At 42.5% G+C, this 72089-nt stretch overlaps 3 protein-coding genes across 5 annotated transcripts in view; 1 reads left to right on the forward strand and 2 right to left on the reverse strand.

Moving 5' to 3' along the window:
• Nucleotides 1-31249: 31249 nt before the first annotated feature.
• Nucleotides 31250-34694, reverse strand: LOC139832425 (uncharacterized). The gene is made up of 2 exons (XM_071822184.1): nt 34533-34694; nt 31250-32692 (listed from the first exon to the last, which is right to left on the reverse strand). The coding sequence occupies exons 1-2, from the start codon at nt 34692-34694 to the stop codon at nt 31250-31252; spliced, it is 1605 nt and encodes a 534-aa protein (XP_071678285.1).
• Nucleotides 34695-34870: 176 nt separating this feature from the next.
• On the forward strand, nt 34871-42290 carry LOC127307644 (rab GTPase-activating protein 22). 3 transcript variants are annotated; one of them, XM_051338387.2, is made up of 12 exons: nt 34876-35340; nt 35930-36028; nt 36951-37054; nt 38622-38776; nt 38954-39436; nt 39530-39652; nt 39732-39820; nt 39908-40108; nt 40466-40873; nt 41342-41425; nt 41534-41920; nt 42002-42290. In XM_051338387.2, the coding sequence occupies exons 1-11, from the start codon at nt 35194-35196 to the stop codon at nt 41555-41557; spliced, it is 1917 nt and encodes a 638-aa protein (XP_051194347.1). In that variant the 5' UTR covers nt 34876-35193; the 3' UTR covers nt 41558-41920; nt 42002-42290. The 3 variants fall into 3 exon arrangements, with proteins under 3 accessions (XP_051194348.1, XP_051194346.1, XP_051194347.1); XM_051338386.2 differs by having other exon boundaries at nt 34875-35340; nt 38622-39436; XM_051338388.2 differs by lacking the exons at nt 41342-41425; nt 41534-41920; nt 42002-42290 and having other exon boundaries at nt 34871-35340; nt 38622-39436; nt 39908-40192; nt 40466-40616.
• Nucleotides 42291-58153: 15863 nt separating this feature from the next.
• The window catches only part of LOC127307645 (nuclear pore complex protein NUP205), a 22932-nt gene continuing 8996 nt past the window's right edge, over nt 58154-72089 (reverse strand). The window contains exons 14-44 of the mRNA XM_051338389.2: nt 71545-71646; nt 71330-71461; nt 70569-70699; nt 70378-70497; nt 70015-70132; nt 69053-69250; nt 68842-68960; nt 68223-68373; nt 68024-68136; nt 67870-67951; nt 67698-67784; nt 67530-67607; nt 67221-67415; nt 65786-65878; nt 65602-65715; nt 65369-65527; nt 65228-65283; nt 65073-65145; nt 64789-64979; nt 64488-64698; nt 63704-63868; nt 62075-62245; nt 61861-61995; nt 61123-61266; nt 60926-61048; nt 60754-60846; nt 59926-60054; nt 59610-59710; nt 58825-58944; nt 58663-58738; nt 58154-58490 (exon numbers count right to left, since the gene is read on the reverse strand). Coding sequence (XP_051194349.1) covers nt 58407-58490; nt 58663-58738; nt 58825-58944; nt 59610-59710; nt 59926-60054; nt 60754-60846; nt 60926-61048; nt 61123-61266; nt 61861-61995; nt 62075-62245; nt 63704-63868; nt 64488-64698; nt 64789-64979; nt 65073-65145; nt 65228-65283; nt 65369-65527; nt 65602-65715; nt 65786-65878; nt 67221-67415; nt 67530-67607; nt 67698-67784; nt 67870-67951; nt 68024-68136; nt 68223-68373; nt 68842-68960; nt 69053-69250; nt 70015-70132; nt 70378-70497; nt 70569-70699; nt 71330-71461; nt 71545-71646 — 3864 coding nt within the window. The 3' untranslated portion in view covers nt 58154-58406. The remainder of the gene's footprint in view (nt 58491-58662; nt 58739-58824; nt 58945-59609; nt 59711-59925; nt 60055-60753; nt 60847-60925; nt 61049-61122; nt 61267-61860; nt 61996-62074; nt 62246-63703; nt 63869-64487; nt 64699-64788; nt 64980-65072; nt 65146-65227; nt 65284-65368; nt 65528-65601; nt 65716-65785; nt 65879-67220; nt 67416-67529; nt 67608-67697; nt 67785-67869; nt 67952-68023; nt 68137-68222; nt 68374-68841; nt 68961-69052; nt 69251-70014; nt 70133-70377; nt 70498-70568; nt 70700-71329; nt 71462-71544; nt 71647-72089) is intronic.

Here is a 72089-nt window from a genome sequence, read left to right on the forward strand (position 1 = left end):
AGATCTATCTTAAAGAAAACTCGGGCGCCATTCATCTGGTCGAACAAATCTTCAATCTTCGGGAGGGGGTATTTGTTCTTGATGGTGACATCATTCAGTTTCCGGTAATACACGCACAGGCGGATAGTACCGTCCCGCTTATCCACAAAGATAACGGGAGATCCCCAGGGTGATGCGCTCGAGCGAATCAACCCTTTCCTCAACATATCATCCAACTGCTTCTTCAATTCAACTAATTCTTGGGGGTTCATCCGATAAGGGCGCTGGGCGATGGGGGCAGTTCCGGGGACTAGCTCGATGATAAACTCGATATCCCGATCAGGGGCATACCGGGTAATTCATCTGGGAAAACTTCAGGATACTCACAAGCAATGGGTACTTTATGCAGGGCTGGACTGGCGACACTCTTCTTGCATAAGGCCTTTGATGATGGCATGGTGGCTACATGTTAAATTTTCTCGCCGTCCTCAGCAGTCAGGGTTATGGCTCGGCGAGCACAGTCTATATGACCCTTATACTTTACCATCCAATCCATACCTAAAATAACTTCCAGACCTTGCTCTCCCAACACTATCAGATTGGCGTGGAAACGCTTCCCCTGGATATCTATGGGAACCTCTTTGCAAGAACTCTGGGTTTTGCTAGTGGATCCAGGGATTTGTACGAGCATAGGTCGCTTCAAGGGGGTGATGTCTACGGGAGCTTCTATTCTTGTAGACAGTGTTGGGCCTCCAAGAGCAGAGGTTTGTAGAACAGCAGCAAGTTTCCCTTAAGTGGATCACCCAAGGTTTATCGATCTCAGGGAGGAAGAGGTCAAAGATATCCCTCTCATGCAACCCTGCAACCACAAAGCAAGAAGTCTCTTGTGTCCCCAACACACCAAATAGGTGCACTAGTTCGGCGAAGAGATAGTGAAATACAGGTGGTATGAATAAATATGAGCAGTAGCAACGGTGCCAGAAAAGTGCTTGCTGGCGTGTAGTGATGGTGGTAATATTGCAGGCAGTAGAAACACAGTAAAACAGTAAACAAGCAGCGATAGCCGTATTTAGGAACAAGGCCTAGGGATCATACTTTCACTAGTGGACACTCTCAACATTGATCACATAACAGAATAGATAAATGCTAGACTCTACACCCTCTTGTTGGATGATGAACACCATTGCGTAGGATTACACGAACCCTCAATGCCGGAGTTAACAAGCTCCACAATATTCAATGTTCATATTTAAATAACCTTAGAGTGCAAGATAGATCAACACAACCAAACCAAGTACTAACATAGTATGCACACCGTAACCTTCACACTATGAAAGGAGGAATAGATCGCATCAATACCATCATAGTAATAGTTAACTTCATAATCTACAAGAGATCACAATCATAGCATAAACCAAGTACTTCATGATGCACACACTGCCAACATTACATCATGGAGGAGGAATAGACTACTTTAATAACATCACTAGAGTAGCACATAGATGAATTGTGATACAAAACTCATATGAATCTCAATCATGTAAGGCAGCTCATGAGATCATTGTATTGAAGTACATAGGAGAGAGATTAACCACATAGCTACCGGTACAGCCCCGAGCCTCGATGGAGAACTACTCCCTCCTCATGGGAGACAGCTGCGTTGATGGAGATGGCGGTGGTGTCGATGGAGGAGCCTTCCGGGGGCACTTCCCCGTCCCGGCGGCGTGCCGGAACAGAGACTCCTGTCCCCCAGATCTTGGCTTCGCGATGGCGGCGGCTCTGGATGGTTTCTCGTACCGTGGCTTTTTCGTATCGAGGTTTTAGGTCGAGGGGCTTTATATAGGCGAAGAGGCGGCGTCAGAAGGTCAACGGGGCGACGACACTATAGGGGGGCGCGGGCCCCCCCTTGGCCGCGCCGGCCTATGGTTTGGTGGGCCTGTGCCCCCCCCTCTGGCGACTCTCGGGTGTTCTGGATGCTTCCGGGGATTCTAAGATCTTCGGCGTTGATTTCGTCCGATTCCAAGAATATTTCTTTACTAGGATTTCTGAAACCAAAAACAGCAGAAAACAAAGAATCGGGCCCTTCGGCATCTCGTCAATAGGTTAGTTCCAGAAAACGCATAAATATGACATAAAATGTGCATATAACATGTAGATATCATCAATAATGTGGCATGGAACATAAGAAATTATCGATACATCGGAGACGTATCAGCATCCCCAAGCTTAGTTTCTGCTCGTCCCGAGCAGGTAAACGATAACAAAGATAATTTCTGGAGTGACATGCCATCATAACCTTGATCATACTATTGTAAAGCATATGTAGTGAATGCAGCGATCAAAACAATATAAATGACATGAGTAAACAAATGAATCATATAGCAAAGACTTTTCATGAATAGTACTTCAAGACAAGCATCAATAAGTCCTGCATAAGAGTTAACTCATAAAGCAATAATTCAAAGTAAAGGTATTGAAGCAACACAAAGGAAGATGAAGTTTCAGCGGTTGCTTTCAACTTGTAACATGTATATCCCATGGATATTGTCAACATAGAGTAATATAACAAATGCAATATGCAAGTATGTAGGAATCAATGCACAGTTCACACAAGTGTTTGCTTCTTAAGATGGAGAGAAATAGGTGAACTGACTCAACATAAAAGTAAAAGAATAGCCCTTCGCAGAGGGAAGCATTGATTGCTATATTTGTGCTAGAGCTTTTATTTTGAAAACAAGAAACAATTTTGTCAACGGTAGTAATAAAGCATATGTATCATGTAAATTATATCCTACAAGTTGCAAGCCTCATGCATAGTATACTAATAGTGCCCGCACCTTGTCAATGCACATGTTTCAACCAAGTGTCACAAAGGGGTACCTCTATGCCGCCTGTACAAATGTCTAAGGAGAAAGCTCGCATTGGATTTCTCGCTATTGATTATTCTCAACTTAGACATCCATACCGGGACAACATAGACAACAGATAGTGGACTCCTCTTTTATGCATAAGCATGTAGCAACAATTATTTTTCTCATATGAGATTGAGGATATATGTCCAAAACTGAAACTTCCACCATGGATCATGGCTTTAGTTAGCGGCCCAATGTTCTTCTCTAACAATATGCACGCTCTAACCATAAGGTGGTAGATCACCCTTACTTCAGACAAGACGAACATGCATAGCAACTCACATGATATTCAACAAAGAGTAGTTGATGGCGTCCCCAGTGAACATGGTTATCGCACAACAAGCAACTTAATAAGAGATAAAGTGCATAAGTACATATTCAATACCACAATAGTTTTTAAGCTATTTGTCCCATGAGCTATATATTGCAAAGGTAGAGGATAGAAATTTAAAGGTAGCACTCAAGCAATTTACTTTGGAATGGCTGAGAAATACCATGTAGTAGGTAGGTATGGTGGACACAAATGGCATAGTGGTTGGCTCAAGTATTTGGATGCATGAGAAGTATTCCCTCTCGATACAAGGCTTAGGCTAGCAAGGTTATTTGAAACAAACACAAGGATGAACCGGTGCAGCAAAACTCACATAAAAGACATATTGTAAACCTTATAAGACTCTACACCGTCTTCCTTGTTGTTCAAACTCAATACTAGAAATTATCTAGACCTTAGAGAGACCAAATATGCAAACCAAATTTTAGCATGCTCTATGTATTTCTTCATTAATGGGTGCAAAGCATATGATGCAAGAGCTTAAACATGAGCACAACAATTGCCAAGTATCACATTATCCAAGACATTATAGCAATTACTACATGTATCATTTTCCAATTCCAACCATATAACAATTAACGAAGAAGAAACTTCGCCATGAATACTATGAGTAGAGCCTAAGGACATACTTGTCCATATGCAACAGCGGAGCGTGTCTCTCTCCCACACAAAGAATGCTAGGATCCATTTTATTCAAACAAAACTAAAACAAAAACAAACCGACGCTCCAAGCAAAGCACATAAGATGTGATGGAATAAAAAATATAGTTTCAGGGGAGGAACCTGATAATGTTGTCGATGAAGAAGGGGATGCCTTGGGCATCCCCAAGCTTAGACGCTTGAGTCTTCTTGATATATGCAGGGGTGAACCACCGGGGCATCCCCAAGCTTAGAGCTTTCACTCTTCTTGATCATAGTATATCATCCTCCTCTCTTGACCCTTGAAAACTTCCTCCACACCAAACTCGGAACAAACTCATTAGAGGGTTAGTGCACAATCAAAAACTCACATGTTCAGAGGTGACACAATCATTCTTAACACTTCTGGACATTGCCCAAAGCTACTGGAAGTCAATGGAACAAAGAAATCCATCCCACATAGCAAAAGAGGCAATGCGAAATAAAAGGCAGAATCTGCCAAAACAGAACAGTCCGTAAAGACGAATTTTATTGAGGCACCAGACTTGCTCAAATGAAAATGCTCAAATTGAATGAAAGTTGCGTACATATCTGAGGATCACTCACGTAAATTGGCATAATTTTCTGAGTTACCTACAGAGAATTTTGCCCAGATTCGTGACAGCAAAGAAATCTGTTTCTGCGCAGTAATCCAAATCTAGTATGAACCTTGCTATCAAAGACTTTACTTGGCACAACAAAACACTAAACTAAGATAAGGAGAGGTTGCTACAGTAGTAAACAACTTCCAAGACACAAATATAAAACAAAGTACTTGATGTCTACGCCCCCCTCCTTTTCCTGTAGACAGTGTTGGGCCTCCAAGAGCAGAGGTTTGTAGAACAGCAGCAAGTTTTCCCTTAAGTGGATCACCCAAGGTTTATCGAACTCAGGGAGGAAGAGGTCAAAGATATCCCTCTCATGCAACCCTGCAACCACAAAGCAAGAAGTCTCTTGTGTCCCCAACACACCTAATAGGTGCACTAGTTCGGCGAAGAGATAGTGAAATACAGGTGGTATGAATATATAAGCAGTAGCAACGGCACCAGAAAAGTGCTTTGCCCAGGACAGTAAACAAGCAGTAGTAACGCAGTAAAACAGTAAACAAGCAGCGATAGCAGTATTTAGGAACAAGGCCTAGGGATCATACTTTCACTAGTGGACACTCTCAACATTGATCACATAACAGAATAGATAAATGCATACTCTACACTCTTGTTGGATGATGAACACCATTGCGTAGGATTACACGAACCCTCAATGCCGGAGTTAACAAGCTCCACAATTCAATGTTCATATTTAAATAACCTTAGAGTGCATGAAAGATCAACACGACTAAACCAAGTACTAACATAGCATGCACACTGTCACCTTCACACTATGTAGGAGGAATAGATCACATCAATACCATCATAGCAATAGTTAACTTCACAATCTACAAGAGATCATGATCATAGCCTACGCCAAGTACTAACACGGATGCACACACTGTCACCATTACACCGTGCAGGAGGAATAAAACTACTTTAATAACATCACTAGAGTAGCACATGGATAAATTGTGATACAAAACACATTGCAATCATAAAGAGATATAAATAAGCACTTCACTATGCCATTCATAACAGTGAATAAGTATTCTGTGAAATATAGCCTAAGAGACCCACATGGTGCACACACTGTCACCTTTACACATGTGGGACAAGGAGTCTCCGGAGATCACATAAGTAAAATTCACTTGACTAGCATAACGACATCTAGATTACAAGCATCATCATATGAATCTCAATCATGTAAGGCAGCTCATGAGATTATTGTATTGAAGTACATAGGAGAGAGATTAACCACATAGCTACCGGTACAGCCCCGAGCCTCGATGGAGAACTACTCCCTCCTCATGGGAGACAGCCGCGTTGATGAAGATGGCGGTGGTGTCGATGGAGGAGCCTTCCGGGGGCACTTCCCCGTTCCGGCGGCGTGACGGAACAGAGACTCCTGTCCCCCAGATCTTGGCTTCGCGATGGCGGCGGCTCTGGATGGTTTCTCGTACCGTGGTTTTTCCGTCTCGAGGTTTTAGGTCGAGGGGCTTTATATAGGCGAAGAGGCGGCGTCAGAAGGTCGAAGGGGCGCCGACACTATAGGGGGGCGCGGGCCCCCCTTGGCCGCGCCGGCCTAGGGTTTGGTGGGCCTGTGCCCCCTCTCTGGCGGTTCTCGTGTGTTCTGGATGCTTCCGGGCAAAATAGGAACCTGGGCGTTGATTTCGTCCAATTCCGTGAATATTTCGTTACTAGGATTTCTGAAACCAAAAACAGCAGAAAACAGGAACTGGCACTTCGGCATCTTGTTAATAGGTTAGTTCCAGAAAATGCACGAATATGACATAAAATGTGCATATAACATGTAGATATCATCAATAATGTGGCATGGAACATAAGAAATTATCGATACGTCGGAGAGGTATCAGCATCCCCAAGCTTAGTTCCTGCTCGTCCCGAGCAGGTAAACGATAAACAAAGATAATTTCTGGAGTGACATGCCATCATAACCTTGATCATACTATTTGTAAAGCATATGTAGTGAATGCAGCGATCAAAACAATGTAAATGACATGAGTAAACTACTGAATCATATAGCAAAGACTTTTCATGAATAGCACTTCAAGACAAGCATCAATAAGTCTTGCATAAAAGTTAACTCATAAAGCAATAATTCAAAGTAAGGCATTGAAGCAACACAATGGAAGATTAAGTTTTAGCGGTTGCTTTCAACTTGTAACATGTATATCTCATGGATAATTGTCAATGCAAATCAATATAACAAATGCAATATGCAAATATGTAGGAATCAATGCACAGTTCACACAAGTGTTTGCTTCTTGAGGTGGAGAGAGATAGGTGAACTGACTCAACAATAAAAGTAAAAGAAAGGTCCTTCAAAGAGGAAATCATCGATTGCTATATTTGTGCTAGAGCTTTGATTTTGAAAACATAAAGAGAGCATAAAAGTAAAATTTTGAGAGGTGTATGTTGTTGTCAACGAATGGTAGCGGGTACTCTAACCCCCTTGCCAGATAAACCTTCAAAGAGCGGCTCCCATTTTATTTTTATTTTTGTGTGGCACTCCTTCCAACCTTTCTTTCACAAACCATGGCTAACCGAATCCTCGGGTGCCTGCCAACAATCTCATACCATGAAGGAGTGCCTTTTTATTTTAGTTTTATTATGATGACACTCCTCCCAACCTTTGCTTACACAAGCCATGGCTAACCGAATCCTTCGGGTGCCGTCCAACAATCACATACCATGGAGGAGTGTCTATTTTTGTTAATTAATTTGGGACTGGGAATCCCATTGCCAGCTCTTTTTGCAAAATTATTGGATAAGCGGATGAAGCCACTAGTCCATTGGTGAAAGTTGCCCAACAAGATTGAAAGATAAACACCACATACTTCCTCATGAGCTATAAAACATTGACACAAATCAGAGGTAATAAATTTTGAATTGTTTAAAGGTAGCACTCAAGCAATTTACTTTGGAATGGCGGAGAAATACCATGTAGTAGGTAGGTATGGTGGACACAAATGGCATAGTGGTTGGCTCAAGGATTTGGATGCATGAGAAGTATTCCCTCTCGATACAAGGTTTAGGCTAGCAAGGCTATTTGAAACAAACACAAGGATGAACCGGTGCAGCAAAACTCACATAAAAGACATATTGAAAACATTATAAGACTCTACACCGTCTTCCTTGTTGTTCAAACTCAATACTAGAAATTATCTAGACCTTAGAGAGACCAATTATGCAAACCAAATTTTAGCATGCTCTATGTATTTCTTCATTAATATGTGCAAAGTATATGATGCAAGAGCTTAAACATGAGTGCAACAATTGCCAAGTATCACATTACCCAAGACATTTTAGCAAATTACTACATGTAGCATTTTCCGTTTCCAACCATATAACAATTAACGAAGCAGTTTCAACCTTCGCCATGAAAACTAAAGGCTAAGAACACATGTGTTCATACGAACCAGCGGAGCGTGTCTCTCTCCCACACAAGCATTTATTCAAACAAAAACAAAAACAAGAAACAAACAGACGCTCCAAGTAAAGTACATAAGATGTGACCGAATAAAAATATAGTTTCAAGAGAAGGAACCTGATAATTTGTCGATGAAGAAGGGGATGCCTTGGGCATCCCCAAGCTTAGATGCTTAGGTCTTCTTGAAATATGCAGGGATGAACCACCGGGGCATCCCCAAGCTTAGACTTTTCACTCTTCTTGATCACATTGTATCATCCTCCTCTCTTGACCCTTGAAAACTTCCTTCACACCAAACTCAAAACAACTCATTAGAGGGTTAGTGCATAATAAAAAATTCACATGTTCAAAGGTGACACAATCATTCTTAACACTTCTGGACATTGCCCAAAGCTACTGGAAGTCAATGGAACAAAGAAATCCATCCCACATAGCAAAAGAGGCAATGCAAAATAAAAGGCAGAATCTGTCAAAACAGAACAGTCCGTAAAGACGAATTTTATTGAGGCACCAGACTTGCTCAAATGAAAATGCTCAAATTGAATGAAAGTTGCGTACATATCTGAGGATCACTCACGTAAATTGGCATAATTTTCTGAGTTACCTACAGAGAATTTTGCCCAGATTCGTGACAGCAAAGAAATCTGTTTCTGCGCAGTAATCCAAATCTAGTATCAACCTTGCTATCAAAGACTTTACTTGGCACAACAAAACACAAAACTAAGATAAGGAGAGGTTGCTACAGTAGTAAACAACTTCCAAGACACAAATATAAAACAAAGTACTGTAGCAAAATAACACATGAGTTATCTCCCAAGAAGTTCTTTCTTTATAGCCATTAAGATGGGCTCAGCAGTTTTGATGATGCACTCGCAAGAAATAGTATTTGAAGCAAAAGAGAGCATCAAGAGGCAAATTAGAAACACTTTTAAGTCTAACATGCTTCCTATGAAAAGGAATCTTATAAATAAACAAGTTCATGAAGAGCAAAGTAACAAGCATAGGAAGATAGAACAAGTTTAGTTTCAAAATTTTCAGCACATAGAGAGGTGTTTTAGTAACATGAAAACTTCTACAACCATATTTTCCTCTCTCATAATAACTTTCAGTAGAATCATGAGCAAACTCAACAATATAACTATCACATAAAGCATTCTTATCATGAGTCTCATGCATAAAATTATTACTCTCCACATAAGCATAATCAATTTTATTAGTAATAGCGGGAGCAAATTCAACAAAGTAGCTATCATTATTATTCTCATCATCAAATATAGGAGGCATATTGTAATCATAATCAAATTTATCCTCCATAACAGGTGGTACCAAAAGACTACTATCATTATAATCATCATAAATAGGAGGCAAAGTATCATCAAAGTAAATTTCCTCCTCAATGCTTGGTGGACTAAAAATATCATGCTCATCAAAACCAGCTTCCCCAAGCTTAGAATTTTCCATAGCATTAGCAACAATAGTGTTCAAAGCATTCATATTAATAACATTCCCATTAGCATGCATATAAAGTTCCATGGGTTTTTTAATTCTCTCTTCAAACACATCATGTCCTAATTCAAGATAAAGTTCATAAAGATCTCTCATATTTTTGTTGTTTTCCATTATGCCTAACTAGTGTAAACAAGAAACAAAAAGTTGCAATTGCAGGATCTAAAGGAAATAGCTTCGAGTACTTACAACGGCGCCGGAAAATAGCTTAGTAGCCGAGATCCGGAGTGTGAGTACCTTTTACCTTTCCTCCCCGGCAACGGCGCCAGAAAATAGCTTGATGTCTACGCCCCCTCCTTTTCCTGTAGACAGTGTTGGGCCTCCAAGAGCAGAGGTTTGTAGAACAGCAGCAAGTTTTCCCTTAAGTGGATCACCCAAGGTTTATCGAACTCAGGGAGGAAGAGGTCAAAGATATCCCTCTCATGCAACCCTGCAACCACAAAGCAAGAAGTCTCTTGTGTCCCCAACACACCTAATAGGTGCACTAGTTCGGCGAAGAGATAGTGAAATACAGGTGGTATGAATATATAAGCAGTAGCAACGGCACCAGAAAAGTGCTTTGCCCAGGACAGTAAACAAGCAGTAGTAACGCAGTAAAACAGTAAACAAGCAGCGATAGCAGTATTTAGGAACAAGGCCTAGGGATCATACTTTCACTAGTGGACACTCTCAACATTGATCACATAACAGAATAGATAAATGCATACTCTACACTCTTGTTGGATGATGAACACCATTGCATAGGATTACACGAACCCTCAATGCCGGAGTTAACAAGCTCCACAATTCAATGTTCATATTTAAATAACCTTAGAGTGCATGAAAGATCAACACGACTAAACCAAGTACTAACATAGCATGCACACTGTCACCTTCACACTATGTAGGAGGAATAGATCACATCAATACCATCATAGCAATAGTTAACTTCACAATCTACAAGAGATCATGATCATAGCCTACGCCAAGTACTAACACGGATGCACACACTGTCACCATTACACCGTGCAGGAGGAATAAAACTACTTTAATAACATCACTAGAGTAGCACATGGATAAATTGTGATACAAAACACATTGCAATCATAAAGAGATATAAATAAGCACTTCACTATGCCATTCATAACAGTGAATAAGTATTCTGTGAAATATAGCCTAAGAGACCCACACGGTGCACACACTGTCACCTTTACACACGTGGGACAAGGAGTCTCCGGAGATCACATAAGTAAAATTCACTTGACTAGCATAACGACATCTAGATTACAAGCATCATCATATGAATCTCAATCATGTAAGGCAGCTCATGAGATTATTGTATTGAAGTACATAGGAGAGAGATTAACCACATAGCTACCGGTACAGCCCCGAGCCTCGATGGAGAACTACTCCCTCCTCATGGGAGACAGCAGCGTTGATGAAGATGGCGGTGGTGTCGATGGAGGAGCCTTCCGGGGCACTTCCCGTTCCGGCGGCGTGCCGGAACAGACTCCTGTCCCCCAGATCTTGGCTTCGCGATGGCGGCGGCTCTGGATGGTTTCTCGTACCGTGGTTTTTCCGTCTCGAGGTTTTAGGTCGAGGGGCTTTATATAGGCGAAGAGGCGGCGTCAGAAGGTCGAAGGGGCACCGACACTATAGGGGGGCGCGGGCCCCCCCTTGGCCGCGCCGGCCTAGGGTTTGGTGGGCCTGTGCCCCCTCTCTGGCGGTTCTCGTGTGTTACGGATGCTTAGGGCAAAATAGGAACCTGGCGTTGATTTCGTCCAATTCCGTGAATATTTCGTTACTAGGATTTCGAAACCAAAAACAGCAGAGAAACAGAACTGCACTTCGGCATCTTGTTAATAGGTTAGTTCCAGAAAATGCACGAATATGACATAAAATGTGCATATAACATGTAGATATCATCAATAATGTGGCATGGAACATAAGAAATTATCGATACGTCGGAGACGTATCAGTACTGTAGCAAAATAACACATGGGTTATCTCCCAAGAAGTTCTTTTCTTTATAGCCATTAAGATGGGCTCAGCAGTTTTAATGATGCACTCGCAAGAAATAGTATTTGGAGCAAAAAGAGAGCATCAAGAAGCAAATCCAAAACACATTTAAGCCTAACATGCTTCCTATGCATAGGAATCTTGTAAATAAACAAGTTCAAGAAGCATAATGCAACAAGCATAGAAAGATAAAACAAGTGCAGCTTCAAGATTTTCAGCAAAAAGAGAGGTGTTTTAGTAACATGAAAATTTCTACAACCATATTTTCCTCTCTCATAATAACTTTCAGTAGCATCATGAGCAAACTCAACAATATAACTATCACATAAAGCATTCTTATCATGAGTCTCATGCATAAAATTATTACCACTCCCAACATAAGCATAATCAATTTTATTATTTGTAGTGGGAGCAAATTCAACAAAGTAGCTATCATTATTATTCTCATCATCAAATATAGGAGGTATATTGTAATCATAATCAAATTTATCCTCCATAACAGGCGGAACCAAAAGGCTACTATCATTATAATCATCATAAATAGGAGGCAAAGTATCATCAAAGTAAATTTCCTCCTCCATGCCCGGGGGACTAAAAAGATCATGCTCATCAAAACCAGCTTCCCCAAGCTTAGAATTTTCCATAGCATTAGCAACAATAGTGTTCAAAGCACTCATATTAATAACATTCCCATTAGCATGCATATAAAGTTCCATGGGTTTTTTAATTCTCTCTTCAAACACATCATGTCCTAATTCAAGATAAAGTTCATAAAGATCTCTCATATTTTTGTTGTTTTCCATTATGCCTAACTAGTGTAAACAAGAAACAAAAAGTTGCAATTGCAGGATCTAAAGGAAATAGCTTCGAGCACAAATACAATGGCGCCAGAAAAGTACTGTTACCTGGAACCGAAGTATGAGTGCCTTTTACCTATCCTCCCCGGCAACGGCGCCAGAAAATACTTGATGTTGTCCAGGACTGGCGCACTGTTGACGAGGGAGGAAATGGTGTAGCTTTCCTTCGTTCCCCGGCAACGGCGCCAGAAAATAGCTTGATATCTACGGGAGCTTCTATTCTTGCAGACAGTGTTGGGCCTCCAAGAGCAGAGGTTTGTAGAACAGCAGCAAGTTTCCCTTAAGTGGATCACCCAAGGTTTATCGATCTCAGGGAGGAAGAGGTCAAAGATATCCCTCTCATGCAACCCTGCAACCACAAAGCAAGAAGTCTCTTGTGTCCCCAACACACCAAATAGGTGCACTAGTTCGGCGAAGAGATAGTGAAATACAGGTGGTATGAATAAATATGAGCAGTAGCAACGGTGCCAGAAAAGTGCTTGCTGGCGTGTAGTGATGGTGGTAATATTGCAGGCAGTAGAAACACAGTAAAACAGTAAACAAGCGATAGCAGTATTTAGGAACAAGGCCTAGGGATCATACTTTCACTAGTGGACACTCTCAACATTGATCACATAACAGAATAGATAAATGCTAGACTCTACACCCTCTTGTTGGATGATGAACACCATTGCGTAGGATTACACGAACCCTCAATGCCGGAGTTAACAAGCTCCACAATATTCAATGTTCATATTTAAATAACCTTAGAGTGCAAGATAGATCAACACAACCAAACCAAGTACTAACATAGTATGCACACCGTAACCTTCACACTATGAAAGGAGGAATAGATCGCATCAATACCATCATAGTAATAGTTAACTTCATAATCTACAAGAGATCACAATCATAGCATAAACCAAGTACTTCATGATGCACACACTGCCAACATTACATCATGGAGGAGGAATAGACTACTTTAATAACATCACTAGAGTAGCACATAGATGAATTGTGATACAAAACTCATATGAATCTCAATCATGTAAGGCAGCTCATGAGATCATTGTATTGAAGTACATAGGAGAGAGATTAACCACATAGCTACCGGTACAGCCCCGAGCCTCGATGGAGAACTACTCCCTCCTCATGGGAGACAGCAGCGTTGATGGAGATGGCGGTGGTGTCGATGGAGGAGCCTTCCGGGGGCACTTCCCCGTCCCGGCGGCGTGCCGGAACAGAGACTCCTGTCCCCCAGATCTTGGCTTCGCGATGGCGGCGGCTCTGGATGGTTTCTCGTACCGTGGCTTTTTCGTATCGAGGTTTTAGGTCGAGGGGCTTTATATAGGCGAAGAGGCGGCGTCAGAAGGTCAACGGGGCGACGACACTATAGGGGGGCGCGGGCCCCCCCTTGGCCGCGCCGGCCTATGGTTTGGTGGGCCTGTGCCCCCCCTCTGGCGACTCTCGGGTGTTCTGGATGCTTCCGGGGATTCTAAGATCTTCGGCGTTGATTTCGTCCGATTCCGAGAATATTTCTTTACTAGGATTTCTGAAACCAAAAACAAGAACAAAGAATGGCCCTTCTAAGCATCTCGTCAATAGGTTAGTTCCAGAAAACGCATAAATATGACATAAAATGTGCATATAACATGTAGATATCATCAATAATGTGGCATGGAACATAAGAAATTATCGATACGTCGGAGACGTATCAGGGGGTGAGGGTAAAACCTCCTTTTCTCACGAAAGGCTTGGTAACGAATGAATGTGATGCCCCGGAATCAAACAAAACAGTCGAGGGTACTGAGTTGACGGGGAACTGATACGTCTCCGACGTATCGATAATTTCTTATGTTCCATGCCACATTATTGATGTTATCTACATGTTTTATGCACACTTTATGTCATATTCGTGCATTTTCTGGAACTAACCTATTAACAAGATGCCGAAGTGCCGATTCTTGTTTTCTGCTGTTTTGGTTTCAGAAATCCTAGTAAGGAAATATTCTCGGAATTGGACGAAATCAAAGCCCAGGGGCCTATTTTTCCACGAAGCTTCCAGAAGTCCGAAGACGAAACAAAGAGGGGCCACGGGGTGGCCAAACCCTAGGGCGGCGCGGCCCCACCCCTGGCCGCGCCGGCCTGTGGTTTGGGCCCCCCGTGCCGCCTCTTGACCTACCCTTCCGCCTACTTAAAGCCTCCGTGACGAAACCCCCAGGACCGAGAGCCACGATACGGAAAACCTTCCAGAGACGCCGCCAACGCCGATCCCATCTCGGGGGATCCAGGAGATCGCCTCCGGCACCCTGCCGGAGAGGGGAATCATCTCCCGGAGGACTCTACGCCGCCATGGTCGCCTCCGGTGTGATGTGTGAGTAGTCTACCCCTGGACTATGGGTCCATAGCAGTAGCTAGATGGTTGTCTTCTCCCCATTGTGCTATCATTGTCGGATCTTGTGAGCTGCCTAACATGATCAAGATCATCTATCTGTAATTCTATATGTTGCGTTTGTTGGGATCCGATGAATAGAGAATACTTGTTATGTTGATTATCAAAGTTATATCTACGTGTTATTTATGATCTTGCATGCTTTCCGTTACTAGTAGATGCTCTGGCCAAGTAGATGCTTGTAACTCCAAGAGGGAGTACTTATGCTCGATAGTGGGTTCATGCCCGCATTGACACTGGGACAAGTGTGAGAAAGTTCTAAGGTTGTGTTGTGCTGTTGCCACTAGGGATAAAACATTGATGCTATGTCTAAGGATGTAGTTGTTGATTACATTACGCACCATACTTAATGCAATTGTCTCTGTTGCTTTGCAACTTAATACCTGGAGGGGTTCGGATGCTAACCCGAAGGTGGACTTTTTAGGCATAGATGCAGTTGGATGGCGGTCTATGTACTTTGTCGTAATGCCCAATTAAATCTCACTATACTCATCATGATATGTATGTGCATGGTCATGCTCTCTTTATTTGTCAATTGCCCAACTGTAATTTGTTCACCCAACATGTCGCTTGTCTTATGGGAGAGACACCTCTAGTGAACTGTGGACCCCGGTCCAATTCTCTTTACTGAAATACAATCTACTGCAATACTTGTTCTACTATTTTCTGCAAACAATCATCTTCCACACAATACGGTTAATCCTTTGTTACAGCAAGCCGGTGAGATTGACAACCTCACTGTTTCGTTGGGGCAAAGTAGTTTGGTTGTGTTGTGCAGGTTCCACGTTGGCGCCGGAATCCCTGGTGTTGCGCCGCACTACATCCCGCCGCCATCAACCTTCAACGTGCTTCTTGGCTCCTCCTGGTTCGATAAACCTTGGTTTCTTTCTGAGGGAAAACTTGCTGCTGTGCGCATCATACCTTCCTCTTGGGGTTCCCAACGAACGTGTGAGTTACACGCCATCAAGCATATTTTCTGGCGCCGTTGCCGGGGAGATCAAGACACGCTGCAAGGGGAGTCTCCACTTTTCAATCTCTTTACTTTGTTTTTGTCTTGCTTAGTTTTATTTACTACTTTGTTTGCTGCACTAAATCAAAATACAAAAAAATTAGTTGCTAGTTTTACTTTACTTGCTATCTTGTTTGCTATATCAAAAACACAAAAAAATTAGTTTACTTGCATTTACTTTATCTAGTTTGTTTTATTTACTGTTGCTAAAATGGCCAACGCTGAAAATACTAAGTTGTGTGACTTCACAACCACAAATAATAATGATTTCTTATGCACACCTATTGCTCCACCTGCTACTACAGCAGAATTCTTTAAAATTAAATCTGCTTTACTGAATCTTGTTATGCGAGAGCAATTTTCTGGTGTTAGTTCTGATGATGCTGCTGCCCATCTTAATAATTTTGGTGAACTATGTGAAATGCAAAAATATAAAGATGTAGATGGTGATATTATTAAACTAAAATTGTTTCCTTTCTCATTGAGAGGAAGAGCTAAAGATTGGTTGCTATCTCTGCCTAAGAATAGTATTGATTCATGGACTAAATGCAAGGATGCTTTTATTGGTAGATATTATCCCCCTGCTAAAATTATATCTTTGAGGAGTAGCATAATGAATTTTAAACAATTAGATACTGAACATGTTGCTCAAGCTTGGGAAAGAATGAAATCTCTGGTTAAAAATTGCCCAACCCATGGACTGACTACTTGGATGATCATCCAAACCTTCTATGCAGGACTAAATTTTTCTTCACGGAATTTATTGGATTCAGCTGCTGGAGGTACCTTTATGTCCATCACTCTTGGTGAAGCAACAAAGCTTCTTGATAATATGATGATCAACTACTCTGAATGGCATACGGAAAGAGCTCCACAAGGTAAGAAGGTAAATTCTGTCGAAGAAACCTCTTCCTTGAGTGATAAGATTGATGCTATTATGTCTATGCTTGTGAATGATAGGACTAATATTGATCCTAATAATGTTCCGTTAGCTTCATTGGTTGCACAAGAAGAACATGTTGATGTAAACTTCATTAAAAATAATAATTTCAACAACAATGCTTACCGGAACAATTCTAGTAACAACTATAGGCCATATCCTTATAATAATAGCAACGGCTATGGTAATTCTTATGGGAATTCTTACAACAATAATAGGAACACACCCCCTGGACTTGAAGCCATGCTTAAAGAATTTATTAGTACACAAACTGCTTTTAACAAATCTGTTGAAGAAAAGCTTGGGAAAATTGATATACTTGCTTCTAAAGTCGATAGTCTTGTCTTTGATGTTGATCTTTTGAAATCGAAAGTTATGCCTAATGAGAATCATCATAATAAAATTGTTACTACAGCAAATTCCATCCAAGTTAGAATTAATGAGAATATAAGATTAATGGCTGAACTGCGTGCTAGGTGGGATAGAGAAGAAAATGAAAAACTAGCTAAAGAGAAGAATGTAGCCAAAGTTTGGACTATTACCACCACTAGTAATGCTAATGCTACACATGTTGCTGCACCTCCTACTATTACTAATAAAAGAATTGGTGTTAGCAATGTTTCCACTTCTAATACAAAGCGCGAAAAATTGCCTGAAACTGCTAAAACTGCTGAAACTGCCTGTGATAAAGCTGCTGAAATTTTTTCCAACATTGGGGATGATGATCCCATTGCTTTAGATTATAATGGTTTGAATTTTGATGATTGCCACATCTCTGAAGTTATAAAGTTCTTGCAAAAACCTGCTAAAAGTCCTAATGCTAGTGCTATAAATTTGGCTTTCACGCATCATATTACAAATGCTCTCATAAAAGCTAGAGAAGAGAAACTAGAGCATGAAGCCTCTATTCCTAAAAAGCTAGAGGATGGTTGGGAGCCCATCATTAAGATGAAGGTTAAAGATTTTGATTGTAATGCCTTATGTGATCTTGGTGCAAGTATTTCTGTTATGCCTAAGAAAATTTATAATATGCTTGACTTGCCACCACTGAAAAATTGTTATTTGGATGTTAATCTTGCTGATCATTCTACAAAGAAACCTTTGGGTAAAGTTGATAATGTTCGCATTACCGTTAACAATAACCTTGTTCCCGTTGATTTTGTTGTCTTGGATATTGAATGCAATGCATCTTGTCCCATTATATTGGGAAGACCTTTTCTTCGAACTGTTGGTGCTATTATTGATATGAGGGAAGGTAATATAAAATATCAATTTCCTCTCAAGAAAGGTATGGAACACTTCCCTAGAAAGAGAATGAAAGTACCTTTTGATTCTATTATGAGAACAAATTATGATGTTGACACTTCGTCTCTTGATAATACTTGATACACACTTTCTGCGCCTAGCTGAAAGGCGTTAAAGAAAAGCGCTTATGGGAGACAACCCATGTTTTTACCTACAGTACTTTGTTTTTATTTTGTGTCTTGGAAGTTGTTTACTACTGTAGCAACCTCTCCTTATCTTAGTTTTGTGTTTTGTTGTGCCAAGTTAAGCCGTTGATAGAAAAGGAAGTACTAGATTTGGATTACTGCGCAGTTCCAGATTTCTTTGCTGTCACGAATCTGGGTCTACCTCCCTCTAGGTAGCTCAGAAAATTAAGCCAATTTACGTGCATGATCCTCAGATATGTACGCAACTTTCATTCAATTTGAGCATTTTCATCTGAGCAAGTCTGGTGCCATTTTAAAATTCGTCAATACGAACTGTTCTGTTTTGACAGATTCTGTCTTTTATTTCGCATTGCCTCTTTTGCTATGTTGGATGAATTTATTTGATCCACTAATGTCCAGTAGCATTATGCAATGTCCAGAAGTGTTAAGAATGATTGTGTCACCTCTGAATATGTCAATTTATATTGTGCACTAACCCTCTAATGAGTTGTTTCGAGTTTGGTGTGGAGGAAGTTTTCAAGGATCAAGAGAGGAGTATGATGCAACATGATCAAGGAGAGTGAAAGCTCTAAGCTTGGGGATGCCCCGGTGGTTCACCCTTGCATATATCAAGAAGACTCAAGCGTCTAAGCTTGGGGATGCCCAAGGCATCCCCTTCTTCATCGACAACATTATCAGGTTCCTCCCCTGAAACTATATTTTTATTCCATCACATCTTATGTGCTTTTTCTTGGAGCGTCGGTTTGTTTTTGTTTTTTGTTTTGTTTGAATAAAATGGATCCTAGCATTCACTTTATGGGAGAGAGACACGCTCCGCTGTAGCATATGGACAAGTATGTCCTTGGTTTCTACTCATAGTATTCATGGCGAAGTTTCTCCTTCGTTAAATTGTTATATGGTTGGAATTGGAAAATGATACATGTAGTAACTGCTATAAATGTCTTGGGTAATGTGATACTTGGCAATTGTTGTGCTCATGATTAAGCTCTTGCATCATATGCTTTGCACCCATTAATGAAGAAATACATAGAGCATGCTAAAATTTGGTTTGCATATTCGGTTTCTCTAAGGTCTAGATAATTTCTAGTATTGAGTTTGAACAACAAGGAAGACGGTGTAGAGTCTTATAATGTTTTCAATATGTCTTTTATGTGAGTTTTGCTGCACCGGTTCATCCTTGTGTTTGTTTCAAATAAGCCTTGCTAGCCTAAACCTTGTATCGAGAGGGAATACTTCTCATGCATCCAAAATACTTGAGCCAACCACTATGCCATTTGTGTCCACCATACCTACCTACTACATGGTATTTTCCGCCATTCCAAAGTAAATTGCTTGAGTGCTACCTTTAAAATTCCATCATTCACCTTTGCAATATATAGCTCATGGGACAAATAGCTTAAAAACTATTGTGGTATTGAATATGTAATTATGCACTTTATCTCTTATTAAGTTGCTTGTTGTGCGATAACCATGTTTACTGGGGACGCCATCAACTATTCATTGTTGAATTTCATGTGAGTTGCTATGCATGTCCGTCTTGTCTGAAGTAAGAGAGATCTACCACCTTATGGTTAAGCATGCATATTGTTAGAGAAGAACATTGGGCCGCTAACTAAAGCCATGATCCATGGTGGAAGTTTCAGTTTTGGACATATATCCTCAATCTCATATGAGAAAATTATTAATTGTTGTTACATGCTTATGCATAAAAGAGGAGTCCATTATCTGTTGTCTATGTTGTCCCGGTATGGATGTCTAAGTTGAAGAATAATCAATAGCGAGAAATCCAATGTGAGCTTTCTCCTTAGACCTTTGTACAGGCGGCATAGAGGTACCCCTTTGTGACACTTGGTTAAAACAGTGCATTGTGATGATCCGGTAGTCCAAGCTAATTAGGACAAGGTGCGGGCACTATTAGTACACTATGCATGAGGCTTGCAACTTATAAGATATAATTTACATGATGCATATGCTTTATTACTACCGTTGACAAAATTGTTTCATGTTTTCAAAATCAAAGCTCTAGCACAAATATAGCAATCGATGCTTTTCCTCTATGGAGGACCATTCTTTTACTTTCAATGTTGAGTCAGTTCACCTATTTCTCTCCACCTCAAGAAGCAAACACTTGTGTGAACTGTGCATTGATTCCTACATACTTGCTTATTGCACTTATTATATTACTCTATGTTGACAATATCCATGAGATATACATGTTACAAGTTGAAAGCAACCGCTGAAACTTAATCTTCTTTTGTGTTGCTTCAATACCTTTACTTTGAATTATTGCTTTATGAGTTAACTCTTATGCAAGACTTATTGATGCTTGTCTTGAAGTGCTATTCATGAAAAGTCTTTGCTTTATGATTCACTTGTTTACTCATGTCATATACATTGTTTTGATCGCTGCATTCACTACATATGCTTTACAAATAGTATGATCAAGATTATGATGGCATGTCACTCCAGAAATTATACGTGTTATCGTTTTACTGCTCGGGACGAGCAGAACTAAGCTTGGGGATGCTGATACGTCTCCGACGTATTGATAATTTCTTATGTTCCATGCCACATTATTGATGTTATCTACATGTTTTATGCACACTTTATGTCATATTCGTGCATTTTCTGGAACTAACCTATTAACAAGATGCCGAAGTGCCAGTTGCTATTTTCTGCTGTTTTTGGTTTCAGAAATCCTAGTAAGGAAATATTCTCGGAATTGGACGAAATCAAAGCCCAGGGGCCTATTTTTCCACGAAGCTTCCAGAAGTCCGAAGACGAAACGAAGAGGGGCCACGGGGTGGCCAAACCCTAGGGCGGCACGGCCCCACCCCTGGCCGCGCCGGCCTGTGGTTTGGGCCCCCCGTGCCGCCTCTTGACCTACCCTTCCGCCTACTTAAAGCCTCCGTGACGAAACCCCCAGGACCGAGAGCCACGATACGGAAAACCTTCCAGAGACGCCGCCAACGCCGATCCCATCTCGGGGGATCCAGGAGATCGCCTCCGGCACCCTGCGGGAGAGGGGAATCATCTCAGGAGGACTCTACGCCGCCATGGTCGCCTCCGGTGTGATGTGTGAGTAGTCTACCCCTGGACTATGGGTCCATAGCAGTAGCTAGATGGTTGTCTTCTCCCCATTGTGCTATCATTGTCGGATCTTGTGAGCTGCCTAACATGATCAAGATCATCTATCTGTAATTCTATATGTTGCGTTTGTTGGGATCCGATGAATAGAGAATACTTGTTATGTTGATTATCAAAGTTATATCTACGTGTTATTTATGATCTTGCATGCTTTCCGTTACTAGTAGATGCTCTGGCCAAGTAGATGCTTGTAACTCCAAGAGGGAGTACTTATGCTCGATAGTGGGTTCATGCCTGCATTGACACACGGGACGATGACGAGAAAGTTCTAAGGTTGTGTTGTGCGTTGCCACTAGGGATAAAACATTGATGCTATGTCTAAGGATGTAGTTGTTGATTACATTACGCACCATACTTAATGCAATTGTCTGTTGCTTTGCAACTTAATACTGGAGGGGGTTCGGATGATAACCTGAAGGTGGACTTTTTAGGCATAGATGCAGTTGGATGGCGGTCTATGTACTTTGTCGTAATGCCCAATTAAATCTCACTATACTCATCATGATATGTATGTGCATGGTCATGCTCTCTTTATTTGTCAATTGCCCAACTGTAATTTGTTCACCCAACATGCTGCTTGTCTTATGGGAGAGACACCTCTAGTGAGCTGTGGACCCCGGTCCAATTCTCTTTACTGAAATACAATCTACTACAATACTTGTTCTACTGTTTTCTGCAAACAATCATCTTCCACACAATACGGTTAATCCTTTGTTACAGCAAGCCGGTGAGATTGACAACCTCACTGTTTCATTGGGGCAAAGTACTTTGGTTGTGTTGTGCAGGTTCCACGTTGGCGCCGGAATCCCTAGTGTTGCGCCGCACTACATCCCGCCGCCATCAACCTTCAACGTGCTTCTTGGCTCCTCCTGGTTCGATAAACCTTGGTTTCTTTCTGAGGGAAAACTTGCTGCTGTGCGCATCATACCTTCCTCTTGGGGTTCCCAACGAATGTGTGAGTTACACGCCATCAGGAACGTACCCAGAACGATATTCGGAGCTTCCTGAGCTTCTTCTGGTTCTGGTTCCTTCCGGCGGCAGTACGGGCTTGACCCTGATTTGGCTTGGGCGCATTGGGGCGCTGAGCAGTGTGCATCTTGTTGGGACACTCCTTGGAGAAATGACCCGGCTGTCCGCAGGTGTAGCATCCATTGGTGGGGATGCAAACAGTGTTGTTCTGGCGGTTGTAGTTGCTTCCTCCAGAACGCTAAGGGTTGAAGTTGCGGTTGGGGTTGTTAGGGCGAGGTGCAGGGGTTGGTGCCCTCTGTGGCTGGGGCGCCGACTTGGGTGGAGGGAAACTGCGGGGTCGCTGAGTGCTGGAGCTACCTTGCTGCAGCATCGCCTTGCGCTTGCGGTTCTCAAACGCATTCTTGCGCTTGCTCTCAACCATGATAGAGGCATCTACCAGCGACTCAAGATCAGGGTATGGAACAGCCACCAAGATACTCTGCATCTCATCATGCAGACCGTTTAGAAAGCGGTCCTTCTTCTTCTCTTCGGTGTCGGTGTCTTCTGGAGCATACCTGGACAGAGTGGTGAACTTGTCCATGTACTCCACTACGGACATGCTTCCTTGCCTCAGATTCATGAACTTGTCCTTCATGAGCTTGATCAACCCAGAAGGAATGTGGGTCTTGCGGAACTTGGCCTTGAATTCCTCCCAGTTGATGATGTGTCCTTCAGCTTGAATAGCCTTGACATTTTCCCACCAAGCGCGTGCAGGACCAGAAAGGTAATGAGTGGCGAATAACACCTTCTCATCATTGCCGACTCCTGCAACCTCCAAGTTGTTCTCTATGGTGCGAAGCCAATCATCGGCGTCAAGGGGTTTAGTGCACTTGGCGAAGACACGAGGGTTGGTGCTTTGGAAATCTTTCAGCTTAGAGCGGGGGTCTCCATTTTCATTTCCACCATTATTGTTGTTGGCGTTTCCGGTAGCAAGCTGAGCTAGGTGCTGAAGGGTAGCAAGGTTAGCTTGGCACTCCGCACGGGTTGCCTCACGGTCTTCCATCATAAGGCGCAGAAGTTGCGCCATGGTTGGGTCCGGAGGTGGAGGGGGGTTTTGGTCTGACCCGCTGGCGTTTCCTCTACGGGTGTCAACCATCCTGAAGAAGGGTGGATTCAGATATTAATGGGGAAACAAAGAGATGGGCAACCACTTAAAAGGGGAGGGCTTGTTAAAAATGCAGAATTTTTGAAAACGGAAACACGCAAATGCAAAGTAGGCAAACGATAGCATAACATAGCAGGGTATCCTATTCGAATCAACTGAGCTTGTCATGTCTTCAATTCCTCGAGTCCGGTGAATCTGAGTTGTGGGAACATCGCCAAATATATAGGCTTGGAAGAGGATGAGATAGTAGAATAAGAACTTTCAAAGTCGCTAGAAATCAGAGGGGTGAGAATTAGAAGTTTTTTTTTGAAAGGGTAAGAAAGATAGAAGCTAACTTCTAGTATGTAGGAAAATAATTTTATTAAATAATTTTACCAAAGTAGTATTTTCCTAACTAACGCCCATGCTAACTAAGGTCTCCTACAGTCAGGATGGCTCTGATACCAGCTCTGTGGGGCCCAGGATTTACCAGTCCAGAACTCCTGTTATGCATACAATTTCACGATCCCAAGATCATTCCATCGTGAATACATAACCGAACTGATACCAGATTACATCATCCATTACAGTACCGAAATAACATTAATACGGAAGTCTTACATCATAGGCCATCAAGGCCGAAGTTCAACAAACAGCAGCGGAATTTATTTGACTCCAAACAGCGGTGGAGCCCAAGTCAGGTCTTTACCCTACAGGCGGCTGACTGGGAGAGCGTCCTAGTTCACGTCTTCGGCGTCGTACTCTTCTTCTTCGTAGTACTCCTCTTCAAAGTCTGACCAAGTAAATAGCCAGGACAACAATGCCAATGAGTACGTTTGAATGTACTCGCAAACCACCTTAGAGAGAAGTAAAGGATATGAAATATGGCAGTAGCAAGGAACATGCACTAAACTAAGGCGACAAGGAGCGAGAGGTGGTTCCTCTCGAGAGCATGAAATATCTGTATCTTCGTTGAAAACTTTTTGTAAACCATTTTATTTGCAGACTAATAGGTAAGGGTGACCCAATTTCCTTTCCGGCCATCTCATATGACCATCATCTTTCCAACTTTCCACCGTACCTCGCAGGTACCTTTCCACCAGTCCCACTGGCGTCACTTTCCCAAAACAATATTTGAGAAAACACTTTTATAAAACCAAAACTCCTTTTGATACACAGCACTTCCTTTCCCACGTCCATTGTCGCGGACACGGCTATTCGAATAGATTTTACACTCTGCAGAGGTTGTACACTTTCCCCACAAGATCCGAATACTCATCGTGTGGGCATCATCCCTGCATAATAACATATGCCACGACCAGTACTCGATCGTAGTTTTTCGCCTGCTCGCCTTAGCCTGAGACATGCCGAATGAGTTGTACCTCCCAACACCAGAGTCCGGGATGCCGTTTACCCAGGAGTTGCAAAGTCCCCGGCACACCCGATCCTCCGGAATGCCATCCAACCTTTTAGGCATCTTTCAATGGGAGCTCATAAGTTGTACCCCGCGTACCTGAAAAGGCAAATGGGTTGCGTCCCTTCTCATGGGAAGAACCCCGGTCGAAGCGTCCATGGTTGGACTGCCACTACACTTGCAGGACTCAAACTAAGGCGAGACAAACTACTACGCTACGCCCCGTCCCAGTAAAGGGTAATGTGGTTGTACTAGCTAGGTCCGGTGATGTACTCAGTCAACAAAAGGTTTTCGAAAACAATTTTTTCTTCACTTCTCTTGCTCCAAACAAGCTTTTTTTTGTTCAAAAGCATTTAATCAAAACCACACTTGGGCTGGGCTACCCCATTCCAAGGTTTTCCAGAAAAACCTTTTTGCTTGAAAACAATTTTCACAAATATTTTTCCAGGGCTCCCAACCTATAGTCCAATTTCTCTTTGTAAAGAGGCGACAAGGGTGATAAGGTGTTAAGCACCATATCTCTAGCAAGTGTTGGATCAGTAGGTATCACGAGGGCTGCACCCGTAAGGGTGGAATAATAAAACTTCGAGTGGCGGAACCACTCACATAAATAAATAAAAGACATGCAATTTAATAAAACCTGTGATAATGCAAGAGGAAGATAATTAGGATGAGACATGCATCAAGAGGTGGCTTTCCTTGATCAGCAAAGTGTCCCTGGTCTTCCTTTTCAAATCCCCCGAGATCACCTCCTCCTTCGTTTCCGGCGGTGTTCGAATCTAGCGTCGTAAAAAGAAAACAACAAGCCATACCCAATCAACAAACCACAACAGAATAATTCATACAAAAATTTGGGAAAATTAAATTATGTAAAGCTTTACTAATGCAAGCTACTGAAAGTGGTTTCACCCATTTATGATTTTTAAAACAAAAGATATGATTTTTGCAATTTCAGAATTGACTTAGGAACCATTTAAATGGTCTAAATCTTTCTGTATGTTACAAAAATGCATGCAGCATACCTACTGAAAGCTAATGACATGTAGAGAACACATGCACAAGAATCAACTGCAAACAATTTTTTAAATAATCTAGAAAAATTAAACAAGATAGTAACCAGAGCACACAAATAGCTAGGCACACTAGTATCAGAGCATTACCAACCCACACCAAGCATACCCCTGGATAGGTGAGACTAAACGTGAACTAACCCCACTGGTTTGGTATTTTTATGATTTGTAAAAGATTTTACAAAAATCAAATACTGAAAAGGTATGCTGTAATAAAACTTTTGGAATTAAACTACAACTCTGAAAAATATTTCCTTTGGCACAGAAATACCCTATCATTATGTCTTTCAGTAGCCCTTGGATTTGCTTCAATAAGATGTGTACTTTTTGAACTAAAAATCAGAGAAGAGCTCTCTGGACAAAATTTACTTTGCTAACCAAACAAAATCCAGGAAGCTTTTGCATGTGGGACCAGTGCCAAAATAAATCTATTTACTTCTAATCCAAAACAAAATTAACCTCATGCAAAAAGAATCTTTAATTCTCACACACCAATTAAAATACACAATCAGTAACATTTTAGGTTTCTATTTATCAACACCTTTTTACAACACTAAATCACATGCATGCAATTATTTGTGGTAGAGATTTCGCTCACGAGCACATAGCCGTTTGAACCATCAAATTTGAGTCCTCTAAGAATTTACAGAATTTCAGAAGCTACAACATATATTAGTGGCATATATTTTCTAATTTATAGAGAAAGGGGGCGCGGGCCGGAAGTGGCGGCTAGGCCCAGGTTGGCTCGCTAGCCAGCCCAAAGCCGTCCGCGAACACGCGGAAACCAGCGATTTAATCGGCGGGGACGTGGCCCTTGCCTCGTCAGCGCGCGGGCCCGCGGAGACATGCATGCAGGGGTGGGATCGCCACCCAACGGAGCTGCGAGCAAGCCCTAGCTTCGTCTGAGCAGTCGTCTGCTCACCTTGGGTCGCAGAAGCCGGCGGGAGCGGGCGCACTAGACGCGGCTGAAGGAGGGCTTCCGAGCGGTGGGCTTGGCGGACAAAACAGAGATGGCCTCCGCAGCGGTCGACGGCGACGCAGACGTCGGAGACGGGGACGGAGAGCTCACCTAGGGCGTCGAGGAGAAGCTGGGGAGAGTCAGTGAAGTCTCTGGTGTCTTGGTCGTCGACGGGGGCTCGCAGATCCCGCCAAGACGCTCCCCCGCAATGACTCCGACGATATTGGCGGGCATGCACGCGACCGGGACGAGGCTACGGCGACGTCGTGGTGGTGTCCTGGGTAAAAAGGAGAGAACGATTAGGTAGAGCTCAAGGAGGCTTGCTCAGCGGTGCAGAGAAAGAGGAGAACGGGTGGCGGAGACGACGACAACCATCTTGCAGCAAGGCGAGCAATGGCGCGGCCAGCAGGGAGGAGAGGAGTTCCTCTCCTCACGGGAGGTGGTATGGTGGTGGAAGGAGGTTCTGGTGGCGAAGTGGTTGGAGCGGAGGGGTCCTGCGCCGTTTTATACCGCGCCGGGCGGTGCACGGTGCACCGCGCCTTGGCGGGGATGACTGGGCGGCGGCAACAGCTTATTGGGCGATCTGGGCGGCGAGGCTACGCGTCGGAGACACGGTGACGGGTTTTGGAGGGAGGTGTGCGTCGGGGGCGCGAGGGACAGACGTGCACGGTCGCGTCCAGTCGCTGCCGCCAACTGTTCGACGGAAGTCCCGCGGCGGGGCTCGGTAGCATGCGCACAGTAGGGGTCGGTCAAGAGCTTGTCCGTGCGCGGGCGTCGTGGAGGAGGTCTCCTTGTCCACGACAGGGCAACCATAGACACTAGGACGGGAGCGTGGAGCGTGGAGCGGCCAGCGTGGCCGTGTCCAGGGCGATGCGTTCATCGACGGTTGGGGGTCGGCGCGCTGCAGGAGGGGTGATGGTGCACTGGAGGTTGGTCGAAGGAGAGAGGAAGGGTTGCAGTGGCGCCGAAGGCTGCTGTCCTCGTGACCTTGAGCAGCAGAGGGAAGAGAGAGGCGGGATGCATCCGTGCGGTTGTTCCAAAATGGAGAGGTGACGGGTGAGTCCTTGATTAGCTAGGGGAGGGACAGGAGAGGTGCTATGGAGGGTAGGGGCTGCAGGAGGGGCTGTTGCAGTCGTGCATGCTCTAGGTCTTGGCTGCACTTGCTTGGCAAGCTCACATGTGAGGCCAAGACAACAACTAGCCCCGGCCCTATCTCTCTCTCTATTTCTTTCTCACCCTCTCGATGTGGCAACGACATGCAAGTGCACATAGGTGCAGAAGTGTGGTGAGTGAGTGAGTTGAGAGAGGGATGGTTAAGCAGAAACAAAAAAATAAAAGGAAGAAAGTAAGAGGGAAAGCAAAATAATAAGCATATGGTCTAAATGACCATTACTTGCTCAAGTCAATTTTTCTTGGGATTATGGCATGGTCAACCTCACGTGAGATGGTCAATTCAATGACAAAAAAGAGAAGGGGTAAGTTGCACAAGGCTAGAGGAAGTTTCAGAATGTCGTTTGAGGAAAAAAAATGAAAAAGAAAGGGTGGAGAGAATTTTGAGGGAATCATGATCTTGGAAGATCATGATCACATGCATAAGGGTTTGTATCATGGTTTACTTAATTCAAACAAGAAATAAAGAGGTTCACATGTAGAAAAGGGGTTTTAGGTTTTTTTAGTTATTTTTTTTTTGACGGGGGAATAGAGATCTATTACTCAACTTGCACAGCAAGATCACTGGCAACAATGTTTGTTACACAACTGGGGGCAGAGTCCACCCAGTAAAAGTCAGACGCAGCTGACTTAACACCAACCTTTGCAAGCTCATGAGGTGCAGAGTTGCACGCACGACGGCAAAAGGAGAAACTAAAATTTTGAAACTCAGCAGCACATTTCTTCCTTGCCTCCATCGTCGATGGCCATAAGGCGGACCGGTCCAGCTCCTCACTTCTCAGCACCCGAACCAGATTTGAGCAGTCTGATTCAAAAATGACCTTTCTTGCGCCCACCGCAGCAGCACCCTTCACAGCGGCGATGCAGGCCAGAGTCTCAGCGTGCAGGGGATCCCGGAGTAGACTCAGCCTCCCAGCCCCTGCTGCGACAAACTCCCCCCGGTGATTGCGGATTATAAAACCCCAGCCACCAGTGCCTGTAGCCTCATGAAAGGCTCCATCAAAGTTCACCTTCATGAAGTCCTCCTTCGGCTTCTCCCATATAGATGTATCAGGTGGTTTTGGAGGTTTGGGTGGTGGGCGGAGAGAGCTGAAGTCCAGCAGATGCCTCTCCACATTGCCGATAATCTCAGAGGCGCTTTTGATCGACTCGCCCGCATTGACCTTGTTCCTGACGCCCCACCATTCCCACATCAGCACGAGAGCCTTGAGTTGCACCTCCTCCTCACAGGTCCACAAGCACTCCAGCATTGCTTGAGCCGAGTTGCAATCCATCAGCTTGCATCTGGTATCACTGAGGCCTAATTGCACCCAGCACTCCTTTACTTTTTTGCACTTGAGGAACACATGGCCACCATCCTCATCAAGGCGATTGCAGACGGGACACTTGGTGTCAAGGTTGACTCCCACCCGCTTGATCTTCATACGATTAGCCAGGCTATTGTGGGCAAGGCGCCACACAAACATCTTCAGCTTGCTTGTTCCTTTTAGATCCCAAATTTTCTTCCACTCAAACTTGACAACGCTGCACCCCCTAGCAGCCTTGGAGCTAGTCGCATCCTTTCCTTTCTTTCTATCCCTGATTTTGACTCCCACCTTGTATGCAGCCTTAACCGAGAAAGCACCCCTTGCATCAAAATGCCAGGCCAGCAGGTCCTCCATCCCTTCCCCAATGCCAATGGAAAGTATTGTCTTGGCGTCCTCTGCCTCAAACAGCGAATGGACCAGCTGCTCATCCCAGCCACCCGTCGCAGAATTCAGAAGTTGAGAGACGAGCTTTATCTCCACATGTCTCGACCCATTCCTTGGCCTACGCGTATCACCAACAGGAAGCCAAGGGTCGTCCCAGATGTTGATGCTGTCCCCCTTCCCCACGCGCCATACCAGACCCTCCTTCAACAGAGCGACACCTTTCAAAATACTACGCCATGTGTAGGATATGTCGTGCTTCGGGGTAGCATCAAGAATGCTTCCCTCTGGGAAGTACTTCGCCTTAAGTAACCGGCCGCAAAGGGAATCAGGGTTAAGAAGCAGGCGCCAGCCTTGGCGAGCAAGCATCGCCATGTTGAAAATATGGGGTTCTCTAAATCCTAACCCTCCCTCATCCTTTGGTTTTGACAGCAGCTCCCATCCAAGCCAGTGGTGCCTCTCCTCATCCTGGTTATTCCACCAATACCGACACACCATAGAACTCAGCTCATCACAAAAAGTTTTTGTCAGGTCGAAGCACGACATAGCAAAGATAGGGATTGCTTGCGCCACTGCTTTGACAAGGATCTCCTTTCCAGCCTTTGAGAGGAACTTTTCCTTCCACCCTTGGATCTTCTTCCACACCTTCTCGAGGAGGTAAGCAAAGGCCTTGCTCTTAGATCTGCCTAGATAGACAGGGAGGCCGAGGTAGCGCTCATTGTGAGCTTCAACACTGATTTGGAGCCCATTTAGGAAACGGCGCTTCCCAGCAATTGCGGTCCCTTTGCTGAACATAACCGCAGACTTCTCCTTATTTATCATCTGCCCAGAAGCCCCCTCATACAGCCTGAGGATACTCTGTAGCTTTTTTACACTCGCCTCATTGACTTTCATGAAGACCAGTGAGTCATCGGCAAAAAACATATGATTGATCTTTGGAGCATTTGGACAAATTTGAACACCTTCAAGTGTGCCTTCCTCCGCTGCTTTTTGGAAAAGGCAGGAGAGCCCTTCAGCACAGATAATGAACAAGTACGGGGACAAAGGACACCCTTGCCGGAGTCCTCTATGTGGATTAATAACCTCAGTGAGGTCCTGGTTCACTTTGACCCTATAGGAGACAGAGTGCACACAATTCATGACTAGAGCCACCCAGCCAGTAGGGAACCCCATCTTCCTCATGATGTTCTCAAGAAAATGCCACTCCACCCTGTCGTAAGCTTTGCTCATGTCAAGCTTGACAGCAGCAACCCCATCCCTGCCCCCTTCCTTTTATGCATGAAGTGGGTTATTTCGTATGCGACCAGAATGTTGTCCGAGATCATGCGCCCAGGCACAAAGGCGCTTTGGCTCGGAGAAATAATATCATCCAGGATAGGCTTCATCCGGCACGCCACCGTCTTGGCCACAATCTTGTAGATGGTATTGCACAAACTAATCGGCCTCAAGTCCTTCAAACAATCCGGCTTCTGCACTTTAGGGATAAGGACAATCACCATCTCGTTCCATCCTGGCGGCATAGCCCCTCCATTCAGCACCCCAATCACCTCCGCCTGCACTTTCTCCCCGACAAGGTTCTAGAATCTCTTGTAGAAAATCGCTGGCATGCCATCAGGCCCTGGGGCCTTGAGGTCCCCAATAGAGTTGAGGGCATCATTGATATCGTCCAGACAGAATTCTTTGGAGAGATGTGCCTGCATTTCGGTAGTGACCAGCGTGGGAACGCTTGTCAGCAGCTCATCCTCCCCAACACCTGCGCTAGACACAAAAAGTGACTGATAATAGTTAGCTATAAAGCTCTTCAGCTCCTCTTCTCCCTCCACCACACCCCCAGAATCATTTTTAAGCCTTTTAATCAGATTTGTTCTTTTCCTCTCAGAGGCACACGCATGAAAGAAACTTGTATTCTGGTCCCCATCTTTGAGCCAGTGGGCATGGGCACCCTGCTTCCAGTAAATATTCTTTTGGTCTTGAAGCTTGCTCAGCTTATATTTTAGCAAGTGCTCCTTGTCGACCTGGGCCTGGCAGATATTTTCCTTTCTGCACCGAGCGAGGTCCTTCTTTGTCTTCTTTATCCGATTCTTCAGGTCTCCTAGCACCTCCTTGCTCCAGTAGTGGAGGTCACGACCAACACACCTGATGGCCTCCGCAACCATGGAGTCCCCTGAAAGAATAGCCAGGGACCAGGCATTCTTCACGACATCTTCGCAGTCCCCCTCCTCCAACCACCTAGCCTCAAACTTTGGTTGCTCCGCCACCGAGTAACTTCTCTGCTGGATTTCAGGTTCCAGCAACACAATGATAGGCCTATGGTCCGAGTGGCGTGGGTCGCCATTGATGACTTTGTAACCAGGGAAGTGCAGCCTCCAATCCATACTAGCCACAGCCCTGTCCAGTCTCTCTCTAATATACATACTGGCATCTAGGCTGTTGTTGCGCCACGTATAGGGGTCACCCGAGTACCCCAGATCATCCAGTCCACAAAACTCGAGAGCTTCCCTAAATTTTTCCATGCAGGCTTGAGATTTTGCCTGCCCGCCCTGCTTCTCACTCGGAAAGAGAACCTCGTTGAAATCCCCCAGACAAAGCCAGGGGAGGGAAGAGTGGCCATGGAGCATCCGGAGAAGCTTCCAGGTCTTGTCCTTTTCCCCAGACTTGGACTCACCATAAAGACCAGTCAATCTCCACTTGAAACCATCCTCGCTTATGACGTCCGCATCAATATGATACCGAGACATCGTAGGCTTGACAAACAGCTGCACCCCCTCCTTCCAAAAGATCGCTAGGCCCCCACAACGGCCTTCGCAATCACGAACTTCCATGTGTTTCATATTTAAACGAACTCTAGTCTTCTCCAACTCCCCTCTGTCAAGCTTTGTCTCCGACAGAAAGAGAATATCGGGCCCTTCTTCCCGCTGGAGCTCCAGCAGGCCAATCATTGCCGGCTGGTTCCCAAGCCCCGGCAATTCCAAGCTATGATCCTCATTGATCCTTGCAGGGCTGAATAGGCAGCCCCGCGTCTATCGTTTAAGGTTTTTTTAGTTATTGACACACAATGAATTTTTCACAAGTAACCAACACACACATCCTACACTCAATGCAAGATCAACTATATGCATGCAAATTTTGAAGATAGAAAAAGTTTTTTGTTGGCCCAAAAATTTGTATTCCAAAATGTAAACAAATGCACAAAAGTTGGGTTGTTACACCAGTCCCACGAGGTTAGTGATTATTGAGTTACCAAATTTATTTGGCGGGCATGTTTAGCTCTAAATTTCAATCATGCTTGAGTTTTGTGTATTGTGTCTCTCTTTTTAACTCCGCAAGACCGAAAGTTTAAATCCCTCTCAAGATTTGCAATAAGTATATGCCCAACTATTTTTGTTTTCGATCCGAGTCCATCCCATGTACGCTCAAATCCGCAGTCTGGAATATCCGCATTTGAATTTAAAGCTGGTCAAAATCGGTTGTGATCCGAATCCGAGAAAAAATATACGCAAAGGATATGGTATAAGCAAAATCCGATCCGATCCATTTACACGATCTGGCGCATGTAAATTTGGGCAAACAAAATTGTGTGTTTTTACTTTTAAAATCATGTAGTAGTAGATTTTCCTTATATTCTTGGTACGAGTTTTCTATCTACCAAGTTACATTCCATTACACATTATTTACGTAATTTGGAACATGTAATTTTAGAAAAATTAATACTGATACGGAGTATTTGGATCCGTTGTATAATAGATTATGTTTCTTTTCAATGTGTCTTGTTTGTTTGTTTGTTGCTAATTATAAAGGTAGCAAACTAAACATTTTTTAGATCAACATATCAAACTAAACATGTAGCCTATCTATAAAGCTCGATAGTAATTTCATCTAAGGATTCGTGTTTTTCCCTGGCACATATCATCTTATTTTTTCGATAAAGAGAATATATTAATATTAAAAGATACCAATTACATCTAGACTCTGCAACAACGCACCACCGTAATGGTAGTATGGATGCACGCAGCCAAAAAAGAAAAAATAAAACTAAGAAATAAAAGTCCCGCCATAGTATCCCAGGCCTAGCAGCATCAGTACATCCACCACCAAGATAACACCTGAAATACAAACTCTCCAAAAGCGATGCCTCCAAGAAGGGAATAGTGCATCAGCGCCATCGTCACCCGATCAAAGATTTTAGGTTTTCACCCTGTAGATAGTCCCCACTCTCAAAACAATGCCTCCAACAAGGTCATTGCCAGACACAACCAGTTAAGGCCAGGCCTTGGGTTTCCACCCTGAAAGGTAGAACTCTGAACTTCACCTGTGCTGTCGTCCTCACTTTCATACCACTTTTGCGAATACCGAAACGCCAAGAAAGCTCCTCAACATCGCGAGCTAATCCCCCAATCCCGCCTTCATGATATATTCTGCTTCTGACTTCACCATGGACCAAAAGTCTCTTGATGTCAAGACGGAATAGGGCTTCACGCCGCTCCCTCCGGAACCAAACGGTCGGAATAAAAGCATGGGTGCGCGTGACCGAATACCACCCGATCTCATGAACTCCAGGCAAAAGATGCACTGTTACATTCGCTGTCGGAGCCTTCCGGAACTCATCACTTCGGCTAGATGAAGAAAGATCAGCATCCGGAACGTCTTCATCTTCGCGAAAGAAGAACCCTAGTACCACCACCATGAAAGCCGGAACGGCCGCCCCCACGCTGCCGCCATGACTGGGAACCACGGTCCATCTTCCTCCTTCAACCCGGCCGGTGGAGGCCGGCAGCCATCGGGATAGTGGCTACGCACGCCCACGACGTGGAGACGGCTGGCTGCTGCCCGCCTCAATGCCGCCGCCTCGCGACCATGTACCTTACCACCGCTGCCGCCCTTCCTCCCCGCCAAGATCTGCCACACCACCGCGTCCCCCGCCATGATCCGGGTGATGTAGCCGAAGGCCACCACCACCAGACCTGTCGTCCCCCTGAAGGACCCCGCCTTCGCGCGAAGGGGAGTCCATGGGCGCGCCACCATCGCCACATATCATCTTATAATTGAAAAAGAATTTGATTTACGATGAATTGAAAATTAGTTTAGTGAAATGAATTACTAATGGAAGGCAATTGAATTTCCATATAATTTGTAGATGCAATTCCCATATTTGAACAGTACTAATTTGTTAGGTCGTTGGAAATACCCTCTACCTGCACGGAGAGGTTCCTTGCTTCCTCCACTCTTCCTCTTGTCTCTCTCCCACGTCTCCCAGCCAAGCAACCGCGCCGGTCGACGGAGACCATTCCTTCGTTCCCAGGCGGCGGCTAATCTCTGCTTCATTCTCTTCGAACACTAAGATCAGGGCAGAGGCGAGCTCGCTAGGGAGCAGTTAGCGCGCGGCGACCAGGCCGTGGACTCGTACTAGCAGCGATTCGGATCCCCCGATTCATTCGATTTGCCTGCGCCGGAGATCCAACTTCCCCTGTCTCCGTGCCTCGCCGGAGAGGGGAAGGAGATCCGACCGAATCGGACTCCATCCATGTCCCAGCCCCGCAGGCCCAGCAGTACTGCCGGCGGGGATTCCATCAGGTCATGGATCATGTGCGGCGGCCACCTCCAGCGCGGCGTCGGCTCCCTCGTCCGCGAACACCCCTGCGGCGGGGGCCCCGACCCCTACTACCTCAAGGTTTCCTATCCTTTCAATACACATACCATAGTTATCCCTTCTTCGATTCTGCTCACTACTGTATGTATATGTGTGAGTCTATATATGCCAATGCCATCACACCAGTAATGCTCACCATTAGTGGCAATGATTGCTGCAGCACTTGAGCTTCTTAACTAATCTTCTAAATCTAGCTAGCCACTCTTCTCAGCAGTACATTTGGCATAGAACATAGACTGTCTTTTGCTTCTTCATACACATGTGCACAGCTCGATGCATACTCACCTCTCTTGCTTCGGATAATCCCTCTCTCTTTTCCTGCAATTCCACAGCTTGATCACAACTCCCATCTTCAATTGTACTAGTACTGTATGCCAATGCCATCAGGGAGGGTAATAATCCTCTTTATTATCAATGCTTGCTGCACCACTTGAGCTTCTCGGCTCCTCATATAAATGTCGCTATCTGATCTTCTTCTCAATCTGTGTTTCTATATTTAGCCTGCAGCATACACTCTTATGTTTTTCATTATACACACGCGCGCACACTACCATTCATGGTCACTTCTTTTGCCTGCCAGTACTCACATTTCCTTTCTGCATTTCTACAGGGGGGCAAGATGCTCAGGCCAGAGAAATGGAACGCTTGCTTCGATACCGAAGGAAGGGTCACAGGGTTCCATAAGACCCTAAAGTTCATCGTCTTGGGAGTGAGTTCACTAACTGATACCGTTCCTTTCATGCTTGAAAGACTTATTTCATCTTGCTGCACCTACGCACACCTGAGGCAGATCATACCAGGATGATGTATCATGCACCCTGAAAACCCAGGGAAATTTGATGTTAATTTAACACGCTGATCAGGCCTTAGATAGTTAATTTCACAAATGGATCTCACCTTAGACAGCTATCTTGTCACACTATATTCATGCTGTATCCTGTACCAGGAAATTACCGCACCCTATTTCTCTTGACGCATTGATCTCACCTTAGATACTTAATTGGTATCACATTAAATACTTTCTTAATTCACAAATGCTTCATAGATCTAATTTTCATCTTCTTGTACCTTGTACACATGTGTGCCTTTATCATGCATATGTTTTTAGCCTTTCACACAACGTCTTGAAAATTCTATGCCCCAGCACAGTTATATATGGACTGGTATTCTGTACCAGAACCCAGGAAATGTCACTTGGCTTACATATTTCATTTGGCACATTGATTTTGCCTTAGACATTACTTTTTACACGTTGATCTGATCTTACACAGTTAAATTTGACACATGGTCTCACTTTAGAGGATCCGCTGACCGAGACAACAATTTTTCTGATGCTTCACATTTGATGCACCATTCATCTGCTAATAGGAAGTTTGGATTAACTGTGCTGATTGTAATAATTTTTGCATTTCTTAATTAATTATACGGATCTTTTTTGGTCTGGGTGATTCTTGAATTTGCACAATAAGCCAGATGAATCAGATTACTTTGTCACTGTCATTTTGATGTACACCATTTCAACATGAACCGAAGCATGTTCCATCCTACAGCTGTGTGTAAACAAAGAAAGCACACCGACACCTGTCTTCTGCTTTTAACAGCAACTATTGACCTCCATTATCGATGTGCAGGGTATGGATCCCTCTATCCGAGCAGAAGTTTGGGAATTCCTTCTTGGATGCTATTCCTTAAGTAGCACAACAGAGTATAGGAGGAAACTAAGAGCTGCTCGAAGGTTTGATCTCGTTCTCTGTTAAGTCCCATGGCTTTAGAAGTTTGACTGGCAAATTAGTTTTCTATTTGCTTATCTTCAATAATAGCTGTATTAGGCATTGATTTGGCTATTTATGCATTATACCGAAACTGGAAGCGCTGTAGCTAAATCTCCCCATCCTTTCCAGTTTCCTCGTTGTCTTCTATATATAAAGCATAAAACCACTGCCGAAGGCTACAGTTGTCCATTGGTTTGTACTTGTGTGTAGAACATGGGAGATAACGGCTGCTACATTTGATGTAATTGGCTCCATGATTGTCACTGTGAACTAGGCAATCATGGAACCTGACAGACGCATGGCCGGTAAGGCGCACACCAAACTGTTCCCTCAGGTGAACTTGAAAGGCTGATTTGAACAACAAATTAGCGAGATCAATCTCGATACCAATTAGAGATAGAGTAGCTCTACTTCTACACTTCTGTAGTAGAGAAAAACAGGTAAGCAGGTTCCGGAGATCCTAGCAGTAGAGCTCAGGCAGAGAAGGCTGGGGAGATGCTGGCAATAGAGCATATGCAGAGCTGGTTGGGGAGACCATAGCAGTGGCAACACAGGTAGATGAGGTGAGGGAGAACAAAAGAAGAACATGGAAGACAGTGGAGAACAGAAGAACAGAGATAGAAGAGACAACTGACTAGGGTGGAAAGAAGGAATGGAACAAAGGCAGGAGACAGCCACCCAGGAAGGTAGTGGACAGAAGCCTGTTGGAGGAAGCATGCCTGTGGCAGCGTTCGCAACGGGTGCAATGGGGGCAGCAGTGCTGTCTAGGACTCCATCCTGAATGCTTTTGCGCCTACTCGCTCCGTGACAAGCATAATTGGCTCGATAACTGAATATATTTGTGCAGTCCACCTCACATGCAGTTTTGTGCTTCAACAGTGTACTCTACACTTTAAGGCTTAGGTCCCTTCATCCCCTTGATGGCTCAGAAGATATTATGTGTTACATACACAGAGAAAATGAAATACGGGGAATCTAACTTACACGATTGATAGGTAGCTTGGGTGAACAATCTACATAAGTTTCTTGCTTCACCCCCGCCAGTATATAATAAGTTACCATAATGCATGCCATCCATGCCAAATATTAAATGTGTGCATCTTCATGTACATGGCAGATGATATCAACCAGACTCAAGTTCAGAATCTACCATGAAGGGCTATCATATCCATTGCCACAGACTCATATCGTTAGCCAACTAATTTTTATTCCTTGAACCATTACCGGCCAATGATTATCTATTCCTTAGTGGTGCTACAAGGATTCTAGTTTCAGTCTAGGAGGTACTTTGCATGATTTTGTACCATAATATTATACTCTAGCTGATTATACAGTTATTTTTTTCCTAACACCTAGAGGCTGGAGTGTTTTACATTTATTGCTTTTACATTGCTATTTGTTCATAGAAGGCTGATTAATTCAAACTTCTGTGTTTAACCGGAATGGTTTACCATTTCTGGTTTTACACATGCGAGCAGTGGGCATTTTCGGAAGCGCCTAACCTCATGCTTTTTTTCTATTTCTATGAAGGGAGAAATATCAGTGTTTAGTTAAGCAGTGCAAGAGTATGCACCCAAGCATTGGTACAGGTGAGCTCGCATATGCTGTTGGCTCGAAGCTGATGGATGTCAGGACTACGTCGAAAGAAACCGACTGTAGAGAAGAAGTTAGCACAAGTCAACGAGGTACAAAACACACACCTGGCAGCACAGTAGAAAATTCTAACTTAAATTATGACTCTGGTGGCACACCACTGTCACAAGAAAGAAACAGCTGTAGCAAATCGGTTGAACTAGTTGGTTTCAAAGTACATAATGATAGCTCTGCATATAATTCTTCCAAATTAATGGTATCATCCACAGCGGTGAATAGTTGCTTGTCAGACTCTGGGGATTGCAGCGACATGGGCGAACCAAGATATGACAGTGAGACCTTCATGGAGTATCCCTCCCTGCCTGCTGCAAACTTGTTCTCAAAGGCTAGCGGGGATGCCAATGGAATCGACGAAAGCCTTTGCAGTTTCCCGGTTCCTGAAGATAGGTTAAGGCAACGTGACGAACGCATGCACAGCTTCCAAATCAATAATAACATAGATCTCATTATAGAGTCCAATCCCAGTGATCTGTTCCGGGCTAGCAACAGTGACTCAGCCATCTTTCACTCAGACGCGTTCAAACAGGATAGATGGTTAGACGATACTACTGGCTACAACAGTGAAATAGTAGTAGATTCTTTGAAGATATCTGATGCACCAGAAGCAGATTTTGTCCATGTAACCAACTCCGACAGTCCGGTTACCAACAAAGACAGAGTCGCCGAATGGCTGTGGACACTTCACAGAATTGGTATGCTTATCTTTCTCTCCTCACACCACACAATTAATATGGCCTATTATGATTGTCGTATTGTGTTCTAACGATCAAAAATGTCTCGTGCAGTGGTAGATGTTGTCAGAACAGATAGCCATCTTGATTTCTATACAGAATCGAGAAATATGGCTAGGATGTCGGATATACTTGCGGTTTATGCATGGGTTGATCCTTCCACTGGATACTGCCAAGGTTTGCATACTTCAATGGAGCATTACATCATTTTACTTCGATTAATTAAACTTAACTAAATGGTATAAGTTGATTGTAGGTATGAGCGATCTGCTTTCCCCTTTTGTTGTCCTATACGAGGATGATGCAGATGCCTTTTGGTGTTTTGAGATGCTACTGAGAAGGATGGTAATTATTAGCAACTATCTCAAATGATAATGCCATCTGTTAGGTTGCATGATTTAATGCATGTAATAATCTTTTGTTGCACCTCAGCGTGAAAATTTCCAGATCGAGGGACCAACAAGAGTTATGAAGCAATTGGAATCATTGTGGAAGATAGTGGAATTGTCAGATACGGAGTTATTTGAGCATTTATCAGCAATTGGTGCTGAAAGCCTTCATTTTGCTTTCCGGATGCTGCTAGTGCTTTTTCGTCGAGAGCTATCTTTTGAGGAGTCGCTCAGCATGTGGGAGGTCTGTCAGGCATTTCCATATGTGATTTGGACGGTTTCTAGTTTCTATATAGAATTTTTTTTCTTTGGATGCAAAAATTGTTAGGTGAGAATTCTTTGAAATAGTTAATGTTTGTGACAAGGTTGTTTTACCTGCATTGCATAATCTACAAATTAAATGTGGTATTTGGCCTTACAGTAATCACAGTTAATGTTCGTGACAAGGTTGTTTTACCTGCATTGCATAATCTACAAATTAAATGTGGTATTTGGCCATACAGTAATCACAGCGAAGTACCCACATAATTCAATTAATATGTTTAAATGCTCTTCATAGTATAGTCGTGTTCTGTTAACTAACTGTGATTTGTGTCTTCAGATGATGTGGGCTGCTGATTTTAACGAAGACGCAATCAGGAATTTAGAAGAGAACTGCCTAGAACCGTTGCTAGTAGATGCAAAGAAGGATTTGTCATGCGAGGTCAAAGAAGAGCACCGGGTGAACAAGTTCACTAGAAGAAAATCCAAAAGCAGGAGATTCTATCGTAGAAACGGTGAAATGCGTGGGTCTTGCAACCATGGAGTGAAGTCTAGCACACAAAATCCTCTGTGTGGCTTGTCAGGTGCTACCATCTGGGCAAGGCATCAGCAGACGCATCATTTGAGCACAAATGTTTTGACAAAGAATGGAGACAATGAACTGCCTATATTCTGTGTTGCAGCAATTCTGATAATCAATCGACACAAGATTATCAGAGGTACACACTCGATAGATGATACTATCAAGGCAAGTCCAGTCACTACTCTCTTTTCAATCTCCTGTCACTATTTTTTTTTCATTCTTGAGTCACTGCTTGTTCTCATGTTATTTAAAGCCTTTGGTCCATGATCTACTAATACTTATTCGCAGTAGACCTTGTGAAGTGTTAAATATCGTTCTGATGCATTTTGATGAGTTAAGTTTTTGTAAGGTAGACGAGTTATGGTTAGGACTGCATATTTCTGTTTTGATAGGTCTGTAAGGTAGACGATTTATGGTTGGATATAATTATGTTTTTTTTCTGACACATTTGCAAGTTATGACAGCCACTAGTCATTCTCTATATAGTAGGTCTCGGTGTAAAAGTTGCTCTCCTGCTGAAATTGGATGGATTTTGGTGTGCCAGTTTCATCAAGTTTAGATCTACTGCAACTGTATTTGTATATACATACTCCTTTTGTCTTTCCGGAATTGATCTTGTCAATTTTTGTTCAGATGTTCAATGACAATATACTGAAGATTAATGTGAAAAGATGTGTGCGCATGGCTGTCAAGTTGAGGAAGAAGTACTTGCACAAGGTAAACTCCGATATGGACACATCTAAGATTTAAATTCCTCGTGGACATGAGCATCATCCACACATGACATAGTTTTCTTTATTACTGTTCTTGTCTCTTGGATTACAGTCGCTTAAAGGAGGTCTGGAGTAGTGATGAGGAAGGAACTTGAAGAATTCAAGTTTCCCCTTAGAAGAAAAAAACATGATTAAATACTGAAGATCAATGTAAAGAGATGCCTGTGCAATGGCTGTCAAGCTGAGGAAGAAGAGCATCATCCACTCACTACATTAGTCGGGCTTTTGAGTACAACTTTGCTTGTCTCCTTGATTAGTCACTGAAAAGAGGTCTGGAGAGGTCCGGAGTCATGGGAAAGGAACTTGAAGAATTCATGTTCCCCCTTATAGAGAAAAAAAACATAATTATATCCAACCATAAATCCAATGTCAAAGGAGGGCGAAGTTGAAGCAGCGTGTCTTGAGCATGTCCAGGACTATCTGGACTATCTGTTTCAAGGTAGATATAAAGCAAATCTATCTCTGCTTCTCGTGTTGGCCTCAGATAATAGTTGACAGATTTTTGCATACCTTGTTTCAGCCTTTCAGGGAATGTGTACATAAGAGCATGGGTATACTTGGTAACAGTTGTAGATGCGGCGTTGGAAGCGGGAAGTGTAAAGAAAGGGATCCCGCAATGTCTGCTGTGATTGTTTCTTTTGTACAATAGTGACGACACTGATGATGCTATTTATAAATTCTTGACCGCCGGTGTCTTGTCGAAATGAAACAGAAAAAAGGAATGTAAAATGGGTATAAGTCTATTTAACGGATCTATTAGTTCATTCATTCAATAGAGAATAACAGGAAGAGCCTGGTTGTCGCGGACAGTGTTGTGTTTATCTGTTGACATACTTGCATTTCTCCCAGGATGGTGATTTTCTAGGAAATATAAAAGGTGATTATCTTAACCAAGATGCGGATTATTTTTTCCGCAAACAACCCTGTTTCACTAGCCACACCAAAATAGAACTGTCCTAAAATATCAACAGTTGCATCATGATGTAGGGATGATAAATTATACTACCACATCAACATCCCTTTCTTCATTGCTCGTCCAACGGTTTAATAAATCGAACACTGCCACCTCCCCTCGCATCGGACTGCGGTCGCTCATCGAAGAGTGCACAACTTGCCCGCTGAAGAGGTGCTTGTCCAGGTGGACTCTGCTCAGGAAGATCACCTGCAATGTCCTTATTGTTCGCACAAACAACAATATGGGGCTGTCATTGAATGGATGTTGTGAAAGAAGAATTCTAGCTCAAAACTAGACAATGATTTGTTGTACTTACACTTAATTACCACAATCAGTTTCACGGGCGTTCTCTGGTCTCTTGATCACCCTTAGGAGTTGTTTGGTTGCAAGTGATAAATATACCAGGGAGCCAAATTCCAACATGGGTTTCTTAGGGCTTGTTTGGATGCACCCAATCCCGAGAGGATCCGCGTGTTTTCCCTTGGCAAAAAAACACGGGCTGATCTGCCCCGGGAGAACCCACCGTGGCATTTGGTTGTCTTCGAAGGGAGGGAACCCGAAACCTCTCCACGCCTTTCCCTGGGAGAACGATCCACTAGTCGGGACGTCGGGGAAGAATTCCTCGGCTCGCGACAGAGAAGCGACGGCGCTGGGCGCAACTCCTCCCGCCTCCCAATTTCTTCCTTATGCGACCTGGACCGAGCACCCCCTCCCGATTTCTCTCTCCGATGAACTGGACCGAGCACCCCCTCCTGAGCATCCTTCTCCCAAAATCCAATCGCCACCGGAAAATCAGCCCCCAAATCGAATCTGGCTTGCTGCTCGTCCGCGGTCTCCAGTTCCTGACGTGGCTTGGTTGGCCGGCCGGAAAGAAATAGAAAGAATGACCTAGGAGGAGAATGAGCTCCTCGATCCACAACATGATATTGACCTTGAAGAACGAATGAAGAAGAAAGAAGCCTCGAGAGAAAACATTGAAGAAGATACTGAGAATCAAGATGAGGTATATGATTCTGATGCTGAGACGTTAGAGGCAAAGGAAGAAGCTGGGGTAAACCGTGAAAAGGAAGAAGAAGCTATAATATCCAAAGAAAAGCAACTAGAGAAGAAGGCTAAGAAAAAGCCAAAAATAAAATAAACCAGAGCCAGCACGAAAGGTAAAACCGAAGGTACCAACTCGAGATATTCCTTACCCTAATGGAATGAAGGTTGATCATAGTAAACACATTTATGATGCTTTTGCTAATGCTCTTGCTAAACTTCGTTTAGAACTTTTGTTATCACAGGCTAACTAGTACCAACTTATACTAAAGTCCTTCGAGATATTCTTAATCGAAATAAGAAAGTGACTACAACTATGGCCGTAAATACTAACTATGGAGATAAGCTCTCAGCTAAATTAGGTGATCATGGCATACCTACTATTACTTGTGCAATAGGGAAGACTGGTATACATAATGCTTTATGTGATCTAGGACCTTTATAAGAAATTAGACCTAGGAGAGTATTCTCCGACATCCATCACTTTACAAATGGCGGATAAAACAACTAAAAAACATGTGGGAATGATAGAGGATGTTTTGCCCAGAATTGATCAACACGTCATACCCACTAACTTCATAATACTTAATATGCCTCATGATGATAAACTTTCTATTATACTTGGGAGACCTTTTTTAAGTATTGCAGGTGCAAATGTTGATTGCACCGGCGGCAAGATAGTCTTCAATATATATGATGACCAAATTACTCGGTACTTTCCAAAGAAGCCAGAAGAAGGAAAATATTTGCCACATGTGCACCCAAAAGGTAAATGCATTTGCTAGTGGACAACCTAAGGTAAGTTCCACTAATCAAAAATATGGTTGAAACAACACGCAAATTTTCAGTAAAATGCTTGATGGGAGTCAACCCATATTTTCCTTTCAATAAATTTTAACTTTTTATAGTCCTTTGCTTTATTTATTTTTAGCCATTAGGTTGTCGCTAATAAAGTCTGCTTAGTTTTGAGGGTCTGCAGATATTTTCGGTGAGAATAAAATCAGAGATTAGAAGGAGAATGGAAGTTGGGATCAATTTCCAGTAACTTTAGCGGACGTCGGTACGGTGGCGTACAACCGTACCGCGCGCCCGTAGCGAAGAATGGAGCCTCCTCGCAAATTCGACAGAGACTCCAGTAACTTCAGCGGACAGCGGTACAGGGCGGGATCCGCCCGTACCGTCTGCCCGTACTAGTTCCGGCTTTGGAACATCAATTTTCGACGAAGGCTCCAGTAACTTTAGCGGATATCGGTACAGGGGCATCCGCCCGACCGTCCGCCCGTACCAGATCCAGGTACACAATCGTAACCCAACCAACATATCCAACAGTGGCGACCGTCGGTACAGGAGGGTTTGCCCCGTACCGCCCGCCCGTACCGAGTGCTCGGCTTCGTGAAGACCACGGCTGGCAGCGAAATCCCAAGCTAGCCATTCTCTCACATCTTTCTCTCAAAAACTCAAACCCTAATTGCCTACGATTCTTCGCCGATTTCGTTCGTTTGAGTTGGGGGATCTTCACATCGGTACGGTTTCACGGCCGATCCATGTATTATTTGCAGCAATGAACGGTTGAATCTCTCATATTGGATACCTAGATGAGCTCATACTTTTTGAAATTTCGTGTTGATTCTACACGTTTGAATTTAAAGTTTCTGCTTGTAATCATTGTACTATATCATAGAAACCTAATGCCTATACTTTTGTTGTGAATCTTTTTTCAGCAATATGAATTTCGGAAGTTTGTACCGTAAGATCTCGACGAGTGGTTCTGGTGGCTCGAGCAGCCACCCTAACTCGCGCAAGAAGCCGCGTAGGGAGAGGGACGGACTTCAGAGCAACTTCAACAAGGAGTACAAGCTATTGGCTGAATGCAAAGTTGTAAGGGTATTTTACCCTTATCCATTATTTTGGTAACAATGACACCATTGCTAGAGTAATCGTACTAATACATGTCTATAAGATTATTCCCATGTATTAGCCAAATAGGCATAATGGTGTATCAATGGAACAAGAAGGTAAAGGAGACCCCCCACTTCAACAAAAATGAAGAAAGGCTTTTCAGCCTCAGGCCGGTCTTTGGTCCGGTTGGACCGACCCTAGCACCGGATGGCCCGGCGCCGACAGGCCCCAGGACCGGTGCCAGCCGGGCACCATCCAGTAAGGTCTCCACCTTCGCCCGGTGCTGGCCCGGCGCACGGTCCGGTTTAGACCGGCCGGTCCGGTCTCACGCCCGGTCGCGCCGACCTGAGGATCGGCCTCCCCGGCGCGTGTCGGATCCTGCACCGGTGACTTCCGAGGGTATGTACTATAAGCCCTCGATCCACCTCGGTCACGGCCCGGCGCCCAGACCGGTTTGGACCGGATGGTCCGGCCTACGGCCCGGTTGGACCGGCCCTTGCGCCGGATGGGCCAGCCCCAGGCCCAGCTGACCAGCTCCCTCGATTGTTTGCTGAACTGGACAAGTTACAATGGCTGGATTTCAAGGGACCATATAAATACCCCTTCACCTACCTCAGAACACTTAGGCACTACATTACAAACTGTTCTTGAGCTCTCTCTCTCATACTCCATTGATAGAAACACCAAAAGCCTCAGATCTCCCTCCTACTCCACTCAAACTTGAATCCCTCCGGGGAAAAGATAGAGGAGACCTAGATCTAATAGTTCCACCAAGACAAATCTTGTTCCCCCTTGTATTCATCGAGATACCTGCTCTCTAGGGTTCCTTGGAAACCTAGGTGGGCAAAAGAGGTCCGGAAGCATCCGGGCTGTGGATTTGCTCCTGACAAGATTGTGAAGGTTTGGAGGCTACCTCAAAGTCTACCACAAGTAAGAAGAGTTATTCCTTCGTGGGATAGGCTCAGGAGAAGAAGGTGAGCCTTCATGGCGTTGGAGAATCCTTGATGGGACCCCCACCTCTCCAAACATGACGTACCTTCTTGCAAAGGAAGGGAACACAGGAATAAACCTTCGTCTCCGCGTGCTATCGGTTATTTATAACTGAACTCTTACTTGTGATATATCTGCCTTGAGAGCCTTCGTGCTCGAGTTACTTGTATCATCATATAGGGTGCCTCACCTAGTTTGCATTAGGCTCACCTTTATATTCCACAAAGCCTAATATTGTAAAGAAAGAATTAAAATTTGTAGAAACCTATTCACCCCCCTCTAGGTTTACCATCTCCGAACTTTCAAAAGTGCTCCCGACGAAGTGGGTCGACTCCGAGTTTCTCTCCCACCAAAGCCTCAGTGGCGACTTTGACATGCTGGTGCGGAATGCCGGCATGGAGGTATTTGCGTCTCTGAACCAGGACACCTACAAGCGTGCCACCCTGGAGTTCCTCTTGACCTTCCATGACGACCTCGCCCTCCTAGGCCGCCAAACCACTGTAACAATTTGGTTGAACAATGAACCTCATGTCCTTACTTTCGATGAATTTTGCGGTTTCTTCGGGTTCTCCACTAATGGAGAGCTTGATACTACTGAGGAGGTTGTCCAAGAGGTGCAACATGCCTGGCAACAAATTTCTATACACAAGAACACAAACTACATGCGGAAGAAGACTGCCACCATCTAGAACCCTGCCATCTGCTACTTCACCACCTTCTTGGTGAACTCTATTTTTGGCAAGGGATACATCGGGGTCATGGATAGCCCCGAGATGTGTGTCATCTGCAACGCCCTTTACCCCAACATGGAGCACATGGTGAACCTCGGCGCCCTTCTTATTCAGCACTTCCGCCGACAGAGATCGGCAAACTTAGGTGATATTCGTTGCGGTGGATTAGTTACCCAAATTGCTTATTCCCGCAACCTTGTGATGGCCTCGGGCAATGTTGTTGTGGGGATTAAGCATTTTGATACTAACCATATGGATAGTACAAAGTTCTTGTGTGTGTATAGGTTGAACAATCAACTTCGTGCCTATCAATTTTTTTTAAAGCTAACGGTCACTTGTTCCAAGAGTCACTTGCTCGAAGAGTTGCTTCTTTTTCTTTTGCCTTTGGTATTCCAGGAAAGGAACACTTGGGTGCTTTCACTGGAGGAGTTCCACACTTTGAGGGTGGCGGCTGGGTGAGATCTAGCCCTTGAAAGAAATGCTGCTTGGGAGCAGCAAAATGACCAAGCTGGAGATGATGACCGGCAATGGGGAGAACATGGTGGGATGACTACGGTCAGGACCACCAATTCCTGCAGCACCAATACCAGCAGACGCAGCAGCCCTACATGCAGCCATAGGCGGGATACGACTATGACCCGATGGAGGAGTACGACACCTTGGTTGGTCACGTCGGTGACGTGGGGAGCATGTTACATGATGTGAATGCCAACGTGTTGTCTCTCACCTAGATCTTCAACGAGTTCTCCACCAGCTTCCAGACCTACTACCCGTACCTGCCGCCGCACGGTGGTGCTGGCGGGCAATGATCCAAGTTAGGCTAAACACCTAAGCTTGGGGAGGTTTAAATCCTCCACCTTTGCATTCATATTTCAGTTTATTCTTTTCGTTTATTTCTTTTCTTGTCATTTGCATGTTTACTTCTTGTTTTGCATTTATAATTGAAAACAAAAAAAATAGTTAAAATTTCCTCTATTTGCATCTTGTGAAACTCTCTTTACTTTTTATTTGGATTTTTTGTAAGTTATTCGCTTCCAGTGACCTCGTGATGGGAATGGAAGGGAGGAAGACTCGGGTACAAAGTAAGCAAGCAAGACGAGGTACCATTTCTCATCTTCACTCTCCTTGTAATCCCATTCGTGATCATATCATTATTTGCTTGGTTGCACTATAGTCTCGCTCCCCATTTAGCTCGCTATCATATAAATTTCGTTCCCATGCTAGTGTCACCCTTTTGGTTTTGTTTCACAATCATTGAAGGAGGTATGAAAAACAAACGCAATTTGATTCATGCATGTCTTTTTAATAACAAGAACAAGCATGTCTTGATGACTTTGGTGTCATATGTGTGTCTTAAGGTTTTAATCTTAGTAGTGCTCAACCACATATCTTGATGAATTGATTTGATAACACTTTTTGAAAAGACTTGTTCGAAGGAATGGATACTTTGCAGTGTGTGAGTTGAATACCAAATTTTTGCTTTTACTTTCAGCAATAAAAAATTTACATATCCAACAAAGTTTAGCAAATTATATCCATGCCCATGAGACTAACAACTCCGCTGGCCAATGAATGATCTGCAGACAAAGAGTCCCGATATTCGCTTATTTTGAGTTGAAGGCATGGGGAGCATGCTAGATGCTGCCCGTGGGCAAAAAAATTAGATTCATGGGGATGGATATAACCGCAGTTTTACAATTATCAGTAAGCACGTATGCAATTCATTCAAGTTTCCATCAAAGTTTTGCATGTGATCATCACCAATGGGTAGAAGATCTTGAAAAACAATGAAAAGATTGGGTGTTAGAAGGTCATGATTCTTGATGTGGAGGTCAATGATTTGCTCTAAGTTTAATTCTCTTTTTTACTTACACATTCACACCCTTAATTTGACCAAATCATTGATTGCTTAAAATATCTATTTACTCTCAGTAAGAAGAGATACACCGAATCAATGCATTCACGAGCCTAGCCAAACTCTTGACACTATCCATGGGTTTCGAATTTATTTTGATTAGCAAAACTACACGTAGTTAGGACGCGACATTAGGTGCAACCATTTGAATATCTTATGATCGTGTTTGACGTTGCAAGGTTTTTGAAGATGAAGTTGATATCACTTCGAACTTGTGAGCTCTTCTACTCAAGTTTATTTCTCACTATTATTCTTTTATCACTTTGTCAGTCGAGGGTGAGTAACAGCTAAACTTGGGGATGTTGATAGCTCCAAATTTTGATGCTTTTACTGTGGATTCTTCACCATCTATCACTTGGCTTCATTGGGTATTCATTGGGTTTTCATTGGATTTTGTGTTTCAACTAATGTTAATATCGCAATCTAGGTGAAACCTTGTTTTGAATTCTGTATTTTAGGAAACCATCATTTATGGAGGATCCAAAGACATTTATGAGTTGATTGCAACGAAATAAGAAGATTTCCTTTAGAGGCCAATTCCATCCTGACACAACAGGGTGTTTAGCAGGCAGCCATACGGGCGGGGCCGGCCATACCACCCGCATGTACTGTGCGCCGCGACCTTCCTCATATCAACACAAGCCTCTTTCTTGAAGGGACAACAAAAGAAATGCAACGCAGCAACCACCATTCCCTCCAGAATAGAGGAGATCAGATCCGAAGAAGGAGAAGACCATCATCGACTCCCGCGAAGATCAACCCCCTCAAGATCATCCACTCATACATCAGATCCCACTTTTACTGAGAGAGAGAGAGAGAGAGAGATTCATACTTGTAAGATTAGGGATTGGAACCTCTATTCAATCCCGGTTTGAATTTGATTTGATCTTCAACTATTGTGGCTTGCTATGGGTAATATCGAGATGAACTTCATTTACATTGCTATAATATTATAGTGCTATTCTCCTCTAATGTGTGAGTAGATCCCATTGGCGTGGGAGATGTAGGGGATTGGCGAGATGTGTCGTGCCTATTTTATTCCATATATTTGTGAATTTATGATTAATATGATTATGTATGAGAATGAATGTCTATGTGCACCTAATGCTGTTATCTAATTTAAGGGCCCATGTAACATGATCTCAAGAACTCATAGACATGAACTTGTTTGCTGGTGAATCGGCGACCCCCCGAGTGACACGACCAATATCAAAGAGGATCTAGCAATACTAGAGGAATCAAAAGGAACCACCAAACTTAAATCTTTGATCTGATTTAACCACCTTAATAGATGCGATGACCATGTCTTTGGTAACATGCAGAAGGATCATTGGAGAAAGATAAATCTACTTTTCTCTTTTGGGTTGCTTGCCTTCTCAAATATAAATAGGAAGGATCATATTCACTTATCACATTTATTCAACCAGGAACATTCACTATCACCATGAACTGAATCTCCTTGCGCGTACCTTTCCATATACAGAAACCATTTACTTCTTAATAGTCGTTTACATTTATGCACTTTACTTTATTGCACTTTCAACACTTCAAATTTCCTTATTCATATTCACCATTTTCCATTTCAATCCTTGCAGTCAATTCACTTTGTGACACCTTGGGTGCGACAGAAAAACCGCAGATAAACATCCTCCTACGCTCCTCTTTGGGACACGATATAAAAACTGGAAATAATACTTCCACAAAAACATGCATAAATGACCCTGTGTTCTCGTAGGCCATCAGTAAACCGGATTGGTTTCCTGCAACTGACTCTGACCTGGTCAGATGGTGGACCTCGACATATGGCTAGGGAGCGGCACAAACAGGACCTTTGGACTGTGATCATTCTTGTCTTCTAGTGTATATGGAGGCACCGAAACGATGTGGTGTCCAATGCCACCAGTTCGTCCATCCTGACGATCAAGATGAAGATCAAGGAGGAGTTCGTGTGGTGGCGCCTAGCTAGGCTCTTTCGTACGGATAATTTTGGCTTCCCAGATCTGGTGGAGTTGTGGTGGTAGTTAGGAGAGAAAGCTTATTCATGGCGAGATGCCACCCCATGTTGGTAGCATACTATCCGCTTGCGGTGTTGTCTTGGGATTCTTTGCCCTTTCTTCTATATATATATAATACACCTTCTAGGGTGTATTCTCGAAAAAATGCTTGGCACCAACTTGATGGCCATCACCTGATGGCAGCCGACACGTCCTAGAGGAAGCCTCCAATCTAGACCTCAAATAGAGAGACAAAGGGGGGTGGATCAGTGGATGTGTGGTTGGAGCGGACGGAGCAGGTGAGCAGATAAGGTAAGTGAGGTCATGAGGTAACAAGGCGGAGAGGGGATACGATCATTTGAATCGAATGGTTGGTTGTGCGTCGCACCCGAGATAGAGTTGTGCGTCACCTCTCCTTATCTTTTTTTTCCTTCATTGATTAAGTAGGAGTAAACATAGGTGACAGAGCAGCTAGGTCCCCACACTAAGATTTGTCCCATCACATATATCAACTATAAAAAAAAGCATATAAAGGCCCATCCCTACTTAGGCTAGCCCCACCCTATCAAAATGAGCTAGATCCGCCTACATATATAGCAGGCGAGGGAAAAAAGGTAAAAAAAATGGTTACATCACACAATAAACAATCACATCATTCCATTCACACGACCAAGTCACAAGAATTGCACTAATGCATCTATAACTAAACATTTTTTAGTTGCTACTTTATTCTTTAGCACCGAGCAATACTATGCAATGAGGATTCACAAATTTCTAGCGTGTGTAACCTGTCAAAACCCTTGACACATAGCAGCATAGAGGCACGGATAAAGTGGCGTCCCAAAGACTGAAAATATATTTGATTCAATCATAGTTTCCATATTGCAGCTTCACTTGGCAGCGTGTCGGGTTCCATTCTAAGCTTTGCCAGTGCACAGTAGGATTATAGCATCATGTTACTGACTGGCAACAAAGTACTTCTTGTTAGGATCTGCTTCATCCCATGTCTCCCATGTTCCCTGCTTCAATTTGATATTGTCCTTAGTCATTTAGGGCCATCTGATGAAGATCCAACGAGGGAGATTGAAAAGGCAAACTTTCCATCCAAGTACGCTATAATAGTTAAATTAAGACTCGGTACTAAGTAGTTCTCTGATGTAATAATGGTACTTATAGTCAAGGTTCGTGGTCGTTATATAAGGCCGGAGAGAGGGTCGTCGGGTGGTTCAAAATATATGAACAAAACCCTAGTTCTTCTTCCTATTTCCTTTATCTTGCCTGCAAATTATTTCCAATTTATGTACTTTCCCGCTCAATTCCTTGTCAAGATCTAGTTGTGGATGTTCCTTCTTCCGTAGGATCTTGACACTCTGCCGATTGTTCAAAGGGCTTCAACTGTGAAAGTTGTACCTAGATAAGAGCGATTTCTGATGGAAAATCTGAAGTTAACAGTATCAATGTATGAGATCACACGCATTTGTTGCCCTGATCCTATGTGCGAAACTTGTTACATTCAAAAAGGATTAATCCGGACCCTATTCACTACGATGCTCATATAAGGGGTACGTAATGCGGAAACCACAAGGGTAGCTCGAGGTACACGTTGCTCATTTAATTTTTTTTTGAAAACAAAATTTTAAAACTTCAAAAAATTCTGAAATTAAATGTACATGTAGATAAAATTGTGATCTACAAAGGTGGAAATTTTTGACTGAAAATACCTTATATTCGGAGCTGTACAAAAATGACAAATTCTGATATGAAGTGAACAATGTCGGATTTCAAAATCTCAAAATCTGTCCAATTTTGTCATTTTTGTGCAGCCCAGAATATTAGGTATCTCAAGTTCAAATTTTACAAATTGGTATATCCCATCATTGTCTACATCTAGATTTTTTGTTAGATTTTTTTAAAACTTTAAAATTCCATTTTCAAATTTTGCAAAAAAAAAGGAGCTACATGTAGCTCGTGCTAGAAAAGTTCACTCTAACGTAACATGTCAAAACAAGCTCAGTACACCCTGATCTAGCGAACAAAATTGACGGAAGCAAAGCATGTGACACGTACGACATGCTACAGAAAAGACTACACTATATTCAAAAGCACATAAATGATGCTCTCTCTATTTTATATTAGTTGTTGCAGATTCGTATGTATCTATACAAAAAAAAATTGTGTTTAGATACATTTAAACCAGCGATGAGCGGACATTGGTCTTCTCAAGGTACATGTCACTTGCATCATCGATGTCGTTCTCCAAGTACGGCTCGGCGTTAGTGATGGGTTCTCCCATTTACATGTCACGAGCGAACCATGGAGAGGTGTAGGTAGAGGCTGAGGGACAGAGGGAGCCGTTGCTAGAAGGCGGGAGGGAGGAAGTAGATTTATGTCTTTGTGCGGCACGGCGATCTTAGGAAGATCAGGAATGAAAACATTAATAGTGTGACTATTAGGGCATATCCTCGTATCTCAATCGCAACCCATATTGAAACTCATTTAATAGCATAAATCATGAAGCAATCCAACGGTCCAGCTAGTTACAACCCGTGTATGACTAGCACGAATCACAATCACGAGGCAATCCAATGGCCCGAACATTTTTTCTCTTAGTTGCAACCCTATTTGTACCTAGAAAAACTCAGTTGCAACTCATGCTAGCTCAAGTCATTGTGCAACCCTATGGTTTAGATGTCGACTCAAAATCTAACTCCCATTCGATTGAGAATTAACAAAACAAAAATTAATTAGTAAAAGACTCTCAAAACAAGAAAGATTACGGTAACTAAGGAGAAGGATTTTAAGAGCGACCGTGCTCTACACAAATCGAAACTCGTACAACAAAATTATGATCTTTCTTGAAGTCCCTCGCCTCCCTTGCACGGCACAAGTCCAAGCCACTGTATCTACTGCCCCATAGCTCGGCTGCACGGAGACTAGAAGTAAGACCATCTCCAATGGCGACACACAAATAGGTTTTTATTTGCCGGTATTCGTGATCACCGAAAGCGAGGCCCAACCATGTTCCACAGATATGTCTGTTTTTCCTTATTCCTGGCATAAATTTTGGATGGGTGTGACATCCTACCCTAGGTCTCAATAGGATTGGCAGGATATTCATATCAACAAGTTGCAGTTTTTTTTTCCCGGAAGCTTATCTCCAAAAAACTCTGAGGTTAAGCATGCTTGGCCCTGAGTAATTTGAGGATGGGTGACTAACCAGGAAGTCTTTCTGGGGTGCACACAAATGAGCACAAAGATCGCATAAAAGACATGTGTGTGCCAAGAGGGGAAGTTCCTGGCTTGGGGTTGATCGACGAGGACGTCGATCTTCTGAAGGGGGATGAGTGTGACATCCTAGCTTAGGCCTCAATATGATTGATATGATACTCATATCAAAAGTTACCAAAAAAAATCTGCAAGCACATCTCCAAAACATTCTGAGGTTAAGAGGTCTTGGCCAGGAGCAAATTGAGGATGGGTGGGTGCGCAGGAGTGAGGATGAAGTGTGCAGAAAAGACATATGTTGGTATGTGGGGACATTCTAGAGATCCTAGAGAGTTGCTAGGGGTAAGAGGCCCGAGGCCAGAGTGGTTCGGGGTGTTGAAAGGACGAGATGTCGCCTAGATGGGGGTGAATAGGCGTTTTAATAACTATTACGGATTTGGCTTGTAAGAATGTGGAATTAAACTAACGTTTATTTTACAAGCACAAAACCTAAATATGCTAGGCTCAACTAAGTGCAACAACAACTACAACAACAACTGAAGCAAAGCAAGATAGGCACAAGATACATGTAACACAAGTGATAGCAAGATATAAGTACATCAAGCACGATGGCTTTCACAAGGAAAGTAAACTCGGGTATATAGATAACTGAGGCACGCGGAGACGAAGATGTAATGGCGTGTTCCTCTACACAAGGTAAGGTACGTCACGTTGGAGAGATGTGGGCTACCACGAAGGTCTCCCGAACGCCGCGAAGGCTCACCTTATTCTCCAAGTCAATACCAAGAAGGACAAAGGCCTTTCCCTTATGGCTAGATTTTTCTCCACTCCAGAGACGGCAAGCTCCACAAGCACTTCACAAGCTCCACGAAAAAGAAGCCCGGGCCTCTTCACAATCTTCCTTGAAGAGGTCACCGGAGCACCAACCGCCAAGCCAACTAGAAGGGCCCCCTCCAAGAGTAACAAGCTCACGATCTCTCACTCGAACGAATCGTAATGGAGAGCTCAACACTTATGCAAGGATGCAAAAGCAAGAACACCAAAGGTGGTCAAATTCTTCACACTCCAATTCCACCAAAGAGACAAATGCTATGGAGGAACTAGAGAGGAAGAACAAAGGAGGAAATCAACAAATCACTCCAAGATCTAGATCCCAAGATTTCCCCTCACTTAGAGGAGGAATTGATTGGTGGAGATTGTAAATCTAGATCTCTTCTTTCAAATCCCTCAAGAAGATGCAAGAATCATGGGAGGGATAGAGAGGAAGCAAGCTTTTGAGGTTCAACAATGGAGTATGAGAGAGAGAGAGCAAATAGTGTGGTTGACCTTACCTCCTCAAGGAGGAAGAATGACTATTTATAGTCCAAGGGGGGAAATTAGCCGTTTGGGGAATTCCCGCGACCAGTGCCGGCGGTAAAACCGGCACCGCAAGTTCACACGCCATAATGGTCCGGCGAGCAAACCGGCTGACCGAAACCAACGCCGAAAATCACCAGGCCGGATCGGTTCTGAAACTGGCACATCGGTTCCCTCGCCGGAACTAGACCCGCTCACCTGAACGAAACCGGTTTTGCAAGAACAGTGTACTGGAACGTGTTCCGGCAAAACCGGAACCATTTCGGTTTGTCGAGATATTCCGCCAGGAGAGCCGGCACCACCAGTTTCAATGCTGAAATCGCCAGAACCCCTCAAACACCCAGTTTTGTCAAAAGAACTTAACTTTCACAAATATTGAGACTCCTCACAGAATATTTTATATGATTTAAGAGAGAGAGCATCCCAATGTCAGGAAACGGTAAAGGCGTCCAAACTTGAAAACGGCAATAGAAGATGCATGCGGATTCCATTTTCGATGAACTTGGGCTTATTGAAAAGCTAGCAACAAATTCAAGAACCTCACACAGAGAAATACCAAGAAGTAACAAGAATAGGGATGCAAAGGATTGATCTCCCTAAGACGATGCGATCAAGTAACTCAACCGAAAGCCCCATCTTTATAGTGCGGCTATCTATCCTAGAGACCAGTAAAAGAAAAACCTAGCTAGGCCATACATTTGCCTTGCGCATCCTCCTTGATCTTGATGACAACGCTTCAAGCTCCACTTAAGCCGGAATGTTTCACTTGATCGTTGTTGCTTCGTGAAGACTCACAACCTCACATGTCTTCGATATGCTCATCTTGAACGTGCCCTTCTCAACCTTGATGCATTCCCATGGCAAAATATCTTGTATCTCTTCATGCTCTTCATTTCTCATTCTTGATCATATCATATTCTTCTCTTCAAATCGATGATCTTGATGCCAATATACCAAAGGTATATCATTATATTCATGGCATCCATACTTGAATCTAACACATGGAATACAAGCAAGATCTATGGGTATAAACATAATGAAAACATTAGGATTTTCGTTAGTTACCAAAAACACACTTAGGGGCAATGTACCCTTACAAGTGTTACATTTGCGGTGGTACAGGCAACGCGCGAACAGGTCACCAGTGACATGCAAGTCAATGAAACAATTTCTATTCATTAATTTTTTGGGGGTTGGCTATATGTTTTCATTACATTCTAAACATAACTAGGCAAAACGGGCGCATGGTTTCATCAACGTAGTTCAGAGCTTCCTTATCCATCGTCACCCCTTGGCTGCAACGGGCGCATGGTTTCATTGGCGCGGCACATCCTCTCGTGGTGGTCTACCTCCTAATGGACCGGGTGTAGGTCATGGTCTTTCGTTGCTCCGCCGCATGTTGCGCCGCCTCGTGAGCAGTTGTGATTGTCGTTGCTTCGGCATCGACGGACACCTCGACTTCGGCGGCCGGAGGCCAGCCGCGCCACTCCGATGCCACCTACACGGCGATGAAGAGAGCATGTCTGTGGGCCGCCTCTTCCACCTCCAGCACGATGTGGAGGTCGGCCTGCTGGCGTGTGGCCTCTATCGGCGCCTGTTCGACAATCTATTCGGCCGTCCGATAGGAGTCCAGCTCCGCCTAGGCGTGGCACTCTGCTGCCATGAACTAGCCGCCGCGCTCCTCCAAGGTCGGCATCTGGTGGGATAGCTCGACGATGTTAGAGTCAATGGATTCGTTCGAGGCTTCGTTGTCGCGCGCTGTAGAAGGACTAGAGGAGGGTGCGCTGCTATGTGGTGGTCGGCGCACTCAGGTTGTTCTAGCCGCCATCAGAGTCGCCCCGGTCCTCCTCGCTACTTGTGGTGGGGCTAGGAGAGAACCTCTTCAACGCAACCTCGCTAATCTAGGTCGAAGTGACGAGGGCGATCAAACATGGCTACAGTTATGTGGCCTAGCCGAGTCCGTTGGTGGCCACGATTTATAGGCACGGTTGCCTGGATGGGGAAATGCGTGCCCAGGCTGAAAACATAATGGAAAATGGCAGTGAAATGGGCGCCACATCAGGAAAGCTTGGCGGGAAACAGCGAGTGCGGCTAAGACACAGTGACGGCACCATGAACCTCTGGCTAGCAGCAGCAGACACCATTAGCTTCTGTTTAGGCTTCGGCACGGACAGCTGGCCTCACAAAATGCGGGATGCCGTCGGGGCGCTCGTGACCACAAACTGACCCACAGGCACCTCATACAAAGCAAAACGAACAGATTTTGTGTCTCGGTCCATGATAGAGGTGGCCTAACCTGTAGCAGTACAAGACTAAATGCAAAACTGCAACTAAAAATTAATCAGAAGCCAGTATGCGCCCTACAGGAAACTAAAACTTACCGAGCCACGCAGCACAAGCAGTACCTAAACAGCAGGCTGCGCCATAGATAACAAGAACAGCTACTGCGCGAGATTTAAGTTGGGTGGGTTATGGCTGGAATTTTGTCAGTTCAGCACCGTCATACCCAAATCATAAAAACACTCCTACTATATATAAAAATGCCAAAACCAAGGATAGTATGCAGTTTTGACAAGAAATCCTCCAAATTATGAAGCCAAATTGCCACATATCTTGGAAAGTGGAGGGGATCCATTTACAAACTTGACCAGACTATTTGATTCCTGATCAACAAACCACAGCAAAAAATTGGCATCTCGCTAGGGCGGCAATTGTTACAACATGTGTCTTTATACAACAACAATGTTACACATATAGAAATCTAGCAAACTACACTTATCCTACAGACATTTGTATTGTATACAGCTCCCTGACATTTCTCACATGGCCATGCTTCTTACAGTTGTCTCTTTCAGAGTGCTAACAGATCTGTGGAACAACTTGAGATTACGTCCAACCTTGTCCTGCGAGGGGCAACAAAAGAATTGTTTCATTTTTGGTAGGACACTAACCCCAACAAAACCAAGCATGAACCAGAAGTAGATCCCGAACATCTCAGCAAGCTCAATAGAAAATATTCATCACTTCACAAAAGTTTGCTGAACGGATGAACAGAAACATTCATGAGTTTAATACCTCTTTTAGATTCTCTAGCCTTTCCAATATAGGGAGTAGTTCATCAGAAAATGAAGACAGATCTTCCGCACAAGCTCTACAAATATATAAATGTGATTTTGTTAAGACTTGAAGAATAAAACAGTAAGAAAAAATCTTTGCACAATTGATAAATATTCATACTCATCATGAAAATGAACGAGGAGAATAGTGATGGCACATTCAGCGACTTGGAGTAGAAGTGTTATAAGTTGGTCTCGGTTGCCAGCCATGCAACACAAATCTATCATTGCAATATACCTCCTGTAAAAAGAGAAACATTCTGTGGTTATCTACTAAAAATGCAGTTGATGAGGAGTGGATAACATTAACCCTTAATACCAACAAAAGTACTGAAGATTATTGCAGGATAAGTATACTTGTGCATGATGCAGCGTCTAGCAATAGCAATGATAATACATTAGAAAAAAGAAGTATTGCCACCATTGAATATTGATGTGCTCAGATTTTTTTCCCTATGCCATCCCAGACAGAACAGAGATTTTAGTCAAGGTATTAGGAATATTTTCATAGTTCGCTATGTTTTCTCTTTCAAATATGTGTATTATTAATGAAGACAATATAGCATCGCGTACCTTTTTCCTAGATAACTCTAACTTGTTTGGGAATCCTTGCCCACCCTTAGTCTACAAGGCGACTTTGTCTTAAGCTAAACATGTTTAAGCTTGACCAAGCTAGAAAATGAATATCAACATCTAGAATAACGAATGAATATACTACAAAAGCATATTTGATGATAGATTTGGCATTTTATGTGTTGATATTTTTCCTATAAACTTGGTCAAACTTAAACGTTTCTGACTTATACATGGATGGCGGGAGTAACAAAGGTATTTGAATGATAAGATAGAGTACATGTGAGCCAAGAGGGTGGGCAAGGATTCCCAAACAAAATAGAGATCGCGCACCTTTTACGGATGTTATCGTTCGGCGAGATGCAATCTTGCTTCATGCATACTTTTATTATCTCATCGACCTCCTTCCTAGATAACTCATTCAAGTCACGAACCTACAGGATGAAATAGACATATTAACTGTTGTGGAATCAAAGATTGAGAGCATAAACATAATCAATTTCAAATCCAAACTAAACCGCTCAGTCCTTTCCATCAACTCCAGATATGTATGCTAACTTTCAACTGCAGATTCAGTGTGTATGCTCCTTGATATCTGCTCTAACTAATATATTTAATGTGGAAGGTACTAGCTCGGTAAATTGAATACCTTATTTAACAACAAATATTTTTCTTCACCTACTCTCTCGAGAGCAAGTGTTACAGAGTTCAGAAGATCTGAAACCATTTGAAGAGTTGGTTGCTGCTGACCATGTTCGCTGTTATCACCGACTGAAATCTGCAAGGTCAATTTGCAGAATGTTAGCAACGGCATATGAAAAATATAAAGCACCAAAGAATTGGACTGCATGAGACTTATACATGAGCAGCCACATATATAATGCTGCATTGGCCACTTAGTTCAATTTCATAATCTCCTTTGTTGATTCGGTACAATGGTACTAACTGCAAAGTGTTTTGCACGATTGCAGGAAGTTATCTATATTGGTTAGCACTACATAGATCACGTTATAGAAAATTTAAACATGTTTATTTTGTAAATATCATAAGTTAATGTGTTTGCACAAGCATATTACTTCAAAATGAACAATCAAAGTTCCATACTCAAGACCGCCAAAGCATCTATTAAGGCCATGTGCAGTAACATGTGGAACATAATTGGTGTAACATTTTTAACACACCAACTGGAAATTTTGGAAAAATCTGGAATTTAACAGCATAAAATATATATTAAATTTTAATTTATAGAGACAAACAATAAAGGCTACTTCACAAACCTCACACCTAACGACTACACCGCACGAGTAACAGATTATTACTAACAGCATTCTGTCAAAACGTATGATGACTGCACCAAGATATCAAATCTCCAAAAATACTTATTATCCTTTATTGGTATTTGGTATGAAACCTGATAGTATGAGAGGACATGACCAAGAACAAAAAATGAATATGGGTTCAAAATTACATCACTTACTTGAAACCGCATATTCTTCTTCGTAGCCAGAAAATATAGGTAAGATATCAGGCCAAAGCAGAGACCAAATAATACCAACTCTGACTTCTGGTTCTGGTAAAGCAGTGAAGTTTACATGTATTAGCAGAGTCCCAGGTGCATAAGAGAGCATAAATAGAAGACAAGGGCTTACCTCAATCATATTTGGTGATTGAATGAGATTCAGAGACCCAAAATCAAGACTAAAAAGAGAATGCATCATTGAGAATAGATCTTGGACATAGCTGCATTCATCATTTTCCTCATATGCCCATACCTATAAAGTATAGGGTGAAAGTGAATCCGCCATAATAGAAAATACCAAAGTCAAATGAGAAGCAAATAGCAAACCTTGCTGAGAATAGAAACCACCATATAAAGCCGCTCCAAGGTGAAGGCATTAGCTCCAGATATGTTCTCTCTTAAAATGCTATTAAAAATTGACTGATTTTGCTTGGCAAAATCCACTATCTCACGTACAATTTTGTTCTTCACCTGAATCAAAATTCAAGTTTCAACAGAAGGACAGAAATACAGAAATTCTGTAGACTACTATTAAAGCAAAAACTGCATCTCAAGTAAAGCTCATTGTCACTAATAGGGCCGCGATCCCCATCAAGACTGTTGATTATGGAAGCTCAATGCTACTTAGATCGAATTTTTATTTAATTTAAATATTTAAATGTCCCTGAAGTTGTGTCATTGTAATTTTCAGATTGACAAAATAGGAAGACTATGGGAAAAATTATGCTACATTAATTACCCCAGTCACAAGTGTGATATCCCTCCAACTGCATCATCAAGTCGAGTATATTTCCATCTAATTTCTCCTTTTTTAAGTTTGTTTATTTTTAAAAATAATATCACGAGGTCATCCCCAATTGTGACTGTCAAAAAGTTTAACTTCCAAAATAAAATGACATTTAACCTTCATAGTTTGTTCTGTTTCAGTAACCTTTTTTCCCAATGCATTATGCACATGTCATGAAAAATATGTGGATTCCATTATAGTAGTAACTATATAAATTTTATTTCAGAATGCACTATGCATATGAGATGAAGAAATGTGGATCAGACATATAAGCTAACCTCAAGAAAATCAGCTGAGTCCACAAGTGATGTGAAAGATGTGACTATTCGCAGGACTGGTGCAGTAAGTGAACGCTTCTTGTCAATTTCCACAGCTCGTTCCTTCACAACATTGGAGTTTAGCCTTGAACTTCCCTGATAATATACTAATACTGTAAGCGCGTCTGCACAAAAAATAGGTAGTTAATTAAGAAATAAAAGGTTCATGGCGCACCTTTTTCTGATAACCCAAGAGGTTGCATGATGAAAGATTTTGTAAAGCCCCCATGGACAATAAAATCTGAGAGCCATATTTGCCATAATGGTGACTGATTCTCAGAAGTAACGAAAACTGAGCATCAGCAGTGCAAAACCGTTGTGAAAACTCTGAGGAGAATGACATGTCCTGCAAAACCAAGAGAAAGTTGACAAAAAAGACGGGGAAAAGCAAGACCAACGGACAAAGAGCTAGACACCAATATTCATTGCTAGTGATAATTACAAACCACAAGCTATAGGGCATGAAAGAAAATCTATCACAACAAACCGTGACTAACCTTTTCCACACAAACCCCATCTTAGTGGGGTGGTTCATCTTTAATACTAGATATGTGTACTAAAAGACAAAATAATGAAAATAATGCAGTTCTCAGGCTTCATAAAGCCATAGAGATATGTAGTCACAGCCTTTCCGTAAAAAAACATAGGCATACCTACAGTTTCTCGTTTCAGAATTCCGAGAGTAAAAAAGGCCATAAAACAATCAGATATAGGGGTTGTTCGATACATGCACAGAACCTGTTTCCTACAAGTCAGAAAAACAACCTAACAGAATAAAACATTGTTTGGCTAAGCTCAAGATTCTGTGGATATAGAGAACTTGGTTCTCGGAAACCTCAGATTTCGCATTTTGAGACAAACAAATATTAGTAGTTTTTCCAGAAAATACATTTCCATGTAGGTAACTCCTTCTGTCCCGCTAGTTTCTAGCAACTTCATCGCATCTGCTTGCCTTTTGCCGTTCGTCACCTCGGAAAAAACTTTTTTAACCCAAGCAAGATTTTCTATAACCTGATTCTTAACCGAAAAAATAGTAAAAATGATTATCCTAAAAGTCAGTCTAAAACCCGTTTTCTAAAATCTGATCCGTAATCATGACTAACCAAACAACCACGTAGACACATTGGCTGGACCATATATTGATGGTTTAGGATCAATCAATAAAACAGACATCTTTCAGGAAAATCCCTAAGCAGTTTCACCTTTAAAGTCCTATCCCGACACCCTTTTAGGAAAATGAAAGCCACACTTACTCGATATGCACTTGTCAAGCTACATTAGGGGAGCCAACGCAACCAAAAGTCCAAACTGATGAAAAGGACTAGGCAATCTACTTATACACTTCAACACCCCCTCTCACACGCGACACAGAAGTCAAGAGGTGGATAGAAGAACGGAGGGTGGAACAACAATTTCAGGATAAACTGCACAAGCCAGGACGCGAACTCAAGACATTGGGCTCTGATACCATGTCAAGGTTCATGCACTAGCCATTAGAACCAAAAGTCCGAATTGACGGAAAGGGCTAGGCAATCCACTTATACACTTCAACAGCACTATCCAAAGCTGATATGTTTGCCTAGACTAATTTTCTCTTCTTATTCTCTTATTTTTGTGATTATTATTAATTACACTGCCTAAGTGTAACACTGACACACAGAGAGACAAGAACGAAAAAGACGCTCCACAACACAAGCACATATTCATTTGTTGGCAATAAGGGAGTGGTTTAATAAGACAATGCCTAAAACTAGGCAAGAAATATTCAAGAAAATGTTAAAACAAAAGGAAACAAAGCTTACACCTTTGAGAAATAGTTGCTAACATCACTTAGACAGGATCTGAGAATTCCTCGACTTTGAAGCTGGTTTAAGAAATACTTGTCATGGTCAATACTAATTAATGAATCAAGAACATAAAATGAAATTGCTTTCCCAGCTTCGCTTCCATGGATAGCATCCTTAGTAACCTGTAATAGAACAAAACTGTAATGAATCATAATACATTCAACGAAGTGCTTAGTAAATTTACTCAATTTACAACTTCTATGAGTCCTAGGGTTGGTGGATAACTCTTATCATACAGCAGTCAACAGTTCAATAATTACAAATTGAAAATGGTGTATGCAAGATCCAAAACCATCTCAAGATCAAGAACACCATAACCACGACCAGGTGTGGTGATGACAGGCAGATGGGCAATGCATAAAAGAAGTCCACATGGCCTCTTTGATTGAGATTTAGTGGTACTACATATCCATGTCCGAGATGTAGAAGACACTTGCAATCATGAGAATGTAAAGCCAAATCTTTAGAAAGGAATGCTACCCAACACTGTTAAGAGCATCATCTAAAGCATGAAAAAATAACATAGAAATTATCTCCAATCTATCCATACATATTGTCAAGATTGGCCTAGTGTCAACTGAGTTATTGTTTGTTGTTAGTAAAGCTACCCAGAGTATTTGGTCACAAGCTACCTCACATACATCTTCAGACATGACAGGGTTTTGCAATTCAACTGGTTGGTGAAACACATCAAACATTACAAAGTATCATTTCTTTCATATTAACAGAAGAGTGGCTAACCAAATCAATGACTGCTTGAGCGTCCTTCCTTATGATAGCAAAGTTAGCACGTGCTAATTCACTTTGTTCCTTCAGAACCTTTTGAAGAGTGAGTTCATCGTCATCTCCCTCCTGTTCTTCGAGTAGCAAGAAACGAATAACTGATGGAGGAACATCAGAGTCGAGAATGCTGCCACAATATTGGAAGTAACTCAATAGTAATGCATATTGGCTGCAAAAGACAATCCAAAGTCTCAATTTAAATTTATAGGAGAGAAGTTAAAAAAAATGACACTGTAGTCACTTATGACGCTGAAATTACCGTCTTCTCAAGGTTTCAGACGATTCATTTCGGGTTATTGCCATAATGAGCTTGAACAACAACGAGTTACAGGCTGCATTTGACAGCTGTTTTGCCGAAATAATGTCAAGGCAAGTAACTGCATCAGAATCTGCACCAGTTGGGCATACGAATCTTTCATCCCGGAGTTTAGCCATACAGGTCAATGCTACCTTGAAAATGATCAAATGCACAAATTTTCATTAGTCTGCAGAAGGTATTGTACTTGATTGATAATTGATGCATGGCACCCATGACTAACTTACATTGGTTAAAATATACGCCATTTTCACTGAACAGTCTGGAGATGATGTGGCACCCAATGAAGCATCAAGGAGCCTGCAGCATTGTGTCCAATAAGATTGTTACACTCATCAAGAACATAGAGTTTAGATTCTACGAGAAAGGAGGCTCCACTCACTCAAACAATAACTGTGAACGGTCTTCAAGCAATGACATCCTTCTTGATACAGCAACCTGGGATTAAAAAGAGAGCAAACAGTGTATTATATCAAATTTCCAACACAACGAAGTTAAGCAGCCATGCAAACAGCACACTCACTTCAACAGTCTGAGACCAGCTAGTCAACATGTGAAGCTGGGCTGCCTGTTCTTCAAGATTTTTGTTATATCTCCAGGCCCATTTCAGCATATGATGGAATGATTCCTTTAGCTCGCCTTTCTCAGACTCGCTCAACTGTGTGTGCAGTTCTTGGGACATCTGAATATCAAAAGGAGCAACTTGTAGAACACAATAAACTCAAAAGATAACATGAACATGACTGAACACACAACCTGGATAAGTTTTTGATGGAAGGCATCCAGATCAATCAGCCGATCACCTCTCTCCGAAAAATAATATACACCGCCAAATTCAGATGTTGCAGAATTTCTTAGGATCTCTTCAATCTATGAATACCAAAAAGAGGATGAGACATAAAAAACAAAAATAAGAATTCGATGGGTTTAAAATGCACACCTTCGACTCAACTCTCAAATTTGAAAGCAACTGAGGATATTTCATAGAAGTGTCTGGACATCTGAACTGTACAACTTCAAGCAATTCCAAAACCTGTGAAACAAATAACACATGAGATTTCTAGCATGGAAAAATTGTCAAGACATCTTATTCTCACTACTAATGAATAAAAGTTTTAAAAGTGGATATTTCTCGAGTTCCGTGGTGCACTGAATGGTGGACCATCATAGTGCATGTGCAGACACGACTTGTGTTGAGGCCGGTGCACCATTTGAACTTCCAACCACTTCTGAGTCCATTGTTCAGTGGTTAGGCCATCAATAATCCCAAATCCATGGCCACAGAAGTCAAAAGACCCTCAAGTCTGTCAGTGATGTTGCCACCAGATGGTCCCTCGTCCAGAGGGGCTGGCCTTTGTTTTCCACAATTCACTCGGCTTGAAACCAATTTTCTGGATATCAAGCACCTAGACAGCTCCACATTTTACTTCTTTTGGTCCATAAACATTGTCTGTGCATAATCTAACCATTTGATGTAGTTGCACAGGTACTAGAAATTCTAATAGATTTCTAATTCATGTGTATGGTATCTAGTGATATCAAAACATGGCCCACTAGAAGATGTGATACTAGTTTAAGGTTACTAGAAGGAACTGACAAAAAACCAGGAAAGCAGCTAAAGCAAGTTGGACAATTAAAGGCAACTGCAGGAATTATATCTGAGATGATGATCAACCAGTAAGCAGAAACCATCATATTCCCATCCAGACCTCTGTGGTTATGGTACTGACAGATTTCGAGGTGCTATCACTGAGAAAATAAGATATCCCAATAATTGGGCAAAGCTGCAATGAGGTAGAAAACAATAGGCCCTGCCCCAAAAAAAAATATGTCGTCACAATGGAGATAGCATCGTACTTATCTAAGTGCACACGTCCAACTGGTTGCTACTGGTGACATCGGTTCCATGAACAGTTTGGTTTATGTATAATCTGTATATACTCAAGTGAAAATCAAGTTCAAATCTCACAATCAGACAAGTTTCCAACAAGCTGCATTTTGTATGGAGTACCTAAGACACCCGGTAAGCAATAGTACACTCAATATCTTCCCATTTTACCAAGTGTTTTCAACAGAACGCTCGGCACAAAAGCGACACTCTGTAAATAAGTTGACATGTGTCCACTCTAACCGCGCTTGACAGAATCTAGATGGTGAAACTTATGGTACCGAGTGTTTTCGCTAGGAACTAGGAAAAAATCATTTAGTATACCAATCCATGGATGAAAATAATCAGATAACGATAATAAAAAATACTGATAACAGTCCACACACTAAATCACGGATTAGATAGACACTGACAAACAGAAACACTATTTCTTCATTCATTACAAAAAACATGCCAACAAACAATAATAGCAGACATTAAGCATTACCTTATTTCTATTCATTGGTCCATTGCTAGTGTTGATGGGAGTGCCGGGAGATTGGAACATGCTTGCATTCTTCATGTTCTCAGTGCAGTGACCAAAAGTGTCATTAAGAATAGCCAGAACAGCCTCCCGATACACAGATGATGATATATCGGATACATGTACTGCCAAAGCTAGCATCTTTAGCAACCACGCCCTCTGAAACCAATAAACTAAAGTTTAACAGAAGAAAAATACCAACAAAAGACTGATATTGAGAAAGATTTTTCCCTACGCGAGTAATCAAGAAAGATCAATGTGTAAGCTTAATACCTGATGGAGAGTGCTGATGCGAAGAGCTTGATTAATGTTCCTTTTGGGAAGTGGTGAAACAGCAATGGTTTCCACATGCTGATATCAGTAAACACAGAAAATATGACTTCAAATTGAAGTGTTTAGCTATGTTAAGTCAACAGAAGTAAAAAAACAAGGAATGTGAACCTTCGAAAAGAACTGATACTTCGTTGTACTCAGGAGATCCATGACAGGTCCACAAGTTAAAGGATCAAGACATAGCTCGTACAGAAGCTGAATTCAGACAAGGAAAATGAATTTTGTTCCAAAAAAAAGTAAAATAAGAAGATCTTACTTCTGCCAAGCCAAGAAAACAAACCTGAAAACTGAACTCGTGAAGTAAGGCGTTTATATCAGGTTTTGTCACTTTTTCGAGATTGTCAAGGATTATCTTCAAGCAACTGCAGTATAATGACAGTTAGTTCATCAAACAAATTACATCACTACATGTAAGCACGCAGCATGAAGTTAACCTGTAGTGTGATTTTGGTTTTAGAACAGTTCGTTCTATAGGTCCATTGACATCAAATCTTAAGAGTAAATGTGTAATGTTGGGAGCTGGACGACAAATATTGTCAATAAGTAGCTGCATGAAACATGTCTAGCACAGTTAGAAGACACATATATTAAGTAGTCCATAAGAGAAACTCGAAGATAGATACAAACAGCAACCTGTAGTATTAGAACACCAACATCATCTTTTGTGTTCTCTATGACCTGGAAATCATCAAAACGGTACTCCAAGCAAGCAGCATAATCCTCGATTACAGATTTAGAAACATTATCTTTCAGAAGCAACTGTACAAGCCCAACTATTCTAGAACTGTCATGGAAAGCAACAAGTGGTAAGCAGACTGGTATATTTCTCTTCAGTAAATTGTAGATGCTAATATGAAATAAAACACATCTCCAGCAATTAGCAGGCTGAAACAGGCAGCGTGCAGGAAAAATAGATTGGTTATCAGTTTTATTAACTATTGCAAAAGGACTTCTAAAGACTGATATTGAAAAAGATTTTTCCCTACGCAAGAAGTCAAGAAAGATCAATGTGTATGAGCTAGTACGATTTGTCCCTACGCGAAAAATCAAGAAAAGCAAGAAAGATCAATGTGTATGAGCAAAAAGTAGAAGAAATTGGATTCCCATCTGAAACAAGTGGTAAGCAGACACAAGTAATATTACTCCCTCCGATTCATAACTAGGATGGATGTATCTAAAACTAAAATGTGTCTAGATACATTTATATTGGAGACAATTAATATGGATCGGAGGGAGTAGAGAAAATCCATACCTCAAGATGCCCATGATTTTTATTGAACACTGTTGAATTTCAGGAAGATAATCATATCGGACAAACTCCAGCAAAGCTATAATCTGTCTATGATTTTGAGATAATACAACATCCAAGGGCTACATAATTCAAAGGACAACGGGAAACAATGAGTTAGAGAACAATGACCAACAAAAACTAGAACAATGACATAACAAGAAAGAATAAAAACCTGGTAGAGTGGACGGAAAACATCAGCAAGAACCAGATCTCTCTCCATTACAAGAATAAATATTTCAAGTGAAAGATGGACAGTTTTCTCCAGAAGAATCCCGTAAGTTTGGGTAGTTCGCTCATTAATAAGAGTGTCAACACCCACTAATACGATGTTCATAATATTGCGGAAAGCAACCTTGCCACACATGAAATCCTGCAGTAGTTTCACAACCACGAATTATTTATACCACGTATGGAGGATATGTACAAGTTCATAAAATATTTAGCATTAGAAACATCAGGATCAAACGTATATTTATGACATCGAAGATGGGGCATAAAGCATAAGCGAATCAGCTACTGGAGCAAGGAACACTAGTTTTATATAAAATTTAAAAGCACATAATGTATACTGACCCTTCTTAAAATATTGTCCTGTTGAGAAATATCTAGTTAAGTAAACAGATGTGTACACTGTACTTGAAGTTGATAAGTGTGAGAATCAATATATCGAATTTGGTGATACATTCCTGAAGGAGCTTTCTTTTCTGAGCTCATAATGTTGCTACAAAGGTATGATATATGGAAAGAAAGGTGACAGCACACCTGATGACAAGTGTCTTGCAGAATTCAGTTTACAAGTACAGTAGATGAGTAGAGCAATATACTTTGACTTCTATTTTTCATAGGGCGATCGAGAATGGTATCAACCACTCTAATCATGGAAACTTAAACTACATATATGGCATGATGCCATACAGCCCTTGACCAAATGAAGTGAAAAGGCTACTAGAGAAACATAATAGGACATATTACTACAGATCAGGACTAAGGAGTACGCGGTGCTTACAGAAGACATCTAAATGGAAGAAAGTTTGTTTTTGAGAGATAAATGGAAGAAAGTTGTGAATGTGATGAACTCACTAGTACGATATGTGTAACTTGCATAGATCTAAAGGGCAAAATAAGTGGACATACTTTGACTAGTTCTAGCACAGGGAGCTGTTTCTCAATTGACGCATTCGATGTTGAAGGTCCAGACGTGCTAAAAGCAGCATAAATATCATCATCCTTTATGTCGTACATGCGCAAAACCCTGGATTTGAACAAGCCAAGTTATTTTAAGAGCATAATTGCACTGTACAGCAAAACAAACTGCAGTATAATGCTGGATTCTTTCACTAAGCTAGATATTTCCCATGGCTGGGATAGCTTACTACATTATACAATTTTATTTACTTTCTTGTATATAACTTGTACATAGTTGATATGATTAGGCCTCTCTAGACTGTTCACATACCAAAAAAAAGATAAAAAGAGAGATGTCAGTCATTTACTCACAGGCGAAAATGCTCCAAGCAGGCAAGTGCTAATTCCCACTTTTCCCGAGGGTCACCATAGGCTCTTTGGGGAAAAGGCCCAAAGACATCCTCATATACAAACTTAAAGATACCCATGAACCTAGAGGGGAAAAAATACTCTTCAAAATGTTTAAGATCAAGCATAGGCTCAGAATAGTTAGTAATAACTACCTACGGCCTTTGTCACTTATGTTTCTTTCTTCTGCAATGAGAGCATTGACCAAGTTGAGAAATGATATGGTTGACGGATAACTCTCCCTCCTTGCTTCAACTTCATTCAACTCAAACCTCATGTCATAGACCTAAAAACAATACTTTCATCAAATTAACCAAGCTACTTACACTTAGTATTATATAGGAAATTACAAATAAGATCATTTTACCCCCTCAAGTTCTCAACTCATGCCCATCAAACCTCATCTCCAAAACCGAAAATATGCCCTAACATGCTAAATGACAGCAATGTGAACGAGCAAACATGTTATTAGCAAGATCTACAATCAATTTAAGTACTCCCTCCGTTCCTAAAAAAGCTTCTCAACTTTGTCAAAATACGGAGGTATATAGACATGTTTTAGCTCTAGATACATCCATATCTAGAAAAAGTTGAGAAGCTTTTCTTTGGAACGGAGGGAGTACATGTTATGTCCTTCCTAACATACACAACACGAGACCGAGTCGATATAGTTTCCTATATATTGCTATGAGACAAGTTACTTAAGTAGTTACTTTGTGACAATCCATTTAGATCTATAATTCATTTGAGTATTGCTTTGTGACAAGTTAGATCTATAATCAATTTAAGTATACTTCTTAACATGTCTCACGTTGTATTGCTTTGTGACAAGTTATTACTTATGTCGCTGAGTAGCAGATATTACCCGCGCGAGTTAAAACTAAGTAAGTATTTTCCAAGTGAACTCTGGGGGTACCTGTGTTGCTGTGTGCTGCCCAGGTGAAACCGTAACCACTGGAAGATCATATTGTTCAAGATAACTCCAAACAGCATCTTTCAACTGGGGTGAAACTTTGACAAAAGCAGTGATTGAGTTTCGCAAAGCCCCCTGTACATGAATTAGCACAAATTATAGAAAGCAAAAAACCCCAAAAGATGCCAAAAGTACACATGTAGACATAAAACATGTACCTTCAAATATGGGGGAACATTTTCATAGCTTAGAAGCTTAAACAAAGGTTCAATGTCAGGGAACCATTTCCTTCTTTCAGATGGATTTCCATTTTCCACCACCTGGAGTATATAGATAATTTATGCAAAAAAATTAGAAAAACGAGTACTGCTACATAACAAAACAATGTGTTTTTTAGACAAGCCAGAAATAGCTCCTTTCTTCAGAAAGAATATATGTAAGAAGACAGCTGACTAGCAGAAACAGATTAATTTCCTAACACATGCACATGAACACGTACCAGAAGCAGCATTATTTTATAGATCAATACATCATTGACAAAAGCAAACAAAACTACAGAAAACAGATCTAGCTTAAACCCAACATACACAAAGAGAAACAAGGATCAGACAAACGACAAATTGGACACAGGGACCAGTGAGATAACATGCTACCTAGAGATGCAAGTGGGCCAAGATTAGGGTTTTCCCCTGTACCCTATTTGGTTAAAAAATGAACTAACAAATTTGGATGACATCATCATTTTAGTTCAACTTTTGCACAA

This window comes from Lolium perenne, chromosome 6 (assembly GCF_019359855.2).
Source record: "Lolium perenne isolate Kyuss_39 chromosome 6, Kyuss_2.0, whole genome shotgun sequence".
NCBI lineage: Eukaryota > Viridiplantae > Streptophyta > Magnoliopsida > Poales > Poaceae > Lolium > Lolium perenne.

What these genes read in the sequence shown, in the direction of transcription:
- LOC139832425 (XM_071822184.1), bottom strand. Translation starts at nt 34,694, where the DNA reads ATGGTGGCGCGCCCATGGACTCCCCTTCGCGCGAAGGCGGGGTCCTTC. An exon ending in AGGGCGGCAGCGGTGGTAAG is followed by an intron (nt 32,693 to 34,532) that starts GTACATGGTCGC and finishes CTTAAACGATAG; the next exon opens with ACGCGGGGCTGCCTATTCAG.
- LOC127307644 (XM_051338386.2), top strand. Translation starts at nt 35,194, where the DNA reads ATGTCCCAGCCCCGCAGGCCCAGCAGTACTGCCGGCGGGGATTCCATC. An exon ending in GTGGACACTTCACAGAATTG is followed by an intron (nt 39,437 to 39,529) that starts GTATGCTTATCT and finishes TGTCTCGTGCAG; the next exon opens with TGGTAGATGTTGTCAGAACA. An exon ending in TTCCACTGGATACTGCCAAG is followed by an intron (nt 39,653 to 39,731) that starts GTTTGCATACTT and finishes AGTTGATTGTAG; the next exon opens with GTATGAGCGATCTGCTTTCC.